At 41.0% G+C, this 72,089-nt stretch overlaps 1 protein-coding gene and 1 non-coding gene across 2 annotated transcripts; one reads left to right on the top strand and one right to left on the bottom strand.

The window, feature by feature from the left end:
- Positions 1-24,881: 24,881 nt before the first annotated feature.
- LOC124787774 (HIG1 domain family member 2A, mitochondrial) lies at positions 24,882-32,812 on the bottom strand. The gene is made up of 2 exons (XM_047254669.1): positions 32,593-32,812; positions 24,882-25,260 (listed from the first exon to the last, which is right to left on the bottom strand). The coding sequence occupies exons 1-2, from the start codon at positions 32,741-32,743 to the stop codon at positions 25,094-25,096; spliced, it is 318 nt and encodes a 105-aa protein (XP_047110625.1). The 5' UTR covers positions 32,744-32,812; the 3' UTR covers positions 24,882-25,093.
- Positions 32,813-33,019: 207 nt separating this feature from the next.
- Positions 33,020-33,091, top strand: Trnah-gug. The gene has a single exon. It is a non-coding gene; the product is annotated as a tRNA-His (tRNA).
- Positions 33,092-72,089: the final 38,998 nt, after the last annotated feature.

Raw genomic sequence — 72,089 nt, forward strand, 5'->3', positions numbered from 1 at the left:
TAACCATCATCAAACAAGGAAAATAAAAAATTCCAACATAATTTTGTGAGTTTACAAAGCATAATATAACTAATAATTTTCTTAAATGTAATGTTAATAATTTGAATCCCTTTTAAAACTGCTCTGTTTTGCATATGGCAGAGTCTTTAATGCAACGTAAATAAACACGAAAACACAAAACATTAACGTTAAATAATTATTGATAAACTTGCATTCAGAAATGCTTACTGCACATCTCATAAACTAATACAGTTATATGGTTTTTTTTTCATAAGCTAATAACGAAATTAATGGCTTTGACAGATTTTGTATTTCTTATTGAGGAACTAATGGAAAAAAACTGTAAACGTTTTTGACCTGAAAAAATACCTCATGAAAAATCAGAGCCCTCCAAATCAAAATTTTTCACAACAGTGTTTGCAGACCTGGGAACAGCATTCCATGCATTTTGGTTTCTTGCAGATGTAGCAAACATGTGAAGTCTTCCTTATCTTGCTGGCTGGGCAGATTCTGCATGTTTTCCTATTCCTAGGACATAATTCTGCTTCCACTGCTTCTTCTGTTGGAGCATCGGGGCCTAAAATCTGGTGGGTCATTAGTCGTAACTCCTGCAGAAGTCGTGGATTCTGTTAGCTTTTGCATATGTTTCAGCATGAGATTACGGGCCAGCTCTTTTTGGAAGATACCTCTGTCGACAGGAGCTTCATCTGATCCTTCTTCTGAAGAACATATGCATTTACTGTGCTGGTGTCCAATAAACAGTAGAATAAACACATCGGGCAACATCGAGTTCTTCGACTGCAGGAGTATGTGGAGCACTTTTTGTCAAGTTCATTGACACCTCCTTTCGTGGCGTTATAGTATGATATTATTTCTGGTTTCTGAAAAGTCAAATCCTCAGCGGGGCTACGATGCATGGAGGAGGCAAGAAGAACCACTTTGTTTGTCTTTGGCACATGCGAGAACACAGTGGTGTCTTGAGTAAAATCGTACAAAGACGAACCAACTGGCCTTTGCTTATTTGGTTGGAAGGCTTTCGGAATCTCTCTCTTAGTCTTTTTTAGAGTTCCAACAAAAGTCAATCCTCTTTTCCTTAACTCTTCTACATCCTGTATTAGCTGAACCAATTGTCAGCAGTAAAGTTGCAATTACTGCCATAGATTGGTTTACACAATCGCAACAGAAACTGCGTTGGTATCATCAGTTTCTTATCATTGTCCAGCAAAGTATCGCCATCAGAGCCTTTTCCAGTGTACATACACCCATTATAAAAGTAACTGGTCCTTGTATCACACAAGGACGTTATTCTTAAACCGTATTTACCAGGCTTCTTTGGCATGTAGACCATGAATGAGCATTTACCATGGAAGGAAACTAGTGGCTAATCTACAGTAGTAGATGTGCCTAAATTGAAAAAAATTTTGGAATTTTCCACAATTTTTTTAAAGAGAAAAGAGGCTGTTGTCATTTTGTCAACTTCGAGACTCTATTTTCTAGTTCGAAAGTCATCAAACCGTAAGCACTTCAACAACATTAGGAAACGGTTCCTAGACATGACACATTTGAAAATTTCCCGACCTGAACCATCAGTTGCAAATACACAGGGTGATTCAAAAAGAATACCACAACTTTAAAAATGTGTATTTAATGAAAGAAACATAATATAACCTTCTGTTATACATCATTACAAAGAGTATTTAAAAAGGTTTTTTTTCTCTCAAAAACAAGTTCAGAGATGTTCAATATGGCCCCCTCCAGACACACGAGCAATATCAACCCGATACTCCAACTCGTTCCACACTCTCTGTAGCATATCAGGCGTAACAGTTTGGATAGCTGCTGTTATTTCTCGTTTCAAATCATCAATGGTGGCTGGGAGAGGTGGCCGAAACACCATATCCTTAACATACCCCCATAAGAAAAAATCGCAGGGGGTAAGATCAGGGCTTCTTGGAGGCCAGTGATGAAGTGCTCTGTCACGGGCTGCCTGGAGGGCCGATCCATCGCCTCGGGTAGTTGACGTTCAGGTAGTTACGGACAGATAAGTGCCAATGTGGTGGCGCTCCATCCTCCTGAAATATGAATTGTTGTGCTTCTTGTTCGAGCTGAGGGAACAGCCAATTCTCTAACCTCTCCAGATACTGTAGTCCAGTTACAGTAGCACCTTCGAAGAAAAAGGGACCAAAAACTTTATTGGCTGAAATGGCGAACAAATGTACAACTAAATGAAACTTTATAGCTCCCTTAATTCGCCGACAGACAGTGCTTAGCTCTGCCTTTTGTCGTTGCAGAGTTTTAAATTCCTAAAGTTGTGGTATTCTTTTTGAATCACCCTGTATAATTTACATTTTTGTGGTTGGATTTAAAGTCCTAAAAAAGCCAAAAGTTCATCCAAATCCAGGTTCTGAAGCTCAGCTTTGCTTTTATCAGAGTACTTCTGCCTAATGCAATCTGTTTTAGTATTTGTCCGTAGTAGGATGTGATCGAGAACTTCGCCATCAAAATAGAGGTGCCATAATGAAAATGGGTCTTTTGGATCTCCTGTAGTCAATGTGGGGGATGGAAATTTCATGATGATGTTATGGCGAGGAGTTCTAACAGCCCAGATCGGAGACGCTTTGGTCCATTTGTACTGATTCTTGCCATAGAAGTAATTGCTTCGCCGTTGCTCATCACATGGATTACTTCTTTCACTACTTTCATCAGAGAAATCTTCTGTTGAACTTTGTTCTGACAAAGTTTCATACTCACTCACAATGAGTTCAGTTTCTTCAGGATTATCGTCACAGTCGCTACCGTCTGATTCCTCCAACCATCTGCTCACAGTTTCCTCGAAGTTCCGGTCTGAAGTGTTCACCCGTTGTCTGATACTTGCATCAGATCCTTTACCTGTACAATTACTAGGTTCCGCCATATTTCAAAAGCTGTGAAATGGAAAATATCGAGAATATGTAAGGGAAGTAAGTCCATAAAAAGTTACACAAACAACTTGGTGCGCTCAAAATTACTGCGAGCGATTTTCAAAAGGACGTCAGCTCTGGAATAACACTACACGCGCTGCCGGTCCACTCACAACTAAACTCAAAGCTAACGAGCCGACGGCCGCAGTAATGGATAGGGAAGTAGCCAAAGCGCAATTGTTGACGGAAGCGCACGGTCAAATAGACCGCACAACGTTAGTTAAAGGTTAAGCTACAGTTGTGGTGTCTTATTTGATACATTAAGTAATGTAGGTATTACGTTCCATATATGTTTCTTATTTTCTGAATTCACTGATTTGGAGGGAAGTGTAGCAAACAGAACTCTACTGTGTTAGATGGATATACGACGTATTTCTGTAAAATGCCAGGTCTTCTGGTGATGTTCAAATGTGTGTGAAATCTTATGGGACTTAACTGCTAAGGTCATCAGTCCCTAAGCTTACACACTACTTAACCTAAATTATCCTAAGGCCGAACGCACACACCCATGCCCGAGGGAGGACTCGAACCTCAGCCGGGATCAGCCGCACAGTCCATGACTGCAGCGCCTGAGACCGCTCGGCTAATCCCGCGCGGCCCTTCTGGTGATTACTAACGATTTTTTTATTATTAAAGGAAAACGACATTATTCAGTAGAGTCTGTGCATTACAAGAAAATCATAAATAAATTATCTTGTAATGCACCATTTCGTATCTCCCAGGGTCCTTCGAAAACTAAATAATCACAAATGTGATGTAATTTTTTTAGCTATTGTCGATTTTTACAGCACTTTGTGCACCCCCTACTATAAAAAGTATGGCACAAATCAATATAAACGATAGTATTCTCACCATTGGCAGCTCGTGAGTATACATTCTGGGTGTTAACAAGTTTTTAGATTCAGAAAAATTTGGGAGTGTGCAATTAACAGCATCTGCTGTATAACAGTTACGCTTATCAACAAATTTATACAACTACAGCCACTGTCAATAACAACATCAACAATAATAATAGATGCATTACTTACCTGACGAAAAAGAACGATTGTTTTTGTGGAATTTTGTTGTTTGTACATATTAGACGCGGAAAAAAAGTTGACACGGCGCGGTGGCAGATGCAGTCGACTGTAAAGGCAATTCCCATTTACAGTCGCTCACATCAGCCACCGCGCCGAGTGACAACTTTGTCTGTGCGACTCTTAATTAAGTACATCTTAGGGCAATAACAAAATAATGTGTATGCTTTTGCAACCCTCCATTTCGAATTTTTGTGAGAGTTTTCGTGCCTTCAAATTTTTTTCTGACAAATGTACAAGATTTCTAATAGATGTATTAGTTCACGAATTTAAAAATGGCTCAAATAGCTCTGAGCACTATGGGACTTAAAATCGGAGGTAATGTCCCCTAGAACTTAGAACTACTCAAACCTAACTAACCTAAGGACATCACACACATCCATGCCCGAGGCAGGATTCGAACCTGCGACCGTAGCGGTCGCGCAGTTCCAGCCTGTAGCGCCTAGAACCGCTCGGCCACTCCGGCCGGCTCACGAATTTACTTCCGGGCTGAGAAATCGGATTTTCTTATGCTGCACCCACACAACAACTTGTGCCAATTATACACTTCCTTGTTAAATGTTTGCTTGTAGTGACACATATTTGATTTCGATACTTTATCAATCAAAGGATCTGTTCTCAAGCAATTACTTGATGTCAAGATCCAACAGTTAGTAGCATGTACATTTTGCATTCAAAAGTCGAGATAAGCATAAATTAATCTGAGAATTTGTTGTGGATGAACTATATTAAAAGCATGTGACATATTACTTGATTGCTTTCTAGTTGGAGGAGAAAAACGGCAGAGGCTAAAAAATACAAAATTACATTTATAATTATTTCTAGGTCTAAGTTGATTACTGCACAGGATAATGTATTTTGAAATTTTCGGTTTTGTATTTCTGTGAGAGAGTAGTACAACTTGTAAATAATTGCATCTCATCTCCACCGCTAAGGAGTTTTGACTTCGATTTTTCTATTTTAAGGGTAAGGAAGTTGGTTGATTTAGGGGGGGACCAAACAGTGAGGTCATCAGTCCTATCGGATTAGGGAAGGAATCGGCTGTGCTCTTGCAAAGGAACCATCCCGGGAAAGGAAATAAGTAAGTTAACGATCTAATGTCTTGTTAATACTCAGGACATTAGAATAATGTGTATGTTCAGCATACCCTCAAATAATGCGAGGCAGGTAAAATAAATTACTGTCGAATGATGCAAGCGTGCGCGTCTCACCCCTCCCTTCCCCGTGGTGGACTGAACTGCACGTACAAGAAATTACCACTCTTTGACAGCTATGGTCCAATCCACGAACGATGGTTGTACGCGCATGTCGAGGCATGGACGGGGATTGCAGTATTGCAATACGCGCATGCGCGTGATTTCCGCTTGAAGAAAGCATGTATCCTGCAAATTATATCTCGCGCTTACTTATGCAGAATTTATCACTTACCACCAAATCAGCGATGACAACTCGCAACAGATGGAAACGAAATTGCCTTGCTGTGACCACGTTTAATGCTCTCATTAGCTTCGCCATTCATAGCAGAATGCTCAGAAGACTACTGAAGGGTCATTGACTGTCAGAGAATACGTAACATAGGTGCTTGGAACAAGCCTAAACTTGACTGCCATCGCTCGTGACTCCAAATAAAAGTCTAACACACAAGGTTGTAGATAACATAGGTGTAGTCATCAGTTTCTCACTGCTACCCAATCTGTGCAATTCTACAGAAATTATGAGGTTATGCATTCATCCCAAGTGTTTCGAAAACCATTTAGGAGAGGTGTTTTTTTTTTTTTTTTTTTTTTTTACTTTGCATAAATAAGCAAAAACTTCCCTGAAAAATTTTGTTCACATTATAGAATGAACGATATTATATATCAGCATATAATGCAGAACATTCGAGACTCGAGACACATTAGGCCTTAACGAGTGTCGTCATCTACACTAATATCTTATTGTGCCTGCATCAAAGGTAATTTTTCTCTTCCCATTAATCTTCCTTTTTTTCTTAATGATGCGGTAGTTGGATTGGTGATGGTTCATTGACTGGAGCCAATGACGACCTCTTGGAACGATTTTCTTTTGCCTTTTGACACAGACTGACACGCGAAAATTCTTAAGATAATACCATTTCGTTAAGTGGTTCTGTTTCCTCTGATAAGAATCTGTGTCTAACTCATGGAATTAAGACAGCTTTCCAGAAATTGTAATGAAACCAAGGGCAAGTGGAAATACGTTTTGATGGTCTTTTCCCTGAATCACCTGATCTGGTTTTGCCAATTTTTTCTCTGTAACTGTCTCTGCAGTGTTTTCATTTCCATTTCATCACTTTAATCTTATCACTATTGAAAAGATGTAAGAACTGTGACTCTTTAGCTCCCTCTCTCTCTTTTTTTTCAGCTGTATGAGAATAGGTGGACTAAGTAAATGTAGATGATCTAATTAACTTTGCATGCATCATTATAATACTTGTAAGTTTTCCTCATTTGCTGCAAATTCACCAAAAAAAAAGTGCAAACACTTCATAAAGCCAGACGGAAGACCCCCAGCTTTCAGTGAAAGGAAAAAAAGATAATCTCGTGATTTTCTTTCAAGAAAATGATTTAAATATTAGTATGATGCAGGTTTTTAACAGGGCCACAACTGGAACTCTTTTGTGGCTCCTTACAAGTCATCATTTGCCTTCCAAAACATTAAAAATATTCCATAGCGACAGGTCTGCACTGCACTGAGAAAGGATGGCCATTTGTAATAATGCCTTATGGAGTTCATAGTGTGAAGCATTTGTCATTGAGGCATAGGCCTATTTAAGAAATAATGAGTGTCCATTACAGTTCTGCGACTGTTTCATACTGCCATTTTGAGTTTAAACAACATGATAAAGTTCTGGACCACCTGACAGTTGTCACGTAGGGAGTAACAATTCAGGACTATTGCATCTTGTGCAAAGAAGAAAAGCCCAGGGTGACACAAAGGACCACGGAGCCAGTGGAGGCGGCGCATTATGCTCTCTTCCAGAGTATTCACTGTTCTGCTGCTAGATATGCTCTGGCCAACAATGATTGTTCCTTGCACTGCATCGTCTGTGATAACCTGAACTTCCATCCATACAAATTGTAGGTCTTACAGAAAGTAAACAAAAAAGACAAAGTTGCCCAACAAACCTTCACTTTTGCTTCCTGGAACTTTCAGCACCAGACCTGCAGATGCAAGACAAGATACTGATGTGTAAAGTAGCCGATTTTCATGCACGCAGTGGTGTAAATAAACAGAATTAAATGTACCGGGTACTAAATAACCAAGGTAGTCCTCAATGGCTGGTTGAGAAATCTCTGCACTGTTGATGTGTGGTGTGGCATGACTTTGTCTGGTATAATCGGTCAACATTTGTTTTAGCACCTTCACGGTTGTGCTGTAAAGGTTACTAGTGATCACTAATAAGGTTGAACAATGACATATTGTTCCCACACGATGGGGCAACAGCTCAAATGATCCCTCAGTCTATAAATGTCCTAGCCATTTCGCTTCCAGATCTGGAGACATTCATTGGACAGCACAGTTGCCCAATTTGTCTGCCCATGACTTCTTCTTGTAGGGAACCTGAAGAGTCAAGTGAACACTAGATGCCCTCATATTGCTGCTGAACTCCAGAAAAGGATGTGTGCTGCTGCAGAGGAGATCCCATTCAGCAGGCTGGAACAGGGGGATGGAAGCTTTCATTTGCCATCTGGACAAATGCATGGAATGGAATGGCTACCATCTATATGGTGCTGTATTCAAAACATCGTAAAGGGCATATATGTTAAGCACTGGCATATATTTTTCTTTGTTTTCGACATGTGTTTCAATAAACTTGCCACTTTGTTTCAAACCTCTGCCCTTTTTATATCCTCCTATTCATTCTGCCAGACCCCATATTTGATGATGATGATGTGGTGATTTAGACACAAAACAGTAATGTCTTTAGCACCCACACTAAATTCTTATGAGACGAGTGTGGATAAAGAACACGAAAGTTTTAAAATGTGAACAGTAAATACAAAGAAAGTATGCCCTAAACACACACAAACTTGTAGTAAAGAGGGAAAGCACAGTGGAAAGAAATAAAAGAATGCACCAGATGGCTGAAACTGGTGATCACTGAAATAAAAGAAAAGGATAAGTCAGCCACTCTGCTACACACTAAAACCTCAGCCTAAAAGCTTAGGCCAAAGTCCACACATTTCGCACCATCAACTAAAATAGAGAATGGATCCCCATGTAAATTTTCTTCTGCCTGCTTATCATTACACCAAATGCAACTGGTCAAAATGTGATGTGTAAAAATTTGCATGTCACAGGCATCACAGACTGCAGGTTCCTCAAAGTGGAGTACAAAGCCATGCAATAGGGGAAAGTGCTCAGTTCAGAGGTAGGTCAGGACCACTTTATCCCACTGCAGTGACTGGCAAAAGGAATACAGTGACTGGATTGTTATCTTCAACAAGCACAGCAAATTGCCCGTCATTGCCAGCCAGTTCTCCTCCCACAACTGCATGGATCTCCAGCTCATTAAGAAACTGACAGCCTGCAGGCGAATGGCACATTGTCTGTCATCATGTTCCCTGCAGGACTCCTCGAGGGCTTCGTCTGCTTGCTCATTACTCCCAATTCCCACATGGTGTGGTACCCAGTAGAATGACACCCGTTCTCCCAACCGCTGTAGGACATAGAATTGGTTTTGTATTAGCTGACCAAGCATCTCTGCTGAGTACATGTGCTGCAGTGACTGTAGAGCACTAACAGAATTGGAGCACATGAGGAACTGTTTGCCTTGAAGATGTCTAATCCACTACAGTGCCTTCAGGATCGCATGGATCACTGCAGAAAATAAAGTATTCATAGGGAAAGCAAGTCCTCAAGACACAGTCAGGAACACTATTGAACAGCCAAGGTGTAGAGTCTAGTCCATAGGAATCAAGGAAGAGGATGTTGTATGATGGCCAGTATCCTCTTTCTACAACACAACTGCACACATGTATTAACAGGGTTCTTTATTTACATAAACAGGAAGCTACTTAACTTTAAAGAGTCTGTATGTTGTGGTACAAGCTCTTCACTAATAGTCCCCATTAGCCTAACTGTCAGTGAACTGCAAGTCCTGCTATACAATGAATGACAGATGCCAAACTAGAATAGGGACTGAGCCCTCTGATCTGTGTCAGCGATCTAAATACTTGCGGTTGAGAGGGCATTGGCGGCGTGTTGCTTACAAGTTTGTCTTTGGCCGCTCTCCTGATAGGGATGCTCGATCCAGCGTCTACTATCTATCTTCTTGCTACGTGTTTGCCGACCAGTGTGCTGGCAACAGCTTATGCCAGCACACAAGGGAATCCCCTTGTTTAGATCCACCATTCTACATATCTTTAAAATTATAGTGTCTGTCTAAAATGTTACAAATACATATTCCACGAAGTCTAAAATAGTCCCGAGCCTCTGTAGGGACATGGTGGAGGCCTTCTCCAACCTCGGTTTAAAACTTTTAATCAGCCATGCCTAACTCTAGAAGACAAACTTTCACATGAATCTCATACAGCTTTATTGCTCATTGTCATAGTTAAAAATCCTTTCCATTGGTCACACTATTTGAGCTTCTCTAGGAGAATAATGTGAACTGCACCAGCAGATGCTTTTGATAAGTCACAGAAAATCTCAGTTGGCAATAATTTGTCATTTAAATTTCCTGTAACATGATTTGTCAATTGAAAAACAGCATATCAATGGATGTACCCCTTGAAATCCAAACTGACACGCAGTATCTTACTTTGAGAGAGGTAATTTATAATTCTTCAAGAGACAATTTTGTCCAGTACCTTCGATAGTGAAGTAAGTACTGAGACTGGTTAGTAATTATCAATACATATCTTACCATCTTTCCTGCAAAGGGTTCTGACAACAGAAATTTTACTCAAGAGAGAGAGAGAGAGAGAGAGAGAGAGAGAGAGAGAACGTTGCTTTTTAATAAGTTAGATGAATAGCAATATTAGATGAACAGGGTGTACATAAGGTCTGGGAACACTTTCATTTATTTATTGCACAAGAACTAAACATTGTACAGATATCATACATATTGCATTTTGAAGAGAAACTCTGAAAGTATTTTTTACAAACATTCAAATATGCAAATCACAAGTGATTTAGCAGATGTCAATACAGTAATCGAATTCTTGCCATACCCGTCCCAGCAAGGCATCACCAACTGTGGCAGTCGCTTCCCGTATTCCCTCCTGGAGCTCTGCTACACCATGTGGTAGAGGCAGTACATACACCAGATCTTTAATGTGTTCCTACAGAAAAAGTCACAGGGAGTGAGATCTGGTGATCGGGGAGGCCATTCCATGAAACAGCTGTCCCCTTCTGTAGCACGACCAATCCATCGATGCGGCGCTGACTATCGGCAATTTACCAAACTACGCTGTGGAAGTATACACAAGGGGGGGGGGGGGGGGAATAGGACAGGGTCTCTCTTCAAAATGAATGACATATGTATGACATCTGTACAATGTTTGGTTCTTGTGCAATAAATAATTGAAAGTGTTCCCGAACTTTATGTACGCCCTGTACTTTTCACTCCCATATTTCCCTACTGAGGAGATCCTTGAGGACATAGAACATATCCGAAAAACAAGAATACACAATAAATATTTACAAAGAAAAACATACGCTAATGCACCTTCCACAGATCCCAAGTGAAATGATCCTCATGGATGTGGAATAAGAAAAGTCTTAAAAATATTTGCATTCGTAAGTTATTTATATCTTGTTAAAAATGTGTAAATGTTCAGTGCACTGAGGTGTATATAGTAATTCTTAGGCTATTGTAGACATGCAACATCAAATATAAAAACCATTTTACAAAGTTATTTACAATGATCACATTGCTGCACTGAACTTAAACAAAAGTCTGAGTGTTCTAATGCATTATTTGGTCTTACTAGTAACATGCAGTGATCTGTTGGTTCTACTGAGAAATTCATCAGTGGAGTACAAGGAGTTTGCTAAATATAAATCCTCCAGGCTCCTTTTAAAATGAACTAGATTATTATTTAAACTTTTCATTGCTAGTGGCAAGTTGTGGAAAATGTGTCTTTCTGAATAACTGACACCTTCCTGCACCAATCTTTGTGAAGATTATTCTCATTTCCAGTACTGAACAGTTGCTGCTGCTGCTGAATAGGTGCTCTTCCAAATGGCATCCCACATGAGCAAACCAGTTGTCTCTTTACCTGTGATTATGATACTCGTACTTTAGGTATTTGGGCTATGCACAGCTCTGTTTAAAAAAAAATAGCTCATTGTAGTTATAGGGTTGAGCCGTGCATATCTGCTTTCATGCCACACAGCTAACTTGCAGTGAATAACAACCTCTAGCTGTGATCCTGCTGCCAAACAGTGTATGCATTGTCTAGAACTATGAATTAATGAAATGCACAAAAAACAAAATGAAACTTAAATGAATAATTAAATTATTCTGCTCTTGCTGGTAGCACACCGCATCTTGTACTCATCCAACACGGTGCTCAAGGTCACAGCACCAAGTTATGACACCTGAAGAAGGGCGTATAAGAGCCCAAATCCAGTTGTGTGTTAAATAAAAGCGCGTGACTGCGTGTGAGATCGCTCTCTAAGTTTTCATCTATTTTTAGGTTTCAGATATATATTTTAACTGTTTTTGTGATAATATTTACTATATAAGTGACTTATTAGTGGTTTCTTCATTCACCTCTGCATTTCTTGTGTTGTGGCCTGATATTTGTGAGTGTTTCGTATCGAGCAACTTAACCTCTTACCCGTGTTTACATTCCGCGCTGACCAGTGCAGCTGTAGCGGCGCATCGAAAGCTAAGTACTAATTAATTGTTTGTGGATAGTAGTTTATTAAGGAACTTTAGTAGTCCTCAACCGGTGTTCTTGGTGTTTTCTGGTGAAATAACTTCAGAAGAAATTTTTGCGAACTACTTTCAGTTTCGTTACTGTCATTAGACGTTTGATTTTCTTTCTGTGTTAGTATTTTGTTATATTCTCATTTGTTGTTGATTAATACTGTCAATAATAGTAGTTACTTCCCTTGTAGAGCAAGTTTGTGATAATTGTAGTCAGTTTTTAACATCATCTTATTGTAGTAGCGGATCTTAGATAAAGTTGTTTTCTTGTTTCAATAATTGTAAAATTTTACCATGAGTGAGAAGTGTGGGCTTTGCCGTAGGTTCGTGAGTAGTGGATTGCGGTGTGAGGCTTGTTCGAAGTATTTTCACTGGGGGGAATGCAGTGGGGAAGCCAGTGGGCATTCTGGTGAGATCCTCTCCTGGAACTGCAGGTTATGTAGCAAGAGTAAGTTGACAGAGGAGCAGGAGCGTAAGATCTGTGCCCTTCAGGTGCAGTTGAAAAATGCACAGGAGGAGCTAGATAGGATGAGGAGGGAGAAGGGGGTTGGGGAATGGGAGCTGGCTGTTGGCAAGAGATCTGCTAGGAGAAGGAGATTTTCAGATAGTTTTACTATTGGTGTTTGTAATAGATATGACCAACTGTCAGAGTCTAGTGGAGAGGAATCTCTAGTTGCTGTAGATGTAGGAAGTATGCAGCAGACCTCAGCAGTTACGGTGGCTAGGACAGTTGCAAAGTCTAAGAGAAAGAAGAAGGTTCTGCTGTTAGGTAGTTCTCATGGTAGAGGTGTAGGCCAGCAGTTGCAGGAAGTTATGGGGAGTGAGTACCAGGTCATCGGCATTGTGAAGCCTAATGCAGGATTGGCTCAGGTGACTTTTAACATAGGGGGGTTATGTTGGGGTTTTACTAAAGAGGATCAGGTAGTGATTGTGGGTGGGGCTGGTAATAGTATTGACAGGGATGGGGAGTATGACATAGATGGTGACCTGGAAAAGATAGCCACTCAGACTGGCAACACGAATGTGCATTTCGTGGAACTGTTTCAGCGTCACGATCGGCCTCATCTTGATACAGCCGTCAGGCGTAATAACATGAGACTTGGGGGTGCGCTGATGACAGAAGGCATGAGTCACATTTCAGTGGTGTCGGTGGAGTCTATCAGTAGGACGGGTTTCACTAGACATGGCCTGCACCTCAACAGGTATGGGAAGGGGAGGTTGGCAAAACTTATAGGTGACAGCATAGGTGAGGGTGGTGGGATTACTCATGGGAAAATTCCGGTAGTTGTGGGTGTTAGAGCTGTACCTTTTTTAGATTGAAGTCAGCTGATAGGTATTCCTGCTTAAGGGAAGTCTCTCTAACAAAGAAACCACTTTCTACAAAGCTTGGGTATCCGATTAATGAGGGAATTAGTATATTTCATCAAAATATACAAGGTATTAGAGATAAAGTTAGTGAACTGCTTATAGATGTTGACTCTGAAATTATTGGTATATCTGAACACTTCTTAAATAAGGAGATAATTCAGAGGCTTCCTTTACCAGGATACAGGTTGGCTGGCAGCTTTTCTAGGAGCTCTTTGCGGTGTGGGGGAGTAGCCATGTATGTGAAAAACGGTATCCCATTTGAGTCAATTGATGTTTCAAAGTACTGCACTGAAAAGGTGTTTGAATGTCGTGCAGGTGTGGTTAAATTTAGTGGAGCTAAACTTCTTACTGTTGTTATTTATAGATCCCCAGACTCCGATTTCACAACATTTTTGCTAAAGCTAGAGGAGGTTCTTGGTTCACTTTATAGGAAATACAAAAAGTTAGTTATATGTGGTGACTTCAATATTAATTGTATAAGTGATTGTGCAAGGAAAAGGATGCTGGTAGACCTCCTTAATTCATATAATCTTATGCAAACCGTATTCTTTCCAACGAGAGTGCAAGGGAACAGTAGAACAGCCATAGACAATATTTTTGTTCATTCATCATTATTAGAAGGGCATTCTGTTAGCAAAAAGGTGAATGGCCTTTCAGATCATGATGCACAAATTTTAAGTCTAAAAGATTTTTGCGCTGCAACACATGTTAAATATAGTTACCAACTTTTTAGGAAAGCTGATCCAGTTGCTGTACAGACTTTTGTAAACCTTATCAAGGAACAAGAGTGGCAAGATGTTTATAGTGCTGATACAGTAGACGATAAATATAATGCTTTCCTCAAGACTTTTCTCGTGCTCTTTGAAAGTTGCTTTCCGTTAGAACGTTCAAAACAGGGTGCTAGCACAAACAGGCAGCCTGGGTGGCTGACTAAAAGGATAAGAATATCTTGTAGAACAAAGTGGCAATTATATCAAAACGTTAGAAACAGTCAAAATCTAAATGCAGCAGCCCATTACAAACGGTATTGTAAGGTGCTTAAAAAAGTTATTAGGAAGGCAAAAAGTATGTGGTATGCAGATAGAATAGCTAAGTCTCAGGATAAAATTAAAACCATATGGTCAGTCGTAAAGGAAGTGGCTGGTCTGCAGAGACAGGTCGAGAATATAGAATCAGTGCGTAGTGGGGATGTCCGTGTTACTGATAAGTCGCATATATGTACAGTACTTAATAATCACTTTCTGAATATAGCAGGTGAACTAAATAGAAACCTAGTCGCAACAGGGAATCATATAGCGCTCTTAGAAAAAAGTGTTCCGAGACTGTTACCTGAAATGCTCCTCCATGATACTGACAAGAGGGAGATTGAGTTAATAATTAAATCTCTAAAGACCAAGAACTCTCATGGATATGACGGGGTATCTAGCAGAATACTGAAGTATTGTTCCACGTATGTTAGCTCAGTACTTAGCCGTATCTGTAACTTTTCCTTGAGGAGTGGTTGGTTTCCTGACCGATTAAAGTACTCGGTAGTGAAGCCACTTTATAAAAAGGGAGACAGGGATAATGTTGACAATTATAGACCTATTTCTATGCCATCGGTGTTTGCTAAAGTTATCGAGAGGATTGTATATACAAGGTTACTGCAGCATTTAAATTTACATAATTTGCTGTCAAATGTACAGTTTGGTTTTAGAAATGGCTTAACAACTGAAAATGCTATAGTCTCTTTTCTCTGTGAGGTTTTGGACGGATTAAATAAAAGGTTGCGAACGTTAGGTGTTTTCTTTGATTTAACGAAGGCTTTTGACTGTGTTGACCACAAAATATTACTGCAGAAGTTGGAACATTATGGAGTAAGGGGAGTAGCTTACAATTGGTTCGCCTCCTACTTTAAGAACAGAAAGCAGAAGGTAATCCTCCGCAATATTGAGAGTGGTAATGATGATCAGTCCCAATGGGGCACTGTTAAATGGGGCGTTCCCCAAGGGTCGGTGCTGGGGCCACTGCTGTTTCTTATTTATGTAAATGATACGCCTTCTAGCATTACAGGTGATTCAAAAATATTTCTGTTTGCTGATGACACCACCTTGGTAGTGAAGTATCTTGTGTGTAATATTGAAACATTATCAAATAATGTAGTTCATGATATAAGTTCGTGGCTTGTGGAAAATAATTTGATGCTAAATCACAGTAAGACTCAGTTTTTACAGTTTCTAACCCACAATTCAACAAGAACTGACATTTTAATCAGACAGAATGGGCATGTCATAAGCGAGACGGAACAGTTCAAGTTCCTAGGCGTACAGATAGATAGTAAGCTGTTGTGGAAAGCCCATGTTCAGGATCTTGTTCAGAAACTAAATGCCGCTTTATTTACCATTAGAACAGTATCTGAAATAAGTGACATTTCAACACGAAAAGTAGTGTACTTCGCATATTTTCATACGCTTATGTCATATGGTATTATTTTTTGGGGTAATTCTTCTGATTCAAAAAGGGTATTTTTGGCTAAAAAACGGGCTGTTCGAGCTATGTATGGTGCAAGTTCGAAAACCTCTTGTCGACCCCTATTCAATAGTCTGGGAATTTTGACATTGCCGTCACAGTATGTATTTTCTTTAATGTCGTTTGTTGTTAGCAATATTAGCTTATTCCCAAGAGTTAGCAGCTTTCACTCAGTTAATACTAGGCAGAAATCAAATCTGCATGTGGAATGCACTTCCTTGACTCTTGTGCAGAAAGGAGTGCAGTATTCTGCTGCATCCATTTTCAATAAGCTACCACAAGAACTCAAAAATCTTAGCAGTAGCCCAAACACTTTAAAGTCTAAACTGAAGAGTTTCCTCATGGCTCACTCCTTCTATTCTGTCGAGGAGCTCCTGGAAGAGCTAAAAAATTAAGCAAATTCCAGTGTTACATTCTTGATTTTCTTTATTTAAACTAACGACTTGTCACCTGAATATGTTTCTTATATTTCATTTTATCTGTTTCTACAATCGTGTTATAATTTCATGTATTGACTCGTTCCAAGACCATGGAGACTTCTCCTAAATGTGGTCCCACGGAACAATAAATAAATAAATAAAAGAACTTTACAACTGTAGCAATATTTTCAACCTCTGGTTTAATAACAAGGGTTCTATTCTAACATCTGTAATTTATGTAAACAACAGAGAATTATACTGAATAGTGCTTATTCAAGAAATGATATCTCAAATAAATGGAAAGTGGTCCTACACTATTCAGTTAAAATATAGGCAGAAAATACCCTTATAAAATGCTGTATAGTTACATTGAGAGTGTTACAAGAATGGTAACAAAATCTCCAAATTAAATAGTCACCAAAGACTCGCAAAAATACTTCCATTTCATGATGACAATACATTACATATTCACCACCTCAAAATGGTTCAGAGTTCAACATGATGATTCACAAATTAATGCACACAATTCTCCGTCCCATAAATCAAGTGGCTCCTACTCTGTAGCACATTCAGACCTCTCGAAATATTAAGTCCCTTTGGAAGTTATAAGTATGGCAGTGGAAACTCACTGTCCAAAATTAAACACCTCCGTGATAAAATATCCGTCACTACAGGCAGGTCTGCCTCCTTAATGCACTCATCATAAAGTGCCCCGAATTGCTCCCTTGAGCTCTTTAGTCGAGAAGTCCCAGTCTCCACTTGAGTCCCATAGTGTTCCACAGCTAGCTGCTTCCCCGCCAAAAATACATTGTCCTTACGCTCTACAGACATGATTTGATTGAAGCTGTCTACTTCCCAAACCAAGCTAATATATTAGAACAGAAATGTCAAATATTCGGTTACAATATGATCATTTACAATAAATATAAGTAATAGATGGTTCATAAATAAAAAATCCAACTTGTGCAAGTGTGCACACAATATATGACAACTGACAGTCCTGAAGTATTTATGTCTTCTGGGCAGAAATGTGTCTTCATGGTGTCTGCTAACACATGCAATGGACCACTTATAAACTGGCAAAGTTTTTTTAAATAGCCCTTGCACTCAGCATTTAAATAAAGTTATTGGCAAAACAGTAAACTGTTCATTAAATAACTACATAAGTATGACTTTACATTCATTAACTGTGTAAATGTGGTGAACATGATGTTCTGACAAACATTTGCACAATGAAAAAGATACAACAGACTTTGTAAATCAATAAATAAAATAGATATAGATACAGATACATAGCTTTCAGGATGGCAGCTACAGTGCAATGCTATCATCTGAGATATTGTTTTTTGAAATTACACGAAGTGATTAAAAGTTATTAAATTCAGAGACTCATTGTGTAAATGTTTATTCACAGTGAAATATTAACTTCTGCAGTTTTGAAGATACTGAAATATTGTTGTGTCATTGGATGTGCCTCATTTTTATGTGATTGTAAATGTATTCTGATTTGTGTTGATGTTTGATGTGAGTTATTGACTAATCTCAAAGAGCTGTAACATAGCTGTCTTTCTTGACTCAAAGTCTTTCATGTCCTGGAGCATTGTCTCCAGCACAAAAACCATGCAAGTGACAACCATCAAAATTCCCTGTTGGGAAATATTCCATATTTCTGGTGACACTACTAGTCTTTCTACTTGGACTCGTTCATCACCAAGCCGGAAGACTGAACTGCAGCGGCATATCCTGACACTTTGGTCCACTAGCACTCAGCCGTCCAACAAATTCATCTCTTACCAATCCTGTGCAGCTGATTAGCGTGCCCAAGTATGCATAATGTTAGAAAATAGAGATTTGTCTAGATGCTTCAGCAATTCTGTGGTATGCTCCTTTCTGCTGAATTTATTATCAAACAGTAATCCTAAGAATTTAACACTATCAACGTCTTCTCTCTATGTGGCATCATATTTTAGGAATATGCTGGTGGGAAAGCTCTTACCAAGTTCTAAGCTGCATGTAGTGTGTCTTTTCAAACTTTAGCGACAAAGAGTTGGCTAGGAACCATTTACCACTGTCCACGAAAATTTCATTAACTGATCTTTTTTGAGACTATAACTGATTTGCTCTTTACTGCAATGTTTGTATCATCTGCCAACGAATTAGACCTTACATCCCAAAAGGTTACAGATGTAAGTTCATTGATATACACAAGAAAATGTAAGTGTCCTATGATGGAAGTTTTTGAGACACGATGAGTAATTAGTTCCCCCTTAGATGATATCTGATAGCACAATAAATGCCTCTTTCCTAATAACACCCTTTGCTTCATGTCAGATGTGAACCATTATGTTAGATTTCCTATTACACTGTAATACTCCATAATTACTTAAAAGGTATATTGTGATTTACACAGTCAAATGCCTTCTACAGGTAACGAAATATAACACTATACTGAGAATGAAGTACTTTCACACAGTATTTGTAGATAGCCATTGCAATAACAGAACCCTTCAGAAATATAAACTGTTACTTTGAAAATGTAAAATTTGTTGTCAGATGGTTAAGAAGTCGATTGTACATTACCTTTTCTAAAATTTTCGAGGATGCTGGCAAAAGTGAAACTGAACAGAAATTTGACAATATTCCTTTACATCCTTTCTTAAACAAAAGCTTAGCTTCAGCATGTTTCAACCTTTCAGGAAATGTTCCACTGACAAATGACTTGTTACACAGAAGTACTAATCCATTTTAATCTCTCTTAAGAATTCCACACAAGGAAGACTGTGCTATACATCTCCATTTTCCTGACTAAGTGTTGGCATTACAATTGTACTTTGATCTTCATAACAAGCAGTTAGGATAGTAATACTGACACACATATGTAATGGATGATTACAGGTTGTATGAGGTAAAAAGGAAGATACGAGTTTAAACTCCCATCAATGAAGAGGTCATTAGAGATTAAGCCAAGCTCTGATTGAGGAAGGAAATTGGCCATGGCTTTGAAAGGAACCATCCTGACATTTTCCTTATGCAGTTTACTAAATCAAAATGGCCTGATGGGTACTGAACCACCAAATATTTGAGTCCAGTGGCTTACACTGTTCAACTTGTTACAGGAGTGCTAAGTGAAGTTACCAGGTTTTTACATAATTTATCTGTAAACGTATTATGGGGGGTATCTAGTGATGGAAATTGTATTTACAACTTTTAAGCAACAATAAAAATGAATTTTGTCAACAATGATCTTGAAAACCTTCCGAATTTGATGCATTTATACTCCACCAATTTAGCGTTGCAATATGTGCAAGGAACAACATTCTTTCCCCTGCTTCCTGGATCAACTCGCTCAAAACTATGAAATTGTACAACATTTTGCAAGTGAGGTCCATATCTTGTATCTAGATTGTTAACTACCAGTCATGAACCACAACCGAAAGCACAGTAAAATAATTATACAAGTCAATTAGCAGATATACTGTAGTGTGAACATTTATAATCACTCAGAATAACAACAATCCAAACCATACTTTTAACACAGGAAAATAGGCTAGCTTTATCACGAAAGAAACAAACAAACCAATGGCACAAAGACTAGAAAATAATAGTTTCTCAAACTGGAGAAAGTTTTATAAATACTGATTTAAAAAACAAGCCCATCCTTTATTTTATACATCTGCCTGAGAACTCTCACACAACTCCATCCCTTTCAGTTGTGATATTGCCTGCAACAGGTTACTATCTTTTACAATACCACCAAAGGTTAAGTGAGAGCCCGTTTATTACGATTTTAGCTGGAATTGCTGTTGCTCCACTGATGAAAATTATATACATTAGACCTTCAGTATTTTCAAATACATTCTGTGTACTCATGAATACAAGCTGCCTCCCTTGCCTCAGACCCACACTTCTGCAGTCAATTTTCCATATACAATTAATTGTGTCTCAAGACTAGCTTATTTGGATTTAGAGAAGAAAGCAGTTGTTATCTGTGTCACTTCTTTGGAAAATCATTGGTGCTGTCTAGCTCATCGCTGTTAGTAAGGATTACTAACTTTCAGGCGGGGGGCAGGGGGGGGGGGGGGCTGTATTTAGCAGTTTATCAGCCGGTACAATCTCCCTTACAAAATAAGATAGAAAAATCAGGGCTTCATGAACTGCACATGGATCAGCTGAATAAGCAATACACTGAAACCATGCTTTTACGCTTTTCAAGGTACTTAAAAAAAGGGTGTAAAATGTGGGTAAATGCAAATTGTGGTAAACAATTACGTATAGTATACCCATTGCATTTTCGCACTTTATGTATGATATATGTGCTTAACAGTCATCCGAAGACCTATCACGGACTTGTTTATTATCTAATAACAACCGCTGATGTAACTAGAACTATCTGCAAAGCAGGAATGTTTAACTCAATGTCATAAGTTATAATCGAAATTTTTTAAATCCTGCAACCGTAAGTCATTATTTAAACAATGATATACTGCATTAGTCACGTATTTTTCATAGCACAACACGTTTCGAGATTTCTTTTCTCGTTGTCAAGTGAGAATATGTACATAGGTATTTTGTGTTGTGTTTGAATATGTGTCATTCTGTGCCTCTTGCAATGTAGTTGTCTTTTTGATGATATTAGGTACTGTGCCTCCTCGCTTATGTGGAAAACCACGCATACGCAAAGTGTCACTCACATTGTTTGTTTGTGTAACATCACAAAAATACATACGTAAATACTACACTTGACAACGAGAATAAATTCTCGAAATACGTTTTGCTCAGTACGAAAACAATACATAACCGACGCTGTGGTTAAACTAAAAACATCTGAGAAATGCGAAGTGAATGATGTTGTCACCTAGGCCCTCGTGCCACAAGTGGCCAAACGGCGAAACATGCTACATATGGTTCGACTTCGACAAAGTTGTGACGATGATGGCAACAATCACGTAACTGCGTTTGCGAAGCAGGGACAGCTTGGAAATGGTTGTGATTGGTCATAATGTCTTTATTCGAACGAACCTACTTACTCCCTCAGCCACCATGCCAAGTAGACCTTGGCAAAGGTGGGAGACACAGCACGAATTGTTCCAACTTTTACGGGTTCAAATCCTATTGGTGGAGTGCCTTCGGTGGCCAGAAACTAAACCACTTAATATTTGTACACACTGCTGGACACCCAACATCATGCCAGCGTCATTTTTTTTCTCCATGAACATTTTTTTCGTAGTGCGTAAATAGACGGAAAATTATAAATATGTTGATGCAAAATGGGGTGCAAATAAACATTGTGAACATAGGAAATTAGGCAGAAACAATAAAAAATGTAAAGGGCGGGAAAATGTTAATTCCTGGAATGTAAAAGCAGGGTTATACTTTGTTTCCCCAGAAGAAGCAAATAAATAAGTTTGAAGGAAAGCGAATCACTACATATGAATCCACTGCTGATGAAGCCCCAGCATAATCCTGTACCGAACAAACCATTTTATTTCACAGTTACTGACAGTTTGACAGTGGGAAGTTTAAACAGCACTATCAGAAATGTTGCTTCTATTTTTTGAATGGACACAAAATAAAGGCAGTCAGAAGCAGTGTGTGCATTTATTGAAATTGCACTGGGAAAGAAACTATAGAAGTCAAGTGTATAACAACAGGGCCTTACATCAATGTGTGCCACAAACTTGGTTGATTTTGTGCAGCCTTCTGAACAGTAGCTTTCAGACATCAAAGAATTCTTAAGAAATGAGTAAAAACAAAGCAAAGATTTAAAATTGTGTAAAACAGGTTGCAGTATTTCTCAATACTTTCTGATGTGTGCAGTCAGAAATTATAAAAGCTAAATTATATGAGTAAGACTTAAAAGTTTTACGAGAAAAAAAATGAGTAAAGACTTCTGAAAGTCTAAAATTAGTATTTTGATGCAGTTCCTATCTTTCCAAACCAGACTTCACTGAGAGGCTTTTCATGAACTAGATATCACTCAGTTTAATAAGGAACTAAAAGTCCTGGGTGGAACACAAGAAACTGAGGAGTAAAGGTAACCACGTGCTGCGTTGCTGACAAGACCAAAAACACTTCGGAACTTTCTGACAGTTCAGAACTAACAAAACATACATATGAACATGCAGCTACAGTTTCCTGGAACTGCAGGCCGCAATCAGGTACTCGTATACTCGTACAAGGATAATGTAGTTGGTCAGAATAACTTAACTCTCTCTCCCCCATCAGTGTTAACTGCAAGGATGGACATTGTCTGCAAGATGAGCATCATTTTCAGTCTTCTTCTAATAATATCTGGGTATACAGCCGGCTGCGTACCCGGAAATTATTAGAAGAAGAAATACGCTGGCAAAATTTCAGAAGTCACATTTTCAGTCTTGTTTATATGCCTGTCAGACACTCCATGTCTCAACTATAAGGTGAGTGGTTGCTTACTCTTCCCATTACTTGTATACCACTCTCTTTATACCCCCCCATACTTTATACACAACAAAGTCTGTTTGAATAGTTTGATCCTTGAGGGATATTTTTTAAACAAAAATTAAATACACTTTCGCAGTGTCTGTGTTTCTTTAACACTAATGCGTTCCTCATTAGTACCTGAAAGATTGTTTAGTAACTTAGACAATATTGAAAGAAAATAATCTAGTAGAAAAAAAGTGTTCCAGAATCCGCACTTGCAGAATATATGTAGAATTACTTGCAAGGAATAAACATGGTCTCTAAGCTAAACCTTTTCCTTAAAAGATCAGGGATGGATACCTTATGAAATGGTAATCCAATGTGTATTCAATTCCGTTGTTTAAATGTAACATTACACAGTATTGGGTAACATATTACTAAGTACTTCATATTGTGTGGCATGAAGTAATACAGAATGACCTGGACACACATCATTATTCTTATGATTAGATTGTTATGTTACACTTAAAAACTTATCCCGTAATAACATTCAGAGTTAGTCTGTCTTAACTATTCTGATATAATCACTTCCACGGAGATGGTTTGGACTATACCATTTACTCCCAGCAAGAGGCCTGACGTATGTATTCTGAGGACCATCATTTTCCCAGAGAGCCTGCCCAACATGCTTACAAACTGAACCAAACATTGGAAATAGCTATTTTGGTGCAAGAGATGAAAAGTAAACAGTCTTCATACACACAGGGACCAAGTCTTTCAAGCTGAAACGTATTGTCAGCAGCATCTGTTCACGCAGGAAAATTAATATCATCAAAAATACCTTGTAATACTGCCACACATACACTAGCAGTGTGTCATCCTGCATGAAATAATCGTGGATCTTTTCATTAGTTGTCGATTCTCTGAGTTGATGAACACCATTCACACAATACCTATCAGAAATTATCGTTTGGTGCACAGGGACTGGTCCAATAATCAGTGTTGCAGTAATTGTACCATACTCCTGTCTCCACAGCATGCAAAAGCTCTTGATGCAAATATTGACAATTTTTGGGATTCTTAAGATTGGATGTTCTGCAAATTCATTTACCCCAATACATGTAACCATCTTCAAACAGAATGAAAGATCACTTTACATTTAGTCTCTCCATCATGACAGACTGCAACAGCCAGTTCTGGTATCAATCTGCAGCTACCATTACTTTTTAAGGTTTCTTTTTGAGTTTGTTCATGACTGTGGAAAATAGCACATTGGTTTTCTTGGACTTCTCTGTTCTTGGGAAAAAAAGAAAAGAAATGCCACTTGCCTCACTGTTTGAGCAAAGAAGGTTTCTGTGTAAAGTCAGATACAACATTACATTAAGCACCGTGTATTATGTTAATAATGCCATAGGCTGGCATCATCTGAGTAATGAGAACATTGTGGTCAGCACAATTTCTACCCAAATTCAGAGAGTGGAGAGGCATTTTTATGATAAGATCTCTGACAATAAATAAAAATGTCTAAAACATTACAACTTTGATTGTCAAACAGAGGGAAGCATATTTCTAAGACGAGCATAGAGTATGAGAAAATTTAAGTTACACACTGTGCCAAAACAAACTGGAGAGCATATAGCCAAGCAAATGGTTGCATCTCACAAGAACAGTCATCACTTAAACTATATGAAGTCAAAACAGTCCGAGATCAATTAAGATGTCTGATTGTTAAATGGGACTAACAAGGTGTAGTGTTCAGGAGCTCACTGTGTCAACCTGTGGCTTCATCTTTCATGCTTCTCAGCAGACTAACATAATAAAAGGAAAAGCAATGAACTTAATGATGGCTTGTCCACACATTCTACTTGCTAAACTATCACCAACAATCATTTTAATCTAACTATAAACATTTTTCACTGAATCTCTTTGCGAAGATGCTCCCTGGGTTTTCAACTGCAACAGTATGATGTATTTTTCTGCTACTTCAATCTTGCCTGATGAAAGAAAACTGAAACTATTTTCATAGGAATTCATTGATCAAACATTACCCGGAGATAGCTGCCCCTGCATCCTAGCATAAACTGGTCAAACAATAATGAGTTTTTTAACAGACCTGTTGTGAGATATCTTCTTTCATTTCAGGATTGCTTGTTCTGGAAAGAAGAAATTCACAGCTGGCGTGATAGTATTAAGAACTACAAGTTCCAAATACAAAGAAACATAATGATCATGAAAATCAACAACTAAATTAACCCTAAAATTTTGACTTTTTATTGGTGCTAGATGTACATTAGTCACTGGAGTAGTAAACTACTGTTGAGAATCATCTTTCAACAATTTAGCAAAAAAGAAACTCAAGGCATTTTACAAGAAAGGAAAGTATTATATATGTATTAACAAGGTGTCACTTTCCAGATGTTACAGGATTACAGAGACCAAGGTGAACAATTTAATCCTGCCTTAATTACTCTTCCTGGTCGCAGAAATACCTAGGCCAACAATCAAAGCAGCAATAGTGATTCCCTGAGCAGCTATTCGAAGGCGCATCATGTATTGGGACATCCTTCGCTGTCCTGTCCGGAAACTCCATAGACCATAGGACAAAGCACAAAATGTAGCTAGGCAACCTACAATCAGAAAGAAACTACATCAAAAAGCTCATTTACCCTATATAGGAAATATCACAATAAATTTAAATTCACTCCAAACTTAAAAAGCCAATGTGCATCTTCATTTTTTCATCTAATATCTGTTAGATTCTAGACATGCAGCCCCAGAAATTCCATTCCTTCAACTGATATTTCAGCAGTACATCTTATGGCCATCATTTGAATGAGCTGACAGACAATCTACAGTGTGTGTGTGTTCTTGGCTCTCAAAGAGCTTTTAATTTTCTAATCAGTGTATTTTTACTACTTATAAATAAAACAGTTGTTGTGCTGCTGGATTTTTTCTATTGCTCTTCAAAATGTGGGAGAGGGCAAGTCATTTTTGGTACATTCTGTATGTACAAAAAATTGATTGTTTCGGATATTTTGATGACTGTCCCTTTTAAAGCAAGGATTTAAAATTATAATATGTCTTTTCACTATTTTGAATGCAGCAGTTTGATCAAATTTAACACAGGTACATTTAATGTGAACACTTAATTACAATTACTTTTTTTTGCATTTTGTGGGACATTTTACAGTTCTGTTTCCATTGTGTAATCTTTTTCTGTTGGGCAAAGAGATCCCTTGACTTCACCACATTCCAAGAAACCTTCTGGTATACTATCATAACTGACCCATGACAGCTACGACAAGTTGTCATTAATGTGATCTTCACGCTGGATTTACCCCAAAGCACACACACATTATTTGGAACTGAATTTCAGTGAAGTGTGAAGACTAAATTTGCCAAATAGTTTGCTCCCATTTCCAACCAAACTGAGTGACAACACAGCAAGGCAGTATAAGACCACATAGTGTGACTGCATCATTCCAAGTGACTCTTGAATACAGTGGTTCAAACTGCATGTTCTGTGCATTTGACAAAATTTTCAAGTTGTATAGAAGCACAATAATATCGTGAATAATTTATGCATGGCTGGATCACTAGCACATTAAGGTACGTCTATGGCAACCATGAGATGGATCCCTAATTGTAAGGGACCTTTAGCATCATTTCAAAGCTGTGGAAGAGATTTCTGGAGGAAGGAAACATCCCGGGGCACGTAAAATAGAAGGTAGCATATCTGCAGTACGGTACTAGACATGAAATTTAAATCTATCCAGATAGAAATCTTCCAGCAAAACGGTTTTGGCATTATTACCTACACACAGTATAATAATGGCAAAAGTTGGCTCCTCTTACTGATCATATGATTTCAGGGAAAACATTGGTTTACTAATATGCACATTCCACTGCCATATCATTACAGTTGGAAATAGTCAGAGGTGTGCACACATGAGGTATGCTTGCTTGTTTGAAAGTGTGAGTGTGTGTTTTCTTTTCTGAAGAAAGGTCTGGCTGAAGGCTAGGTGTGTCAACCGTCTTCTCATTGTTCCTGTCTGAAACACAACATGTAATTGTCAAGGTGAGCAGCAATATATGGTTCTCATAACATTGCTGATGTAATTACCTACAACAAATAGCTCAGACCCACCCATGTTAATATATTAGCTTTATTGACAACAGTCAGGCCTGATCATTCTGGAGATCTTTACATATAAAACTATATGAGTAGAATGCTGCTATTACAACACTTAGCATGACTCACGCCCCATCCTTAACAGCTCTACTTCTGCCAGTATAATGAGTAGCTGGTCATATATCTTACACAAGAGACAAACCTGTAGATGAACTAAGACTCAACTTGAAATACATAGAAATTACTTGTTGTACATAAAACACCAGGAGATTCTTTAAGGAACAGTGCAGGTTGAATTCTTGATATTTTTTTTTTTTTTTTTTTTTTTTTGTTTTAAGGGTTGTGAAATGTTGAACTTTGCTTTATGTTCCTTATAAGTGGAAAAGCAAGGGCTGTTGGCACCATTCAACTGCTGTATCACTGAAAAGTTGAGTGATGTAATAATCAAGCATAATGGCATTGAACAGCAGCTGTAAATGCTAACCTTCAAGTTAGAGTCTTGTGGTGGCTCTATTCCATAACATAGAGGACTAATAGCTTCGTTCTTAAATTATCACTGATTCCTTGAATGTGGAATGGTTCCCAATGACATACTGAGCAGAGATCATCATCATCTATAAAAACAGGAGAAGATCAGATCCACAAGATTGTGGTACAAAACTATTCAACTGAATCTGTAATAGAATTCTAGAATCTTTTCTAGATTCAGACTTAATGAGCTAGCTGGAACAAAACAGCCTCCTCATTCTGAACCAGCATGGATTTAACAATCAAAAGGATGCAAAACCCATCTTGTGCTCTTCACACAATACACTACAAGCCATGAACATAGAATTCAATCTACTGTTCGCTTGAAACTCTGTTTTCTTTAATAGGTGTCTTGTTCCATTTTAGAAGATACCACACTTAATCAGTGAAGATGGTAGGCAGTACAGTAATTAGTGAGAGAGTGAAAATTGTATTGGCATTAGAAATATTTGTAAAATGCTTGTATAGTTCAAAAAATCAAACAAACACAAATAGTTATTAATGAAAATAATAACTTCTAGAAGTAACAGAAGATGAGGTGACAAAGCCATTTGAGGCACGGCGAGAAAGAGGGTAATAGATTGTAATATTTAGGAAGAAATTAACAATAATTGAAATTCTTGAATGGAACAATACTTAAAACAGGGTACAACAACCATTGACCTATAGCAGACTGGTGTGAAGTGCACGAAAAAGTACACAGATTCACAGATACAACCACACAGACACCCAAACACACAGCAAGATTAATTACTGATTATTAATAGCAGTTACTCACACACAGACATCCAAACACACATTCCTGCAGCGAGATTGACTACTAATAGCACTTTCTTTGGTTGATGGAGATGAGATGGTATAATATTGATTATTGAGAGCATTTGCCCACCCTGATCGAGGTGGGGAAGGGTAGGGAAGGAAGTATGAGGCAAGGGGGAGTTAGGGGATAGCACAAGGCCGGATTTTCGATAGATGACTCAAAAGCTGCACAAGATGAAAGGTATTCAGAGGGTAGAGCATTTAAGAAATATAGAGAGAAAGAGGGAGTGGGGTGGAGTGGAAAAGGAGGGAGAAGAGGAATTCAAGTGAGTGGAAAAGTAACACCAAAGGAGCTTCCAAAATTATTTACAGACCAAAAGAAGGGTAAGACAATTCCCCTAAAATCAAACAACGATGTTATTGTAGTGCTTCTCATTAAAGGGGATGGGCTAGACCAAAAACTACAGACCTATCAATCTCTTGTCCATACTAGATACGTGCCACAAACAGCAAAGAATTAACAATAGATAGTAAATGGGCAGAAGGTCAACTGGATTTAAAATAGATCATCACAAACCATCATTTACAAATCATAAAGAAAATTACAGAATTAAACAATGAGTATGAATTACAGCTTTCAGTGGAATTGCCCAATTCTGAATTTTTGAGCCATCAGTCTTCACAAATTTGTCTCTCATGCCAACCTATTTATCTCAGAGAAGCACTTGCAACCTATGTTCTCAATTATTTGCTGGATGTATAAGAACCTCTGTCTTGCTCTACAATTTCCACCCTGTACAGCTCCCTTTAGTACCATGGAAGTTATTCCCTGATGTCTTATCACTCTGTCCCTTCTTCTTGTCAGTGTCCTTGATATGTTCATTTCCTCACTGATTTTGCAGAGAACCTCCTGAGTGTTTATCTCATCAGCTCACCTAATTTTCAACCCTCTTCTATGGGGCCACACCTTAAGTGCTTCAATTCTCTTCTGCTCAAGATGTCCCACAATCCGCTCCTGATGACCATACATTTCATCAAAACATTGGGCAATTCTGGACTGACTGGTGTGTTGGTCAAAGAGACCCCAAGTCACCAAAACTGTTCGCACCAGCCCTAGAGGAGGTCTCTGAATTTCTCAACTGGGAAAAAGAAAGAATCTCTGTTAACGTATCACATCTGAACCATCTTTGGTTTGCTGATGACACTGTATGTTTTGCCTCTAGTGCAGACAAGTTGCAACAGCTAATAGCGGTGACAGATGGTACTGCAGCACATGCTGAAGTCTAGGATAAGTTGGAAGATGACAGATTGTGAGTTGGCACTTTCCATTCATTAACTAGTCCTGAAGAATTAATAACAAGGACATCCACACTCAAAACCCTTATTCTCGTGCAGGTGTTAAGTTACTTTTTTGTTTTGTTAGCATGGTCTTTCACTGGTCATTTCTTAATCATCATCAACAAGCTGTCAGCATGGTACCACACAAATATTACTGAACGACTGCCCTGCCTGAAACCCAATACGAGTAGCAAGCTGCCTATCTAATAGCTTACAAGGGCAACAAGATTTTGATTTCCAATATTTTGTGTGGTTATTGACCAAATTTAAAAATATTAAATGCTATCATAATTTACTTATTATGAGTTATAATCTTTTGTGTTAAAAGTTTCACATGATAAGACCATTATTATTGTTAAAACTGTGTTTATCTTGCACTTAGCCATTTCCTACCAAACTTCACCCATAATTTAAAACATTTATGGAACTACTTCTCACTGACATCTCCACAAAATGATGAAAGGAAAAAAGTTTCTCGCTTACTACGCATTTTTGATGTTTGTACAGCAAACCTTAAGCATCAGACATGAGGTTTTAGTTTATTACTTCTTTACTACCAACTTTATTCACAACAAACTTTGCAGACAGTGTCGATGTATACCACTGAATGTACCTGCAAAATTATATCATTGAAGTCATTGGCATTCAGATGTGTGAAAAACTTGCTTTTGCTTAAAATGAAGTGCAAATTACCCAGACTAAATTCATCCAATGTTTCACAATAAGAATACTTAGCAATTTGCAACAAAACTTTAAGCATAATTTCAAAACTTTTCTAAACTTCTTCTGGCTTACATGCTTAATGTCAAATATTTAACACATTAAAGTAATCGCACATCTGAAGCTGTTTTATACATGGGAGTTCGATTATGTAAGGAACTGGGGGTTTACAAGTTTTTTACTAATCCCACTAAATAAATGCATTAGTAACACAGCGATAAGACAGTTGTACAGTTAACAACAAAGCCATAGACTCAAGAGATGAGTTACTCTATTCTGGAGAGTTGAAGACAATGACCATATGAATCAGGGAATAGACTGAAGTAAAAGACCTAATTATAATTAATGAAAATTAAATTGAGATGGCAAGATTCGTAATCAGGAGAATGGATGGTAGATGGATCAAAAATAGTTGATGGATTCTAAAAAATAAGAAAAGACTGTGTTAATTACTTTATGTACACTCTGTGGATGACATTACAACAGATACAGAATCAACATTGGAGCATTTGTGTGGACAACATAATACATGAAGTAAATTATGTGAACTTCCATGTTTTTAGACTTTCATAAAGCTTTCAATTCAGAGCTACAACACATGCTTAATATATTCTTATAGGATATCCACTCAGACTTGCAACCATGTCGAAAACATCTCAATAACACAAACAATACATTTTACTGTACGGAGAATCATTCAAAAATGTGTAAGTACTTTCAGGAGTCCCTAGTGTGCTGAATTGATTTCTGTTGATATTATATTTTGATGGTTATGTGGAGTGAATTAGCAGCAGTCTCCAGGTTTTTTGCAAATTAGACTTATTTATGAAAATGTGTTTTTTAATAAATTAATGAAATCAGTGTCAATATCCAGTCACATGTTAATAAAATATTCACCTGCTGCATGGACTAACAACTAATTCTTAAATGTACAGAAATGTAATGCTGTGTTATTAACAAAATAGCAAACATGGCAGTTGTTAATTACACTACTGGAGTCACAAACACCTGACTTTTCAGTGTTTATTAATGTGACACGGGAAATCGCACAGGTTCAGTTATATGTAAGTCAAACATTATGCTTCAATTTATTAGGAAGATAATGAGATATCAGTGTACAAGATTAGACAAAAACACGTAGATTAGCAGACAGAAGGCTTTAAAGGATACCACTTTGCCCATTTCGCCATGCCAGATGCCTGCTATTCTGAATCTCTAATTTTTGTACAGCACTTTATATGGAGATGACCAACCAAATGGTTATCCAAATGAAAGGCCACTGTGAAACTATTCAGAACAGAACTGGAGAATTAAAAAACCACCCACTCCCACTCTACAGTACAACTGAAACATAAAAAAAACATTGTGTATGTTGTCTATACATAAAATCTTGTGAAAAATGTATGCTGACAACTAGTTCTTCAGGATGCTTAAACAATGAAATTACCTTGTTAGATGGAATAATATTCCCAAGCAACCTGTGTGTAGGCCTATGTATTTAGAGTAGACAGTTGAAAACTATCTTTCTGTAAGCAAGTAATAAGGCAAAGCCCATAATTTATGTTTCACCATATGAAGGAAATTGCAGGTTGAAAGAATAACTGGTCAGGGAGAGCAGAGCACCTATGCCAATGTTGACATGTCACCTGATATGATTTAGGTAGAAGCTTGTGTCACAGGTACCAGTATGGACAGACTAGTTTTGAAGTGCACTATTCTCACAAACAATTATGGGCCACATTCATCTACAATTCATTATGACTACTGTGAGGTAAAGAATGGTCATGTGATGTTACAATTCAACAAAACTTTGGCACATTTAGGTTTACATTTGGTAAAATAAGAATTTCCTGCAGTTAGAAATCACGTGTGTACTGTAAAGTACTTAAGACATCTCTGCAACAGGTTTATTAGTTTGAATTGTATGTTTTTTTCCTACTTTAGGTGTAAACTACAAATTATATATTCGTTAATGAGGCAACGCCCCTTTTTTGTTGTAAAACACGAACATACCAATATTCTTTGTCAACAGTTTATAAGCGGTCAAAATAACGTGTCTATATCAAACTCTGCCTTCTGTACTGTACTTGCTGATGGATACCAAGATACAATCATGATGTGACATCCGCCATCCACTTGATAACAACAAAGTATTTTAAAAGAACACGACACCGTCATGCATCATACGAAATATTATAAAGTCTCCAAAATCTAATGTGCATCATCATAAACATCTTGGATATATCAACACTTTCTGCTAGCATGTATGGTGTTTGAAGGACAAAATTTACAGATTTATGACCTACACATAGCCTCGCTCTATATGGCTAAGTTATATAACATACAATCAAACGGAAAAAGCTTATTAAGCAAAGCGATCACTGTTCCGTTAGGTAGCTATAATGTAGCACAGCAGCATATGACACATGCAAGAACTTATCACTTCAAATCAAATCGCTAACATCAAAAACAAAAATCGTACCAATTGGAACTAAGGGATTTTCTGACACTTTGCGTGCGAATTTTTCCCTTGTCGTTTCCTGTGTGTTTGTTGCACGGACATCCTTTTGCAACTGTAACCAATCAAAAGTCGGTTCGGGCTCTTCTCTTGATTCTGACTTTGAATTTTGCATTTTCAACTCTTCTTGTTAAACACTTCCGAACTTCATTTGTTACCTAACAACTGTGTTTACAGTTCGCGACGCAGCAGCACGAGGTCGCTGCTACTAATGTTCCCAGGAAGGCGTCGCTTACGTTTCTACAAGTAATATTTGACAAAAAAATATGTCAAAGCTTTATAATTATAGTTAAAAATCACTTAGAAACGTAAGTAACTAAACGATATAGACTGCAAAGATTATCATAGACATAATACAAATACGAGTGCTATACAGCATGTGCCCCGATTAGCCGTGATCGTCTAGTGGTTAGGACATTGCGTTGTGGCCGCAATAACCCAGGTTCGAATCCTGGTCACGGCAGTGGTGAAACACTGTCACGGCGGGGCTTATTTTTATCGAATTCCGTTTGAAAAATGCAATACACTGTCACTGCGTGGACTATTTTTATCAGATTTCATTTGCAAATTACTAAAATGAATTATTAACTTACTGAATAAGTTTCCGCAGTACTCTTCACTTACATTAAAACATTTAAATTCCGTACACCAAATACATTTTATAATTTTTCAAGCAAGTGAGTGTTGAAATACGATTTGTATCAAGCACTACACCATGATTGACACCTGCTTAAACATTTATTTACTACCCAATACAATTAAGAAGTGTAACTGCTTTCTGGCATTCATTGCCAGTTTCTTCAGATATCGCTCCCGCATCAGTACCGGTAACCTATATGGAAACTAAACTATTTTGTTCCCCGCGAGGTATATAGATGTCAATGTATTTGTTACGTTAAACTAGTGAGTTAATGTATTTTTGCAGTACATATCTGTCTAAGAAAGTATTGTCACAAACTACCCTCTGGCTATTGAGACCTACTTACAATAGTGATTGAATATGTAACTCGCCGCATCTGTCTATTAACACAGCTAAGCATTTTTTTTATTTCTTTTACGGTGTCAGTCAAACTACGTCACAGGGTACTGCAATTCTCGACGGAAACTTGCAGAATAAAATGCGTTACGGTATACTATGGCAAGTGAAAACGTCTTCAACCTGAAGCATGAACATGCGTCTTCATAAACATAATAATAACAACAAATATTCAGAGCCACTCACCTACTCCCAAGTTACGCAGCGGCGAATAGTCCTTAAAAACTGATTTCCCATTTCTTCCAAAGTAGGTAAACAATTTTTTAATTGTACAAAGATTGAATCGGCAACACTGGATTGAAAAGCTAACGTATCAACGCAAAACATTTTTTACCTTGTAACAACTCTTTTATTCAAGCAACAATCAATCCCGAAGAATACTTGTTTACTAACGGAGCGGGGAATACCATTCGTCAGGGGCGAGTGCTCCATGTATGTGCGCAGACCCTAGATTTTGCTGTTCTGCGCGCTACGTGCTTTCGAGAAGTTCGCTCATTTTGCGCGCGCACATTCGAGTTCATGTGACTTTTGTATTGCTGCTCTTAGTAATAATTCCGACTTGGTGTATGAAAACTGAAATCCGAAAACCTAAAATAGCAGTATTACCTATCATAACTTTTCCAGTGATCCAGAAATATTTGATCTGTGTGTTCAGTTATACATCTACATCTATACTCTGGAAACCACAGTGAAGTGCGTGGCAGAGAGTATGCCCAACATTTCCTGTTCCATTCAATTTTGGAGCGCAGGAAGAAGGACTGTTTGAATGTCTCTGGGCGTGCAGTAATTATTCTAATCGTGTCCTCACGATCCCTACATGAGCGATACCTAGAGGGTTCCAGTATATTCCTAGAGTCATCATTTAAAGCCGGTTCTTGAAACTTTGTTAATAGACCTTCTCGGGATAGTTTACTTATATCCTCAAAAGTCTTCCAGTTCAGTTTCTTCAGCAGATCTGTGACACTCTCCCACGGGTCAAACAAACCTTGACCATTCGTGCTGCCCTTCTCTATATACGTTCAATATTCCCCATAAGCCCTGTTTGGTACGGATCCCAAACAGTTGAGCAATATTCTAGAATGGATCGCACGAGTGATTTGTAGGCAATCTCCTTTGTAAGCTGACAGCACTTCTCCATTATTCTACCGCTAAACCGAAGTCTACCATCTGCTTTACCCACTACTGAGCCTATGTAATTCTTTTCGTATCCCTGTAAAGTATTACACCCAGTCCTCTTTTTTTTTTTTTTTTTGAGTTGGCCAGTTCCATGAGTGACCCGTTGATACTATAGTCACAGGATACTAGGTTTATTCGTTTTGTGAAGTGCACAGTTTTACATTTATGTACATTTAGAGCAGGTTACCAGTCTGTGCACCACTTTGAAATCTTATCAAGAGCTCACTGAACATTTATGCAGCTCCTTTCAGCCAGTACTTCATTACAGACAACAGCATCATCCGCAGAAAGTCTGAGGTTGCTATTAATATTGTCTGCAAGGTCATTAATACACAATATGAACAGCAAGGGTCCGAGCGAACTTCTCTGGGGCTCACCTGAATTTAATTTGACATCTGACTATGACTTTTCATCCAAGATAACATTCAGCGTCCTCCCTACCAAAATGTCCTCATTCCAGTCACAAGTTTCACTTGACACCCTATATGGTCGAATTTTTGGCAATAAGCATAGCTGTAGAATTGTGTCATATGCTTTTCGGAAGTAAAGAAATGCTGCGTCTACCTGCCTACCTTGATCCAAAACTTTCAGTACGTCAGTGTGAGAAAAGTGTAAGCTGGGTTCACATGTTCGATGTTTTCGGAATCCATGTTGGTTGGCATGGCGGAGGTCATTCTGTTCAAGATAACTCGTTATGTTTGAGCTCTGAATATGTTCTAAGATTCTACAACAAATCGATATCAAGGATATTGGAAGGTAGTTTTGTGGATCACTTCAGCTGCCCTTCATGTGCGTTTTCTAACTACTTGGCACGGCTTTTTGTTCGACACATGTACGATACATTATAGTAAGAAGAGGGGCTAACTTAGCCGCAAATTCAAACAATGGAAAATCCAGGATGGAATGTAACAATATCATAAGAAGGAAAGTTGCTAGTAGAGATGGGCAAACTGAAACACGCAACTGTTTCGAAACAAATGAAACAGTACAATGTCATGTTTCGATACGCTGTTTCGAAACAGTGAAACAGTTTGTGTTTTGTAATCTAATAAACCTAGACATTTTATCATCTTGAATGTCTACTGTATAGGTATGTCCATATAAACACAAATGAGCTGCGAGAGCGCTAATCATATCGCAGAAAGTATGAAACTATCACTTAGGCGTCTTGGCAGTTTCGTATTTCATGCAGCAAATGCGCTGCTTTCGTGTCGTGTGACTTTCATACTTTTCAATTGGTTGAGGACAGCCATAGCTGAAGACAGAAGAACCACCACGAACGGAGCTGGAGGTGGGAGCGAACTGCAGAAACAACGGATATGGAACTGGGATTCCCACATTCCACTAGTATGGGAATATGCCCATCCTGCTAATTCCCATGCACACAAAGGGAATCATTGTGGATAATAGGCACAGTGACTATAGACTCACAAATAATTCGAATAAATAACAAAATATAACAGAAAAAATTTTGTCTTTCAAGGTGTTTCGAACCGTTCCTGTAAATTCATCATGCTTCCCAGCCCTTCCCGTTCACCATTACACTATCAGTGATATGTCAAACAGATTGCTTGCAATTATACCTTCATTAAATTTATGTATATGTATAATAACTGTCGCTCTACGCCTTTTTTTATTCAAAATGTTCTAGGTTTACTTGCGTTTCTTAACATGATTACTGTACTTGAACAGAGAAAAGTATGTTATAAAAAAAGTGTAATTTAACTGAATGATTTTCACATATTTATTATTTTGAATGTGAATAGTATGCGTTGTTTTATTGTTTGGTTAATGTTTGCAAAGCAAATGTTGCGCCATTTCGGAATAGGACAGTCACCTAGAAACGAAGCTTTATTTTCGGATATCTTAAGCTTCATGCTATTGCTTGTCAAAACGATTTCGACACTGTTGAAAGTGTTTCACGAAGTGGTATGTTGTGTTTCAGTACCTGTGCCGAGCCCGAATCTCGTCCGACACAGAGCGGAATGAAACATCACTGTTTCGATACAATCAGTCCGTTCCAAGCACAGGTGGACTGAAACAGCCTTATTTTGAAACAACGATACAGTTTCTGTGTCTGGCTCGAGATCGAATCTGGTCCGGATATCCGAGACAGGGGCGGAATGAAACACCACTGTTTCGAAACAGTGAACCACAGCCGTTCCGAAACACTGAAACAGTTCCACGTATCGATACACTGTATCGAAACATAGAAACAGTGGCCAAGTCTAGTTGCTAGTCACCGTATAGCGGTTTACTGAGTCACAGATAGGCACAAAAAAAAGAATCACAATTATAGCTTTCGGCCATTAAGGCCTTCGTCAACTGTAGACACGCACGCAAACGCAACTCACACACACGACTGCAGTCTCAGGCAACTGAAACCACACTGCTACAGAATCTGATAGGGACCCCATCGGGTCCTGGCGCTTTGTCGACTAACGATTTCAGCTGTTTATCAATGCTACTGACACTTATTTCACTCATCTTTCCAGTGGTACGAGAATTAAATTGGGGCAATTTTCCCTGGTTTTCCTTCGTAAAAGAACATGTGAAAACCGAGTTAAGCATTTCGGCTGTTATTTTGCTACCCTCAATTTCAGTTCCTGTCTCATTCGCTAGGGACTGAACGCTAATTTTGGTGCCACTAACAGTCTTTACATACGACCAGAGTTTCTTTGGGTTTTGTGAAAGATCATTTGATACTTTTCTGCTACGATAATCGTTGAAGGTTTCATGCACTGGTCTCTTGAGAAACAACGTCGTTTCATTCAGCATCTCCACTTTGTTTTACACTTACTAACTTACTATGCAGTAGTCTCCGTTTTTTTAGGAGCTTTTTTACAATGACTGTATACCACGGAGACTCACTACCATTACGAACTGTTCTATTGCGTACATATCTGTCCAGCTCACAGTCATCTATTCTTTTAAAACTTGAGCCATAGCTGTCCGGAAAGTTTCAAGTTCCTCGCTGAGATTCCTGATTTTTTTCCGAGTTTACTGAACACCTGAACACACACACACACACAAACACACACACACACACACACACACACACACACACACACATAAATATATATATATATATATATAGGGTGGTCCATTGATCGTGACCGGGCCAAACATCTCACGAAATAAGCGTCAAACGAAAAATCTACAAAGAACGAAACTTGTCGAGCTTGAAGGGGGAAAACAGATGGCGCTATGGTTGGCCCGCTAGATGGCGCTGCCATAGGTCAAACGGATATTAACTGCGTTTTTTAAAATAATAATCCCCATTTTTTATTATATATTCGTGTAGTACGTAAAGAAATATGAGTATTTTAGTTGGAAAACTTTTTTCGCTTTGTGATATATGGCTCTATAATAGTCACAAACATATGGCTCACAATTTTAGACGAACAGTTGGAAACAGGTAGGTTATTTCGGTTGCTCCAATGTGATACATATACCTTCGTGAACTTATCATTTCTGAGAATGCATGCTGTTACAGCGTGATTACCTGTAAATACCACATTAATGCAATAAATGCCCAAAATGATGTCCGTGGACCTCAATGCGTTTGGCAAAACGCGTAACGGCATTCATCTGAACAGCGAGTAGTTCGCCTTCCGTAATGTTCGCACATGCATTGACAATGCGCTGACGCATGTTGTCAGGCTTTGTCGGTAGACCACGATAGCAAATATCCTTCAACATTCCCCACAGAAAGAAATCCGGGGACGTCAGATCCGGTTAACGTGCTTCGACGACCAATACATCTGTCATGAAATACGCTATTCAATACCGCTTCAACAGCACGCGAGCTATGTGAAGGACATCCATCAAGTTGGAAGTACATCGCCATTCTGTTATGCAGAGAAACATCTTGTAGTAACATCGGTAGAACATTACGTAGGAAATCAGCATACATTGCACCAGTTAGATTGCCATCGATAAAATTATCCTTCCTCCCATAATGCTGCACCATACATTAGCCCGCCAAGGTCGCTGATGTTCCACTTGTCGCAGCCACCGTGGATTTTCCGTTGCCCAATAGTGCGTATTATGCCGGTTTACGTTACCGCTGTTGGTGAATAACGCTTCGTCGCTAAATAGACCGCGTGCAAAAAATCTGTTATCGTCCCGTAATTTCTCGTGTCCAGTTGCAGAACTGTACACGACGTTCAAAGTCGTCGCCATGCAATTCCTGGTGCATAGAAATATGGTACGGGTGCAATCGGTGTTGATGTAGCATTCTCAACACCGCCGTTTTTGAGATTCCCGATTCTCGCGCAATTTCTCTGCTACTGATGTGCGGATTAGCTGCGACAGCAGCTAAAGCGCCTACTTGGGCATCATCATTTGTTGCAGGTCGTGGTTGACGTTTCACATGTGGCTGAACACTTCCTGTTTCCTTAAACAACGTAACTATCTGGCGAACGCTCCGGACACTTCGGTGATGTCGTCCGAGATACCGAGCAGGATACATAGCACACGCCCGTTGGGCATTTTGATCACAATAGCCATACACCAACACGATATCGACCTTTTCCGCAATTGGTAAACGGTCCATTTCAACACGGGTAATGTATCACGAAGCAAATACCGTCCGCACTGGCGGAATGTTACGTGATACCATGTACTTTGACGTTTGTGACTACTACAGCGCCATCTATCACAAAGCGAAAAAAGTGGTCCAACTAAAACATTCATGTTTCTTTACGTACTAAACGAATATGTAAGAAAAATGGGGGTCCTATTTTTAAAAAACGCAGTTGATATCCGCTTGACCTATGGCAGCGCCATGTAGGTGGCCAACCACAGAGCCATCTCGTTTCCCCCTTCAAGCTAGATGAGTTTCGTTCTTTGTAGTTTTTCCGTTTGATGCTTATTTCGTGAGATATCAGGCCCGGTCACTATCAATGGACCATCCTGTTTATAAATAGTGTCCTTTGTACTTCGTAAATCATTGTTGGCACAACCGCGTCATGACCACTGATACCACTTTCGATGTGGACATCCTTAAAGAGGTCAGGTCTATTTGTTCCCATTGGATCCAATATACTCCCATCGCAAGTGGGGTTTCGAACTGTTGTTGTTATGGTCTTCAATCCCGAGACTGGTTTGATGCAGCTCTCCATGCTACTCTATCCTGTGCAAGTTGCTTCATCTCCCAGTACGTACTGCACCCTACATCCTTCTGAATCTGCTTAGTGTATTCATCTCTTTGTCTACCTCTACGATTTTTACCCTCCACGCTGCCCTCCAGTACTAAATTGGTGATCCCTTGATGCCTCAGAACGTGTCCTGCCAACCGATCCCTTCTTCTTGCCAAGGTGTGCCACAAACTCCTCTTCTCCCCAATTCTATTCAATACCTCCTCATTCCCCCCCATGAACCATGGACCTTGCCGTTGGTGGGGAGGCTTGCGTGCCTCAGCGATACAGATAGCCGTACCGTAGGTGCAACCACAACGGAGGGGTATCTGTTGAGAGGCCAGACAAACGTGTGGTTCCTGAAGAGGGGCAGCAGCCTTTTCAGTAGTTGCAAGGGCAACAGTCTGGATGATTGACTGATCTGGCCTTGTAACAATAACCAAAACGGCCTTGCTGTGCTGGTACTGCGAACAGCTGAAAGCAAGGGGAAACTACAGCTGTAATTTTTCCCGAGGGCATGCAGCTTTACTGTATGATTACATGATGATGGCGTCCTCTTGGGTAAAATATTCCGGAGGTAAAATAGTCCCCCATTCGGATCTCCGGGCGGGGACTACTCAGGAGGATGTTGTTATCAGGAGAAAGAAAACTGGCATTCTACGGATCGGAGCGTGGAATGTCAGATCCCTTAATCGGGCAGGTAGGTTAGAAAATTTAAAAAGGGAAATGGATAGGTTGAAGTTAGATATAGTGGGAATTAGTGAAGTTCGGTGGCAGGAGGAACAAGACTTCTGGTCAGGTGACTACAGGGTTATAAACACAAAATCAAATAGGGGTAATGCAGGAGTAGGTTTAATAATGAATAGGAAAATAGGAATGCGGGTAAGCTACTACAAACAGCATAGTGAACGCATTATTGTGGCCAAGATAGATACGAAGCCCACACCTACTACAGTAGTACAAGTTTATATGCCAACTAGCTCTGCAGATGACGAAGAAATTGAAGAAATGTATGATGAAATAAAAGAAATTATTCAGATTGTGAAGGGAGACGAAAATTTAATAGTCATGGGTGACTGGAATTCGAGTGTAGGAAAAGGGAGAGAAGGAAACATAGTAGGTGAATATGGATTGGGGGACAGAAATGAAAGAGGAAGCCGCCTGGTAGAATTTTGCACAGAGCACAACATAATCATAACTAACACTTGGTTTAAGAATCATGAAAGAAGGTTGTATACATGGAAGAACCCTGGAGATACTAAAAGGTATCAGATAGATTATATAATGGTAAGACAGAGATTTAGGAACCAGGTTTTAAATTGTAAGACATTTCCAGGGGCAGATATGGACTCTGACCACAATCTATTGGTTATGACCTGTAGATTAAAACTGAAGAAACTGCAAAAAGGTGGGAATTTAAGGAGATGGGACCTGGATAAACTAAAAGAACCAGAGGTTGTACAGAGATTCAGGGAGAGCATAAGGGAGCAATTGACAGGAATGGGGGAAATAAATACAGTAGAAGAAGAATGGGTAGCTTTGAGGGATGAAGTAGTGAAGGCAGCAGAGGATCAAGTAGGTATAAAGACGAGGGCTAGTAGAAATCCTTGGGTAACAGAAGAAATATTGAATTTAATTGATGAAAGGAGAAAATATAAAAATGCAGTAAGTGAAACAGGCAAAAAGGAATACAAACGTCTCAAAAATGAGATCGACAGGAAGTGCAAAATGGCTAAGCAGGAATGGCTAGAGGACAAATGTAAGGATGTAGAGGCCTATCTCACTAGGGGTAAGATAGATACCGCCTACAGGAAAATTAAAGAGACCTTTGGAGATAAGAGAACGACTTGTATGAATATCAAGAGCTCAGATGGAAACCCAGTTCTAAGCAAAGAAGGGAAAGCAGAAAGGTGGAAGGAGTATATAGAGGGTCTATACAAGGGCGATGTACTTGAGGACAATATTATGGAAATGGAAAAGGATGTAGATGAAGATGAAATTGGAGATACGATACTGCGTGAAGAGTTTGACAGAGCACTGAAAGACCTGAGTCGAAACAAGGCCTCCGGAGTAGACAATATTCCATTGGAACTACTGACGGCCGTGGGAGAGCCAGTCCTGACAAAACTCTACCATCTGGTGAGCAAGATGTATGAAACAGGCGAAATACCCTCGGACTTCAAGAAGAATATAATAATTCCAATCCCAAAGAAAGCAGGTGTTGACAGATGTGAAAATTACCGAACTATCAGCTTAATAAGTCACAGCTGCAAAATACTAACACGAATTCTTTACAGACGAATGGAAAAACTAGTAGAAGCCAACCTCGGGGAAGATCAGTTTGGATTCCGTAGAAACACTGGAACACGTGAGGCAATACTGACCTTACGACTTATCTTAGAAGAAAGATTAAGGAAAGGCAAACCTACGTTTCTAGCATTTGTAGATTTAGAGAAAGCTTTTGACAATGTTGACTGGAATACTCTCTTTCAAATTCTAAAGGTGGCAGGGGTAAAATACAGGGAGCGAAAGGCTATTTACAATTTGTACAGAAACCAGATGGCAGTTATAAGAGTCGAGGGACATGAAAGGGAAGCAGTGGTTGGGAAGGGAGTAAGACAGGGTTGTAGCCTGTCCCCGATGTTGTTCAATCTGTATATTGAGCAAGCAGTAAAGGAAACAAAAGAAAAATTCGGAGTAGGTATTAAAATTCATGGAGAAGAAATAAAAACTTTGAGGTTCGCCGATGACATTGTAATTCTGTCAGAGACAGCAAAGGACTTGGAAGAGCAGTTGAATGGAATGGACAGTGTCTTGAAAGGAGGATATAAGATGAACATCAACAAAAGCAAAACAAGGATAATGGAATGTAGTCTAATTAAGTCGGGTGATGCTGAGGGAATTAGATTAGGAAATGAGGCACTTAAAGTAGTAAAGGAGTTTTGCTATTTGGGGAGCAAAATAACTGATGATGGTCGAAGTAGAGAGGATATAAAATGTAGGCTGGCAATGGCAAGGAAAGCGTTTCTGAAGAAGAGAAATTTGTTAACATCCAGTATTGATTTAAGTGTCAGGAAGTCATTTCTGAAAGTATTCGTATGGAGTGTAGCCATGTATGGAAGTGAAACATGGACGATAAATAGTTTGGACAAGAAGAGAATAGAAGCTTTCGAAATGTGGTGCTACAGAAGAATGCTGAAGATTAGATGGGTAGATCACATAACTAATGAGACGATATTGAATAGAACTGGGGAGAAGAGAAGTTTGTGGCACAACTTGACCAGAAGAAGGGATCGGTTGGTAGGACATGTTCTGAGGCATCAAGGGATCACCAATTTAGTATTGGAGGGCAGCGTGGAGGGTAAAAATCGTAGGGGGAGACCAAGAGATGAATACACTAAGCAGATTCAGAAGGATGTAGGTTGCAGTAGGTATTGGGAGATGAAAAAGCTTGCACAGGATAGAGTAGCATGGAGAGCTGCATCAAACCAGTCTCAGGACTGAAGACCACAACAACAACAAACCTCCTCATTAGTTATGTGATCTACTCATCTAATCTTCAGCATTCTTCTGTAGCACCACATTTCAAAAGCTTCTATTCTCTTCTTGTCCAAACTATTTATCGTCCATGATTCACTTCCATACATGGCTAAACTCCATACAAATACTTTCAGAAACGACTTCCTGACACTTAAATCTATACTCGATGTTAACAAATTTCTCTTCTTCAGAAACGCTTTCCTTGCCATTGCCGGTCTACATTTGATATCTTCTCTACTTCGACCATCATCAGTTATTTTGCTCCCCAAATAGCAAAACTCCTTTACTACTTTAGGTGTCTCATTTCGTAATCTAATTCCCACAGCATCACCCGAGTAAACTCGACTACATTCCATTATCCTCGTTTTGCTTTTGTTGGTGATCATCTTATATCCTCCTTTCAAGACATTGTCCATTCCGTTCAACTGTCCTTCCGAGTCGTTTGCTGTCTCTGACAGAATTACAATGTTATCAGCGGACCTTAAAGTTTTTATTTTTTCTCCATGGGTTTTAATACCTACGCCGAATTTTTCTTTTGTTTATTTACTGCTTGCTCAATATACAGATTGAATAACATCGGGGAGAGGCTACAACCCTGTCTCACTCCCTTCCCAACCACTGCTTCCCTTTCATATCCCTTGACTCTTATAACTGCCATCTGGTTTCTGTACAAATTGTAAATAGCCTTTCGCTCCCTGTATTTTACCCCTGCCACCTTCAGAATCTGAAAGAGAGTATTCCAGTCAACATTGTCAAAAGCTTTCTCTAAGTCTACAAATGCTAGAAACGTAGGTTTGCCTTTCCTTAATCTTTCTTCTAAGATAAGTCGTAAGGTCAGTATTGTTTCACGTGTTCCAGTATTTCTACGGAATCCAAACTGATCTTCCCCGAGGTCGCCTTCCACCAGTTTTTCCATTCGTCTGTTAGGAAATGCGCGTTAGTATTTTGCAGCCGTGACTTATTAAACTGATAGTTCGGTAATTTTCACATCTGTCAACACCTGCTTTCTTTGGGATTGGAATTATTATATTCTTCTTGAAGTCTGAGAGTATTTCGCCTGTCTCATACATTTTGCTCACCAGATGGTAGACATTTGTCAGGACTGGCTCTCCCAAGGCTGTCAGTAGTTCTAATGGAATGTTGTCTACTCCCGGGGCCATGTTCCGACTTAGGTCTTTGAGTGCTCTGTCAAACTCTTCAGGCAGTATCATATCTCCCATTTCATCTTCATCTACATCCTCTTCCATTTTCATAATATTGCCCTCAAGTACATCGCCCTTGTATAGACCCTCTATATACTCGTTCCACCTTTCTGCTTTCCCTTCTCTGCTTAGAACTGGGTTTCCATCTGAGCTCTTGACATTCATACAAGTGGTTCTCTTTTCTCCAATGGCCTCTTTAATTTTCCTGTAGGCAGTACCTATCTTACCCCTAGTGAGATAAGCTCCTACATCCTTGCATTTGTCCTCTAGCAATCTATGCTTAGCCATTTTGCACTTACTGTCGATCTCATTTTTGAGACATTTGTATTTTTTTTGCCTGCTTCATTTACTGCATTTTTATATTTTCTCGTTTTATCAATTAAATTCAATATTTCTTCTGTTACCCAAGGATTTCCACCAGCCCTCGTCTTTTTACCTACTTGATCCTCTGCTACCATCACTACTTCATCCCTCAAAGCTACCCATTCTTCTTCTACTGTATTTCTTTCCCCCATTCTTGTCAATTGTTCCCTTATGCTCTCCTTGAAACTCTGTACAACCTCTCGTTTAGTCAGTTTATCCAGGTCCCATCTCCTTAAATTGCCACCTTCTTGCAGTTTCTTCAGTTTTAATCTATAGTTCATAACCAATTGATTGTGGTCAGAGTCCACATCCGCCCCTGGAAATGTCTTACAATTTAAAACCTGGTTCCTAAATCTCTGTCTCACCATTATATAATCTATCTGAAACGCGTCAGTATCTCCAGGCTTCTTCCATGTATACAACCTTCTTTTATGATTCTTGAACCAAGTGTTAGCTATGATTAAGTTATGCTCTGTGCAAAATTCTTACCAGGCGGCTTCCTCTTTCATTTCTTCCCCCCAATCCATATTCACCTACTACGTTTCCTTCTCTTCCTTTTCATACTATCGAATCCAGTCACCCATGACTATTAAATTTTCGTCTCCCTTCCTTGTCTGAATAATTTTTTTATCTCATCATACATTTCTTCAATTTCTTCGTCATCTGCAGAGCTAGTTGGCATATAAACTTGTACTACTGTAGTAGGCGTGGGCTTCGTGTCTATCTTGGCCGTAATAAGGTGTTCACTATACTGTTTGTGGTAGTTTACCCGCACTCCTATTTTTTATTCATTATTAAACCTACACCTGCATTACCCCTATTTGATTTTGTATTTATAACCCTGTATTCACCTGACCAAAAGTCTTGTTCCTCCTGCCACAGAACTTCGCTAATTCCCACTATACCTAACTTTAACCTATCCATTTCCCTTTTTAAATTTTCTAACGTACCCTGCATGCCCTCGGGAAAAATTACGGCTGTAGTTTCCCCTTGCTTTCAGCCGTTCGCAGTACCAGCACAGCAAGGCCGTTTTGGTTAGTGTTACAAAGCCAGTTCAGTCAATCATCCAGACTGTTGCCCCTGCAACTACTGAAAAGGCTGCTGCCCCTCTTCAGGAACCACACGTCTGTCTGGCCTCACAACTGATACCCCTCCGTTGTGGTTGCACCTACGGTACAGCTATCTGTATCGCTGAGGCACGCAAGCCTCCCCACCAACAGCATGTGGGGGAAAGGGTGGGGGGTTGGAACTATCTGTTCTAATTAGTTTTTAGAGAAGGCATTTAGTAATGCTTCACAGGATGCTTTATCACGCGCACCACTAGCAAAAATGTAATTTTCCCGATTGATCTTTGGATGATTGTAGTCTCCACCGATGATTACAGTATGACTGGGGAACTTACATGTAAGTGAACTGAGACCTTGTCTAAAGCTTTCGGTTATATCATGAGATGAGCCTGATGGGCGATAGAAAGATCCAGTCCCCATTTTATGCCCACTGCTGAAACCGAGTCTTGCCCAAACAATCTTACATGCAGCTTCAATTCTGTCTCGACTGGTCTGAGTTTCTAGTCTACTGCGACAAATCCACCATCTTAATTTCCCCATTAGCCTATCTTTCGATGTACACCTCAATTATCCCCCAAAATTTCAGGTTTCAATCAGGTTTCTGTACCTAGTATTATACGAGCTCCACTGCTATTCAGGGGCACTTCGAACTCGGACACTTTGGTTGCGAATGGTTCGTCAGTTAACCAGTAGGATTTTAATACTGTCACCCGCAGGAACAATTTCTTTCGATTTTACACTGATACTTCTCGGTTTGCCGGCCGGAGTGGCCGTGCGGTTCGAATCCTGCCTCTGGCATGGATGTGTGTGATGTCCTTAGGTTAGTTAGGTTTAATTCTTTCTCAGTTATAGGTGACTGATGACCTCAGATGTTAAGTCGCATAGTGCTCAGAGCCATTTTGAACATCTCGGTTTCCTACAGCTATCATTATCTGAAATGGATGGACAGTTGCCTAATCTAAAAACCGTTGTTTGTACCCACACACAGCTAGCTACCGGGGTAGCAGCCTGAGATGTCTGTGTAGTGCACAACTGACCCATTTAGGGGCCCCTACGGTTCTCAGCCCTATGGCGCAATTCCAGGACGTCGCGGACTAGCTTATCACAGAATCTTCGAAGTTTCTAGTTCAGTCCTTCGACTTTACAGAAGTGATGGCATTAACGTTAAAAATGCTGCCATCTGAAGGACACATTTTTATGAGGTCGATTATTTACTATAAATTCAGGCAGAATTATGAAACTGACCGAAAAGAAAATCTTAACGTCAACTGCAGTGCCTATAACGCATCTTATTAAAGCCACTTCTGCTACTCTTTCTCTTGCCAACAGTTATCACAAAGAAATTATTGAAGGAATGCTCGTGAAACACGTAAACGTACAGTCAAGACACTAGCCCTACCGTCTCCGAAGAAGAAAAAAATTGGAGCAAATCGCTGAAACAGAAAAAAATCGTATCGAGGGTGGAATTGAGAAATTTGAGAAAGAACTAACACTACCGAAGGGAAAAAAATCAGCGCTTAATAAAAGAAAAAAATACGCTGAGAAAACAAATACTGACTCGTGCTTTACACAGACATAGGAACCAGTGCCAAAGCTTTCATTTTTTGACACAGTGCTAAACTAATGACTGAAGTACACTTCATATTACAAAAAAGTCTTTAAGGTCGCACAAATTAAATGTCACGTCAAATGCAAGAAGAAGGCCCTTGGAGTAGGAAAGATACAAGCAAAACCTTACTTTTACGCTCTTTGTCCAGGGAAACTCAAATTTATGTAAGAAACATGATGAGAATACCATTATCTGGATTTTCAACGTTAAAAACATGAGTATCTTATTCTTTTTGGTCATCCTAGAGTTTTCATTAATGTATGTCTTTTAATCTCAATTATGCGCGTTCGTCAAGTAACTGCAATTACGGCGTGTTCTTGTTACTTCACATTTGCATGAAAAAGATGTTCAGCGCTGTTACCGATAGCTCACAAGACGTGATTATTACGTCGAAAACTACTACGATTGTTGTGCATGCAGTACTATTGAAATTGAGGGACAACAGTTATCTAATAGAAAAGCTGAGTAATCGAATGTATAGTTAATATCAGGGAAAGGAAAATATACAGTGTAGCTAGCTGATTTTCTTCCTTTTAAAAGTCGGTATTACGCTGGTCGGAATGGAACTTTTTATGGCTGCTAACAAGTCGCCATTCGTCTTCCAAACTATTAGAAGTACTCCGTACTCCCAAGTGTAGCCCCCCTCCCATCCCCATCCCCTACAATCTATATTATGGGCACCATTGGTTACAAGGAAAGCAGGTTATGAATTTCAAGTCGGCAGGATGTATTTACGTAAGTTCTTATCTATGTATGTTTCTATCATACCCAAAACTCAATACAATGCCCTTCAGTTTGCGTAAATTAATTTTCGGTAGAGCAAAATAGTGCCATACGCGAACGTTAGAATACGTCATGGTCACATCTCGACAATGATGCCACAACGTCCCGTCGCTGCCGACTCGAACCTTATTAATCCTGAAACCGTGTCCTGAAGGCTGGTTTTTATTTTGCACATTTCGGGAGATGAGAAAGGAACCCAAAAAAACCACATAAAACCCTCTTTGTCTCAAAAAACGTTTACACAGAAGTATCTGATCAACCAATTAATTTATTACTTTCAACTTCATTATTACTATTGCTGCATTAACTTAAGTAATACAATCTACAAGTTGTGCGTCGTTTGTGAGACAAATGCGATGAGAAAATCACTTGTCTTAAAAAGTCTTATTCTTTTTCGTGCCCTGGAAATTTACGACTTCAATCAGATACAACATTCTGTTTATGTTTCCGTTATTCTTTGTAATTTATAGTAATTGCCCATAAGCTTGCCGCCTCCAGCCAGCTATTTATCATTTACAATTTTCAGTTTTTAAGTAGATGTAGAGCGCTGATGTACCCTTCACTTTTAAGCCACAGCGTAGAAACCGTCCGAAGGACCTCGTCACTCAAGTCAAACGTTTTCAGTCCCATTACTAAGAATTTCTAGGCTACAATCAATTACTGCGCGACCCATTTAATCTTTTCGTCTCACATTTTTACCTCATGATACAAGTGACCATTTTTAGACGTGATTCAGAAATCCAGTTAGAATCAATGAACGCTAAGGAAACATAATGAGCAGATAGGCAACATGATATTTATAAAATTTCGAAAGATTGCTGAACTTGAAATGCGGTGCTTTGGCTGCAGAAGGAGCACAGAATCAGGTTCCCAGTGTTGGCAAAAGTACTAGTAATTGGATTCAATTACAACTACACGAAAAAAGATGCATTCAATTACAGTTATTAATTACATTTTCAAAAAGTAATTGGTATAATTACAATCAATTTTAAGTATGGTGGATTAACGACAAAACAAAATAAAAACTAATAATAGAAAGGCTGCATGGGTCAAAGATAAAACACAATAAAAGAATACATTGATTAACTTATAGAACAAAAGAATCCAACGTCCCCTACCCCAATCCATCATGTCAACTTCACTACCGCCTTAGTCAACCCCTTCTCTTACATCTAACATTGTTCAGCAGGCTTCATTAAGTTACCGATTCTATTGTGCCCAAAGGAAAAGCGAAGCAGCTCACCCTATACCTTCAAGATCCGTGGTCTGAGAAATAATGGGCATTATAACAACCATCACTGTTAGAGGAAGGCAGGGAGGATCATCATTCATGAAACAGACTCCAAACTCCACATGTAATAGAACGATATATATTTCTTTGTTTTTAAAAAAATGATACAAGAATGAATATAAATTTCACGAACATATTCAGTATCCATTTACAGTTTTAGATTACCACTGACTGCAAAACAGCTGCGTTTCGAAGTTTTTTTATCGCTGAGCCTGGCCGTCTTGGTTGAAAGAATCTCTTTGTTCCACAGGAGCACTAGTGGGTATCCCTGCATTTAGTTTTAAAAATAAACGTTTTGATGTACTATACTGCATGAGAAGTTTCACTTCAGTTGAACTAATGGGAGAGGTATGAAGCTGCCTTATTCAACTCTCCTTGTGTGTTGCTGAAGAAACAGTGTTGAAAAACAAAGCTTGTTCGTCATTTCCTTCAAAGGTTTCTTCATTTTTTAGAGAAAATGTTTCACCGTACTCCATCTTACGGGCTGTATGCAGTTCTTCCTTTAAGAAACAAATAGCTTCTTCCCTCTCATGTCCTCCCAATCAGGAAAATTTTAGTACAGGTATCAAACCTGCTACTATGATTAGGTTCTTATCTAGCATGAGAAGTCCAAATATTTTCGTAGACCTTTCATTAAGGCTCTTGCCAGAGGTCTGGAATACAACAAGGAACTGTCATTACCTTTTTTCGAGAGTTCCTGCAGAAAACGTTTGATAGTAAGAAGTACGTACCCTAAGTACATATTCTTTTTAGCTTGCAAAATCATCAGTTCCACTGCAATAGACTTCATGACCTAAAAAGAAAATTATTAAATAAAAATTCATTAATATGGTAACTTACTAATGTTTAAATTGTTTATGTTTTATCATAAAGTGAGGTTAACTGGCTGTAGAAATTAACTGAATCACTCTATTAAAAATGAAGGAACAGAGGAATCTTAGTTACTAGAAAATTTAGTTATCTTGAGTTCACAGACCTTCATCAACTCTCTGGATAAAATAGGTAGCTGCTGTGTTATTAACCACTGAAGAGTTAATACGATTCGAAGTAAATTTTTTGAACTTTTTTTCGTTCTGTGTTAAATCGCCGTCTATCAGTTACGTTCACGATGATGGCCTTTAAAAATACGCTTTACCAGTTTCATTCCATACCTCATTTTCAAACAATCTTTTGCTTTAAGTTATACTGTTGCAAAATATATTTCGCTAATGCGTTTGGGATTAAGTAAAACATATGTTTTGGGGTAAACTAGTCAGTGGTTCAGTTAAGGCCACTAAAAACATGCATCGTACGTATTCCTACACTAACTGGCACACACCAATAGAAGCATTATTAAGCTTCAGAAGTAGGCATGCTGTGAATTACAGAATTCATAATGCCAAGGATAAGACAGTCAATCATTGAGTCGCTGAAAGACGCAGTTATTCAACAAATCCATGAAAAATTTCATTTTGGAAATTAGAAAGAAGCTTGAGCATTCCTAGGTCAACGCTTAAACGTTATACAGAAATGTCTTTTATTCTAGAAACCGGCTGTCAAATGAACGTTTAAATTTTTTCAGAAAGGTGGGAAAACAGTATCTGACTATATCACTTATGCACACGATATTTGTTATTACCAAGAACTACATGAAATTTTGCATGTGGATTTGCTAAGGAGGATGAAAAATCTGTACCAAAGAACTGGGGAAGAGAGAACGTAACTGGAACAGAGTGGCTCGGGGCATTCATTAAACTAGACAGACTTTCATAACGTTTAGCAGAACAGACAAGTGTATGAGTGGCTCCTAATTATACAGGCGTAAATGTTGAAGTGTTAGGCAACAATAAGGTTTTCCTTCAAAGAAAATACAATTTTAACTGCGAGACATGTTGCGTCTGGATAAGACAGCAGCGACCACTGTGCAGAAGCCACTGAAAGTGTTGCGCCAGTCTGGCGGCAGACCGGTTGGACAAGCTTCGTCTGCTGGAAGAAGTTCAGCTGTGACAATGGTTAGAATAACTACTCCTGTAACCACATTGCTTGCATTTCCTAAGGTGCACATTAATGATCATATTCGCACAGTGTCCCACATTGCTCTGTGGGTGGAGTCACAGTTTCACTTTGGGGGTATAGCGAATTGTTTTTAGCAGTTCTACATCAGTCAGACACAAAAAAACACCATAAACTCATGATTCTGAACAATCACGGAAGCTACACAAGCGTACTAGCAGTATCATATGCAAAAGACAATGGTATTATTTTACTTATTCTGCTACCTCACACAAGTCAAGTTACATCATCTTGATCTGGGAGTTTTGTTTCTTTCAAGAAATTCCATAATGTAGCACTTTTTTCTTATAGCAAGCACAGAGGTGTCAGTCATGACCTGTGATGTTGGTGGCCTACTGGGCAGAGCATTACTCCTTGCCGTCACCAGCGGAAATGTATGCATCAGTTCAAGGCATGTGGTAGTGAACAACTGAACACAGATATTATTGGAAATGAAGATTATCTGCCAGCTCATTTGACTAGTTGATACTTATCAACTTGTTTACCCAAAGAATGTATTTACCATCTACTTCAACTGTTGGTGATTCTAACATGACAATAACTGCAGATGTGAACATTTCTTAGCCTTTGAAGATGTCAAGGCCAATGGCAAAAGAAGTAAGGCAGTATCTCCAGAAGACGTTCTCCCTTATCCTAAAGCCTCTCTTTCAGGAATAAAACAAATTATGAAAACTAAACCAATGATTCGGACACTCGTAATGAAGGAGTTAGATTAACAGAACAAAAAGAAACTGAAGAAATGTAATTGGCTTATAGGAAAATAGTCTAACAACGGAGGGTATAAAAATTTAAAGAGAAAAGTATTTGACTTTGAAGAATCAGAAGAGGTTGAAGGATCTGATCTGTTGCCTAAGGCAACTCATTCCCAGCAGTGAGTCTTTCTTCAAATGAAGAAAGCGTGGTGTATTCTCCTGGAAATTTCGTGACTGTAGCTGTTAATGGCAAAGAATCTACCAACTTTCTGATGTGATGATGCTAAGGTTTTTTCAGCTAGTAAAACATGCAGTTCAGGTGCTATTTTACGCACAAAGAGCGCCATGCCTAAGCGTCATCAGGCGCAATTTCTCTGGTGTTTTGGCAGATATTTGCAATATCGTTTTTGCAATGTGTAGCTGGATTCAGCCCAAACAAATGCTGCTCACTACATCTTTCTTTCGGCGCCTGGTGTCGTAGGAAAGTTTCTCTTTGTTTCTTGTTACAAACAAAATTATTTTTCAGGAGGAATTTTACTTGCTCATTCGACAGAGCGGCACCGAATTAGCCTAGTGCAATATTTATTTGATCGATTATGAATTAACAGGGACAATAAAAGACGAAGTACAATAATTATTCTAGCAGCGACAGCACCCCCTTGGCCCGTGCTGACTGCTAGCGCCACGCAATAGCGCTGTTGTTCAGTCGCTTCTGGACTACGAGTTATTCTTCATGTTTTACTGTCCCTGCTAATTCACATTGATAAAATAAATATCGCACTAGGCTAATCTGGGACCGAACTATCGTATGAACACGTAAAATTCCTGTTTAAAAAAACATTTTGTCGGTAACGGGAAACAAACTCACACCTTTCATCGACGCTGGGTGTCGTATAAAAGACGTGTGAGTTGTATTTGCTTGGGCAGCCAGCACGGATTTCGGCTCGACGTTCCACAGTCTCTGTGACACCCACCCCCATCCCTCTGCGTCATCCGCCGCTCAGGGTGGTACTGCCCCCCGCCATCTCCCCCTGCAACCTGTCCCCCAGCCCCCTCTCCACCCAGTCGTGACCACGAAACCTTCAAAGCGCCCGAATGTTGACCCTTCCCCCGAAATCTCCTCAAAAACCCCCGATCCCCGTGACCCACCCACCCCCATGGACATGACCCCGACCCCCGCCCCCACCACACCTTCCACCCACACCTTTATCCTCTCCAATCCTGACCCTCAATTCCTTGATGCCCGCTCCCTCACCCCCGCCATCCGGAGATACTACCCCCATGCCCCCATCTCCTTTCTGATTCCTCGCAAGGACTCGGTCCTCATTAAATCCCCCAATGCTTCCTTCCACACCGATCTCCTCTCCCGCATCCCCCGTATCCAATTTGGCCAATGTGCATCCCTCACCCCCTACCACACCCCGTCCTCTCCCCGTCAGCCTCAACCTTCCTGACGTCCGCCAACCTTCACCGCTGTGATCATGAAGCTTAGCCCCGTGATCACAGAGGCTGAGGTGTTGGCGGAACTCAACTCCCAGCCCGACATTGAAATCCGCTCAGCCCGTCGCATCTTCAGTGATGCCGGGCCGACTTTTCTCATGCGGATATTCACCAAATCCTCCTCCTCCATTGACTGCCTCCTCACCGAGGGAGCCCTCATCTACAATCGCCGTCATAAGGTGGACCCCTCCCGTTCCCCAGTCCAATCCTACCGCTGCCAACGCTGTCTCACATACAACGACCACATTACCTCTGCCTGCAAGAACCCCCCTACTTGTCCCCACTGCAAAGCTTCACACTTCCTCAAGAATTGCCCCAACCTCACCTCTCCCCCCTCCTGCAACTCCTGTAACAAACCACACCTACCTACTCCTCGAAGTGTAAAGTGAAACCTCCTCGGGTCACCCCTGAGCTCACCGTCCCTGTTCGTCCTGTTGGTGACCCCATCCATCCCAACAACTCGCTCCGCCCTCCACCTACTGCAGAGGACATCATCCGTTTCATCACCATTGTGCTCCAAAACATCCACCCCTTCCAGCACTCCCACACCCTTTCCCAAATCGCCCTCGCTGCCCGTTCCATCTTCCATCTTACCACCTATGCCACATACTCCCACAACCAGGCCCACTTCACCCTCACCCCCTTCACCACCCTCGTCTAACTGTCCCCTCCCATGGTACAACAATGCTATTGTATCTTGTACCACAACATTCGCTCCCTGCCCACCCACAAACTCCTCTTCCTCCACACCCTCCATCAGCAACGCGTGGATGCCTTCGACCTAAATGAAACCTTCCTTCAACCCCGTATCTCCATCTCCATGGCTCCTTACACTCTTCACCGCACCGATAACCCGTACCCTCTGGCGCATGGCAGAGTTGCTGTAGGCCACCTCAGGCACCTCCCTGTCCGGCCCCAACCTCTCCTTAACAATCCTGCCGAGCATCTCACCTCATCCTCTTCTTCCCCACCCTTACCATCACCTGTGCCACCATTTATGTCTGCCCTCGCACCCCCATACTGTACGATTTCCTGGCCCACATTGACCGCACCTTCTCCACCTATGTGATTGCCACCGACCTCAATATCCACAGCCGTGATCCTGCCGACCTCCAGCGGTGGCATCAGTTTCTCACCACCCTCCAGGGAGACCTGGTTCCTCTGCCTCAGCACACCCGACCCGAATCCAACACCACTCCCGATGTGGTCCTTGCCTCTCCCAACCTCCTTGGGCGCATCACCGCAGATGTCCTTGACTTCATTGGCAGTGACCATGCTCCTGTTCTCTTCACTATCTCTAATGGTCGCCATCTCCGCAACGCTCCTCGCCCCGACGTCCCTCTTAAACTTGTCCATGATTACTCCCGTGCCAACTGGGAGGCCTACCGGGACTCCATTCACACCCAGGTTGACGGCCACGACCTTGCCCTCCAATCTCCTGATGACATCTCTCGCACTACTGCCTTCCTGCACCAGACCTTGTCTGACGCCGTCGCCACCCATATCCCCACCAAAGCCATCCACCCTCACCGCCCCACCCTGCCTCCACAGGCCTTCCTTCTCTTTCGAGAGTCCCACCGCCTCTACCCCTCTTTTCTCCGCACTCGTGACCGGGATACACTTACCCGCCACCGGCAATTACAATGACATATCCCCAACCTGCTTACTGCGAAGAAACGCCGTGCCTGGTGCCAGACATGTACACAACTCAACACCACGCTCCCCATAAACTCTTCCAAGTATAGGTCTGCTTTCCACCGCCTTACTTGGAACCGCCCCCCCCCCCCCCCCCCCCCCAGTACCCTCTTCTCCTTAATGACCGTCCCTTTCCTGACAACCTCAGTAAGGCCAACCACTTTGCCTCTCACCTCTCCAATATTTTTTCCATCCCAGATGATCCCCACTTTGATTATTCCCTCTTCCCTGACGTCATGGACCATACGAATACCTCTGTTCCTCCCCTTGCTCCTAGCTTCCTGTACTTGGGCCACACACCACCATCTGAACTTAACACTCCCATCACTACACAGGACATCAGCCTCACACTCCGCACTAAACGCAACACTGCTCCCGGTCACGACTGCATTACCTACCGCCACCTCGAACACTGCCCCACCCTCCTTCCTTTCAGTCCTTGCCACCCTCTACAATGTCATCCTTGCCACTGGCTTCTATCCCGACCTGTGGAAAACCTCCCATATCCTGATGTTCTCCAAACCCAACAAGCCTCCATCTGATGCCTCTTCCTATCATCCTATCTGTCTCACATCAGTGTTCAGCAAGCTCTTGGAATCCATCCTTTCCCGGCACATCCATCACCACCTCTGCCAAAACCACCTCCTCCCCAACACCCAATGTGGCTTTCGACCTTCCTTCTCTGCTGATGACCAACTCCTCCACCTCACTCATCTCCTCTCCCTCCAGCTTAACTCCTGTCACTCCGCCATTTCTGTCTCCCTTGACCTTGAAAAGGCCTACGACCGTGTCTGGCATCCCAGTCTCCTGTTTAAACTCCAAACCTACGCCCTTCCTATCAACTAGATCCGTCTCCTTCCTCTCCCACCGCCCCTCCTATGTTACCATCCATAATGACAATTCCCACACCTTCTACCCCTCTGCAGGTGTGCCCCAGGGCTCTGTCCTCTCCCCTCTCCTCTACCTCCTGTACATGGTTGATATGCCTCAACCCCCCCCCCCCCTCCAGTACACCTCTTGCAATATGCTGATGACACTGCATTCCTTGCCCTCGCTCCTACCCTCCAACGGTCCCAACGCCTTCTCCAGAATCACCTTGACCTTTTTGCTGCACGGTGTAACCAGTGGCTCCTGAAAATCAATCCTTCCAAGACCCAGGCAATCATCGTAGGTCATACCACTCGCTCTTTCTGGCTCCTGGATTTCTCCCTTACTGTCTGCGCCCGTCCTCTCCGCCTCACCCCTACCCTCACCTACCTTGGCCTCACCATTGACCGTCACCTCACCTGGATCCCTCATCTCCGCTCCATCCAATCCAAAGCCCACAACCGCCTCTGACTCCTCAAACTCCTCTCTGGCCGGACATGGGGGTTGCACCCCTCTACCATCCTCCACACCTACAAATCCTTAATCTGTCCCATCCTCTGTTATGCCAGTCCTGCCTGGATATCTGACCCCCCCCCCCCAAATTCTATAAGTCCCTCCAGATCCTTGAGCGTCATGCACTCCGCCTCGCCTTCCGTATACGCCTTCCGTCCCCCAGGCGGATCCTCTATGATCCCATTCCTTTCCCCCATCTGCTCCTATTCCTCGAACATATCCACATCCTCTACACCTCCTGCCCCCTTGATCCCCCTCACCCCCTGGTTGCTCCTCTCCTCTCCCATCCCCACCCCCTGCCACACCCTCACTGTTGTGTCCCCCCTCCCCTCCATCTCTACACCCTTCATCTCCTTTCCCTATGTGGCTTCCATCAACTCCCCCTCACGGATGATGCCCTCTCTCCCTCCATTTATCCCTCCTATCTACTCCAATCCTCACTCCCCCTCCTTTCCTCTGTCCTTTTCCCAGGCTCCCTCTCCCCCCCCTTCCATCCTCTTTTTTCCCCCACCTCCCCTCTCTCTGCCCCCTTCTCTCCCACGAGTCCTTTTGCATTTCCCTCCTCTGCCTCCTCTCATTCCCTCTCGTGTCTGCCCTGCCCCTCTCCCCCTTTATTAGTCCTCTCCCTCCTTGGTTCCCCCCCTTTTTCGTTTTTTTCCTTCCTCCCTCCTTGTTCTTCCCCCTCCTCCAGGTCCCCCCCCCCCCCATCTGTCTTTGGCTCAGGAGTGTCATCTTTGTGCCGCCCTTTTTGTGCAGTGTTTTACAGTGAGTGTTTTACAGTGAATGTTCCGTTTTGTGTTTTGTGGGAAGTGTTGCGAACGGCCATCATACTGTCGCTGGGTGTGCTTTTTATCTCTTGCGAACAGAAACCAGACTGTCGCCGTGTTTTTTAATTGTGTGTGTACTATGTTACTTGTCTGATTCCTGTGTCTTTTATTAACATTGCCAGCCCCTTTTGCTTTCTGTTTTAACTTTCCGCATTTTTCCGCCATTTTACGCTTAACGTTACCGTTTTATCGCCTGTTTTTCTTGTTTCTTTTCTTCTTCCGTTTTTAAAATAAAAGTCTGTAGGCTGTAGAGCAGCGTACTAAGCTGCTGCCAGCCATCCCCCTTCGGGGGGAATTGAAACTCAATAAAGGAAAAAAAAAGAAAAAATATATTTGCTTGGGCTCGAACATATCCGCATATTATTCACCTCCCGCCGCCTTGATCCCCTCACTGCCTAGTTGCTCTTCTCCTCTCCCATCCCCGCCCCCTGCCACGTTTTCACTGTTGTGTCTCCCCAACCCTCCATCTCTTACACTTTTCATCTCCTTTCCCAAGGTGGCTTCCATCAACTCCCCCTCCCGGATGATGCCCTCTCTACCTCCATTTATCCCTCCATCAACTCTTATCCTCACTCCCCCTCCTTTCCTCTGTACCTTTTCCTGGGCTCCCTCTCCCCCCCTTCCTTCCTCATTTTTCCCCACCTACCCTCTCTCTGCCCCCCTTCTCTCCCCCGAGTCCTTTTGCATTTGCTTCCTCTGCCTTTTCCCATTCCCTCTCGCGTCTGCCCTGCCCCTGCCCCCCCTTATGAGTCCTCTCCCTCCTTTGGTTCCCTCCCTTTCGTTTTTCATCTCCTCCCTCCTTGTTTTCCCTATCAGTCCAGGTCACCCCCCCTAATCGGCCCTTGGCTATGGTGTGTCATCTTTGTGCTGACATTTTCGTGCAGTGCTTACAGTGAGTGTTCATTGTTGTGTGTCTTTTCGGAAGTGTTTCGAACGGACATCATACTGTCGCTGGGTGTGATTGTTATATCTCTTGCGAACAGAAACCAGACTGTCGCCATGTTTTTTAATTGTCTGTCTACTATGTTACTTGTCTGATTCCTGTGTATTTTATTAGCATTACCAACCCTTTGCTTGCCGGCCGCGGTGGTCTAGCGGTTCTAGGCGCTCAGTCCGGAGCCGCGTAACTGCTACGGTCGCAGGTTCGAATCCTGCCTCGGGCATGGATGTGTGTGATGTCCTTAGGTTAGTTAGGTTTAAGTAGTTCTAAGTTCTAGGGGACTGATGACCACAGATGTTAAGTCCCATAGTGCTCAGAGCCATTTGAACCATTTTTAGCCCTTTGCTTTATGTTATAACTTTCCACAATTTTCCGCCGTTTTACAATTTAAGTGACCCTTTTATCGCCTGCTTTTATTGTTTCTTCTCTTCTTCTTATGTTTTAAAAAGTCTGTAGGCTGCAGAGCAGTGTACTAAGCTGCTGCCAGCCCGCCCCCTTCGGGACGGGGGGGGGGGGGGGGGGGGGGGGGGGGATCGAAATTCAATAAAGGAAAAAAAAAAATATTTGCTTGGGCTGACTCCAGCTACGTATTACAAAAAAGAAATTTCAAATATCTGCGGAAGCAACAGGGAAAATGCGTCTGACGACTCTTAGAAGTGACACCCGGTGTGTGACTGGAACAATGAAATTTATGCAAACACATAAAAGAAGTTTTGTATAAGAGACTGATGTACTGAAATTACCTAAACCATTTCAATTAAGATCAGATTGGTGTGAAAATATGTTCTCTTTTAATTGTGATTTGAGTAACTTCTTGTTGCGCTATCCTTTTTTTAGTCCTTTGGATGCTGTTGTGATTCTACAATTCTCGTATAAATTATTGTTTGTATTTCACTACTGTATTCCACAGGGTGCAGCGACTGGCTACTATGATGTGATTTTGTTTCTGAATCTGTAACGGTTAGTGACAAAGACTCGCTAACCTTCTGCAGCGTGTGAAGTGGACTACTTGCAACTGTGTGTTGTCTTTTGGTACCTGCTTTTGTTAATATTTAGATTAGGTTCTTAATGTATTTTTCAAACATTCCGTACATAGCAACCAAATCACTGATGTGATAAGCATTTACTTGTCACTAAAAATGAAAACGCAGAAAGTTAAAACTAAAAAAATTTCCTGTTAACCTAACGTTACTCTGTATTATAACACATTTAAAACTTACCGCAATATATTCATTCAGAAATGTAACATCTACCGGTCGAAAGCGTGCTAGCCCAATGCTGTCCACGACGTCATCTAGCGCATCTGGGCCACACTTTTCTATTGCAGACGCCAGACATACACTGTCGTATGTGCTGTTCCATCTTGTAGCAGTAGGAGTCACAAGCAACTTATGGATCATCGTGTGGATAGAATCGGTAATTACAGTACTTCTTTGTTTATTCCATAAAGCTTGGCAACGTGCAAATGTTGATAATGAAGATCGCCTTTTGCTCCTTGGCTGTCTTACAATGAAAACAAATGTAAGCATGTAAAACGCAACGAGACTGTTGGCAAAAGCGATTAATTTATAAAGAACAGAATTCCTGTTTATCTCTGCTGCTATCAGATTAAGTGTATGCGCAGCACACAGGAGATGTGGCGGCAACTTATACTCTAATTCATTCACACACTCGTCAAGAATGGGTGCTACTTGAAAAAACTTCGTCCCTTCTGGTTCATTGTCGCCTCAACTTCACCTTCACCAGGTTTCATGCCAAATGTCCTCAAAAGAAACAATTAGAAAGTTGATATTTGTGAAGGTTCTCCAATGGAAAACTCTAACAAAAGATACATTACATTAACTTAAGTGAAAGCTTTGACGAAACTGCTGCCATTGTCTGTTATACAAGACCTCACTTTGTTACGAAGATTAAAACCGCGATGTATGCTCTCAACAGCAGCAGCCAGACCATCGTACCGAGCGAGGTGGTGCAGTGGCTAGCACAATGGACTCGCATTCGGGAGGACGACGGTTCAATCCCGCGTCCGGTCTTCCTGATTTAGGTTTTCCGTGCTTTCCCTAAATGGGGATGGTTCCTTTGAAAGGGTATGGCCGACTTCCTTCCCCTTCCTTCCCTAATCCGATGAGACCGATGACCTCGCTGTCTGGTCTGTACGGTGTTCCACAAGCCTCGTTATAGCGAGCATAGCAGATTTTCTATCTAATGTCCCGACATCGAGCCAGTGCACGGAAACCCCAAGAAAAGCCCTACTGAAATGTGTCCAACAATCTGCTGTGGTTGTAACTGCATCAACTCTTGATAGCTCTTCTATTAGTTTCATTTTTTGGTAATTGTGCCTTTTCTTCAGTCGTGCTGCAACAGTCTTTCTACGCATCACTGTCCTGTTTGGCGCCAAACCCTTTATTACATTTATGAACGACTCTTCTTCTACCACTGCAAAGGGTCGACAGTGCTTTGGCTGATAGTGCTATTTGTGAAGGAAAGTATAGATGGTGTTTTCTTTGCGCCTATACTTCCAGTTTGAAGATGTTGCTTTCTTTTCTTCCTTCGCTGCAAGGATTGTTGCATTTCAGTTAACTTTGTTGCGTGAATCCTCTGAAATGGAAACAAAGATTGTGCGATTATTCGTAAAATGGTTATATTTTGCCTTTTTGTTGTATTTGCACCATTTACAGTTATACTGTTTCGTTAGGTTAGTGAAGTATTACTGGAAAACTGTGGTATCGCTTGGCAATCGAATGTACATATATTTCAGTTTGTAACTTTAATACTACACATTGAAGTTTCAAACTGTAATTGCTTATCTATATATGCTTTCTGAAGTTCCGACGCCGTACTCCAGGCAGACATCAAAAATTTATTTCCCGGACAGAGCTTACATTTTACGAGCATATTTTCCTTGCTTTGTGCACCATTTAACTCAAAATAATTCCTTAAGTAAGGAAACGGAAATACTCTCACTTTTTTATATTTCGCAGGGCATGCTGTATATCAGAGCAAGAAAAAAACAAGAAGCAAATCGCGACTTCGCTCATGACATACAGCTTTAACGATGAACGAATGAAAATTCCACCAAAGAATATAGAGGTGACACATCTTTCGCCAATTGCGAGACACGTGCGAAAGAGAGCTACTTACAACTGTTACAGAGTAACGATTCCAGTGTTGTAACGTTTGCTATTCTATTGGAATAAGTAAGTAACAAGTACACACTACATTTTCTAAAATGTATCGATTACAAGGAAAACTTACACGAAAAGTAATCGCTACATTTAATTCACTTACTTTTTCTCCGTTACTTACCGTCACTGTAGTTCTCGACATACACATTCACAAGTCAAACAAAAAAACTCACAAATTTCGTTCTCTTCTTGTGGTGATAATTCAGATTCATCACGGAGCAAACGTTTTCATGCAGTAAATTGCTTTCCTTATCCTCAATCCACTGGAACACGGAACGGTACTCCACATGGTAGCAATTTACCAAGAGCAGCATAATAACTATTAATCATTTAATAATGATTGATCCCTGGCTTTTATCTCATTTTCTGGTTATATCGCATGTCAACATCGATGTTTTGTATCTTGTCGGAATTTTGGATGATGTTTAAGCAGAAGAGTTGGATTTTATTATACGACTACAATATAATATGTCTACAAAAAGATAACACATTAATGTATTTATTTACAGATGTTCACTTGCTGGTGGGGACATATATAACTTTGAAGTGCTGTGAGTGCTTCTATGGTGCTGAGTTTATATATAGTTCGCAGTGGATATTGTTGTAGATGCGCAGTGTCCAGTTTTCTTGTAAAGCACTGGGAGAGTTCATTCGTTTGTTCGGAAGGGGAGGCCGTTTAGTGTTTCCCACCTTTCTGCCAGTCAGCAGTCAGAATGGAGCTGCGCACACTGCAGTCTTTCTCAAATAATTTTACAGAAACTATTCGCTAAAAAAAGTCATTTTTAGTTTACTTACAGCTTTATATGACAGGTTCATGATGATGTGCTCTTCATTTTGCAAATGGTCATGTGATCAAAAAGGATGTGCACACCCCCCAAAAACATACGTTTTTATATTAGGGGCATTTTGTTGCTACTTACTGCCAGGTACTCCATATCAGCGACCTCACTGGTCAGCAGACATCGTGAGAGAGCAGAATGGGGCACTCCGAGGAACTCATGGACTTCGAAAGTGGTCAGGTGACTGGGTGTCACTTGTCCCATGCGTTTGTAAGCGAGATTTTCACACTCTTAAACATCCCTAGGTTCACTGTTTCCGATGTGATAGTGAAGTGGAAACGTGAAGGGTCACGTACAGCACAAAAGCATCTGTTGGCTGACAGAGACCGCCGACAGTTGAAGAGGGTCGTAATGTGTAATAGGCAGACATCTATCCAGACCATAACACAGGAATTCCAAACTGCATCGGGATAAACTGCAAGTACTATGATAGTTAGGTGGGAAGTGAGAAAACTTGGATTTCATGGTCGAGTGGATGCTCATAAACCACACATCACGCCGTTTAATTCCAAACCACGCCTCGCTTGGTGTAAGGAGCGTAAACATCCAACGATTGAACAGTGGAAAAACGTTGTGTGGAGTGACGAATCACTGTACACAATGTGGCGATCCGATGGGGGTGTGAGTATGACGAATGTCGGTGAAAGTCATCTGCCAGAGTAAAGCACCTTCTTGCTTCCCACTGTTGAAGAGCCATTCTGAGATGGCGATTGCATCTTTCACCACGATCAAGCACCTGTTCATAATGCACGGTCTATGGCGGAGACGGCCGATGGCGGAGTGGTTACACGACAATAACATCCATGCCTGCACAGAGCCCTGACCTTAATCTTATAGAACACCTATGTGACGTTTTGGAACGTCGACTTCGTGCGAAGCCTCACAGACCGACATCGATACCTCTCCTCAGTGTAGCACACCGTGAAGGATGGGCCTACCATTCCCCATGAAACCTTGCACCACCTGACTGAACGTATGCCTGCGAGATTGGAAGCTGTCATCAAGGCTAAGGGTGGGCTAACACCATATTGAATTGCAGCATTACCAATGGTGAGCGCACAAACTTGTAAGTCATTTTCAGCCAGGTGTCCGGATACCTTTGATCACATAGTGTAGTTACTGTGATATTTACGTGAAAGCAAGACGCAGCGAAATTCATAAAAGTGTGTCATGAAAAATAGAGGTCGCTATGATTTTGCGTTTGGTGCATATTACATAACATGTTGCCGCGTATGAAATTTAGCTAACATACGGCCATTAAAATTGCTACACCACGAAGATGACGTGCTACAGACGCGAAATTTAACCGACAGGAAGAAGATACTGTGATATGCAAATGATTAGCTTTTCAGAGCATTCACACAAGTTTGGCGCCTGTGGCGACACCTACAACGTGCTGACATGAGGAAAGTTTCCAACCGATTTCTCATACACAAACAGCAGTTGACCGGCGTTGCCTGGTGAAACGTTGTTGTAGTGCCTCGTGTAAGGAGGAGAAATGCGTACCATCACGTTTCCGACTTTGATAAAGGTCGGATTTTAGCCTATCGCGATTGCGGCTTATCGTATCGCGACACTGCTGCTCGCGTTGCTCGAGATCCAATGACTGTTAGCGGAATATGGAATCGGTGGGTTCAGGGGGGTAATACGGAACGCCGTGCTGGATCCCAACGGCTTCGTATCACTAGCAGTCGAGATGACAGGCAGCTTATCCGCATGGCTGTAACGGATCGTGCAGCCACGTCTCGATCCCTGAGTCAACAGATGGGGACGTTTGCAAGACACAACCATCTGCACAAACAGTTCGACGACGTTTGCAGCAGCATGGACTGTCAGCTCGGAGACCATGGCCGCGGTTACCCTTGACGCTTCATCACAGACAGGAGCGCCTGCGATGGTGTACTCAACGACGAACCTGGGTGCACGAATGGCAAAACGTCATTTTTTCGGATGAATCCAGGTTCTGTTTACAGCATCATGATGGTCGCATCCGTGTTTGGCGACATCGCGGTGAACGCACATTGGAAGCGTGTATTCGTCATCGGCATACTGGCGTATCACCCGGCGTGATGGTATGTGGTGCCATTAGTTACACGTCTCGGTCACCTCTTGTTCGCACTGACGGCACTTTGAGCAGTGGACGTCACATTTCAAATGTGTTACGACCCGTGGCTCTACCCTTCATTCGATCCCTGCGAAATCGTACATCTCAGCAGGATAATGCACGACCGCATGTTGCAGGTTCTGTACGGGCATTTCAGGATACAGAAAATGTTCGACTGCTGCCCTGGCCAGAACATTCTCCATATCTCTCACCAATTGAAAACGTCTGGTCAATGATGGCCGAGCAACTGGCTCATCACAATACACCTGTCACTACTCTTGATGAACTGTGGTATCGCGTTGAAGCTGCATGGGCGGCTGTACCTGTACACGCCATCCAAGCTCTGTTTGACTCAATTCCCAGGCGTATCAAGGCCGTTATTAAGGCCAGAGGTGGTTGTTCTGGGTACTGATTTCTCAGGATCTATGCACCCAAATTGCGTGAAAATGTAATCACATGTCAGTTGTAGTATAATATATTTGTCCAATGAATAATACCCGTTTATCATCTGCATTTCTTCTTGGTGTAGCAATTTTAATGGCCAGTAGTGTATTAAAACGCTGTTTCAGAATTCTCTCACAACTGGTTCTGCACAACACGTTAGTGAGGTGAGACTGAGTAAACTCCGATATTTTTTGGCAAAAGAAGCAAATTTTTACGTGGCAGCCAGACAAATGAGTAGGTTTTAAAGCCAGGCGAAAATAAATGGCTGCATTTTTGGCGGAATTCTTTTCCGATACTAACAAAAAGTAGAGGGGACAGTAGACCGCCGGCCGGAGTGGCCGAGCGGTTAAAGGCGCTACAGTCTGGAACCACACGACCGCTACGGTCGCAGGTTCGAATCCTGCCTCGGGCATGGATGTGTGTGATGTCCTTAGGTTAGTTAGGTTTAAGTAGTTCTAAGTTCTAGGGGACTTATGACCACAGCAGTTGAGTCCCATAGTGCTCAGAGCCATTTGAACCATTTGACAGTAGACCTTTTTGAATAGTCACCATACAAGTGTGGGTGTGGAAGGGCCCCACTTAATATTTACAAAAAATGTGCATAAGCTTCAGTTTTGAACGGCATTTCCCTTACAGTGCTCGAGGTACAACACTGTCGCTGCTGAGGACAGTATAGCTAATGCAGGCTCTATGACTGTGACTGCCGTCGCTACCAACGGCAGCGGGTGCGGCGCTGTGGCAGCGGAGGCAGCAGGGGTCGATCTCCGTGGCAGTCGTCGGAAGTCACATGCGCCCAGATGTTAGGCGCGAGCAAGGGCTGCTCGGCGGGTGGGGGTGGGGTTTGGGGTGAAGGGGGAGGGCTGGAGGCTGCGGGTGCAGGGAGAAAGTCTAAAAATGAAAAAGAGGCTTGTTATACACATAATGGAAAACTTAGTCCTTCGTGCGGAATTTCGTTGCGCCGTTAGCGCCGGGAGCAGAGTAGCGAGTTTGCTAGTGAAGCGTTGTGAGCAGGCATAGTGTGATACATTCTCAGAAACAACAACAAAACATTATCCCTCGAGTGCAAAGCATGAAGTTCGGACATCTGAGTCCTGAAAGTGTGAACGAAATGTTCGGCTTCACCATTTGATTGATGAGAGAAATGTTTGTTCAGATATGTTGAATTCCATTCTGTTGGCAAAACTCCTGAAATTCCAACGAAGAAAATTGTGGACCATTGTCCGAAACAGTTGTTTGTAGCATACCTTCTAAGAAAAAAACAGAAGCGAATTTTTTTATAGTGCTAGTGGTAGTAGTTGAATGAACTGGAGTGACAAAAGCATATTTGCTGTATGAATCAATGACAATAAGCTATCTTGTGTTCCAGAAAGGACCAGCCAAGGATCTTCAGGCCCTGACCAACTGAAAAACGCATGGCGTGGCACTGCCTGCTTATCCTCGTATGTGCAGCAACGGGCTATCATATTTTCAATCTGTTTATGAGAATGGTTTGATAAGTTTGGTAAAAAAGCAGAAAAAATGTTTGTTTTGTAAGCAGCTCGCGTTACTGCTCGACACAGTCTCCTTTGGGGGGGATACACTTGGTTCAGGAATCCTCCAGCTTTTTCATCCCATCTGAAAAATAGGTTCTGTCAGACTCTGCAAAACACTCGTTGACTGCAGCTATCACTTTCTCCCTAGAAAGCCAAAGTCTGAAGTTAATGAACAGAAAGAAGTCACTTGGGGCTGCGTCTGGTGAATAGGATTGATGAAAAACCACTTCAAAGTCCAATTCATGCACTTTCGCAATTGTAATCGTTGATGTGCGTGATGGTGCATTAGCCTGGAAAAACAGCACTTTTTTGTATGCCCATCTCGGTCTTTCCCAGCCAGCGCAAGCTTCAAACCATCCAGCAATGAAGCATAATAAGGGCCAGTTATAGTCTTGCATTTTTCCAAATAATCTGTGAGGATTATTCCTTGAGAATCCTAAAAAATAGTGACTATCTCCTTACCAGCTAACAAAATGGTCTTTGCTTCCTTTGGTTGTTGTGACTGCTGTTTTGACTCTGGTGCGTAATGATGGCTACAGATTTCATCAACGATCCCAAATCGCAGCAAAAAGTCTTGCGGATTGCGATTAAACATCGGTAGACATTGTGTTGAACGTTGTGGTTGATGCGCTTACGGTCAGCTGTTATAGTCCGATCCACGAACGATGGCGGTTCGCACAGATGAAGACAGAGACGGGGATTGCGTTGTTGCCAGTCCCAAGCGACAATTGAGGTATATGTATACACGTGCATTGAGCTTCATGAATGCGTGTTTCTTGCAAATTATATCTCTCGCTTGCTTGTTTAGACTTTGTCGCTTACCACCACCATCAGCCATAACAACTCGCAACAAATGGAATAACAAGTCACTAAATAATTCGCTACGATCACATTTAATGCTCGCATTGGCTACGATATTCATGGCAAATTGCTCAGAACACTACTGAACACTCATTGCTGTCGGAGAATGCTTGACTTGGGTTCGCAGAAAAACTCTAAATTCGACAGCCATCATTCGTGACTCCAACTACAGCAATCATAGCATCAACCTCGCACACAGCTTCTTCGTAGTCAATTCTCCATGCAGTATACTGTTGTTACAGAACGACCCTTGAAGAGCCATTTAAGCCACAGATACGTATATAAAATACTGCAAACATTCGAATATTAAATTTGATACTAATTACTATGTGAATTTCACAGTAGTTAATAAGGGTGTTCTAGATTAGTAGCCAAGAACCGCTCGGCCACCCCCGCCGGCCTATAGCCGTCCAAAGATGTAAACAACCATGCATGAGCAGTGCCTCTTAGACGGAGGGGGTCCGACAGCCGATCAGTTCCAGTCATTCCGCCAGGAAGGAGGTACACAGCTCGTGTTGTCTTTAACGCAAACACGCCTAGACGGTCAATACCGCGGTTCGATCGCGTACGCATTGTTACTTTGTGCCAGGAAGGGCTCTTAACCTTTATCTGACGACGTGCCGATCTTGTCACACTACCGCTGACGTGCGGTCCCTCAGACCGCTGTATTGTTGGCGTCGTACAGGCAACAATTCGATGTGTCAAATACATGTGTAACAATTGAAAGGCACGTAAATTTACCTAATAAACGTACTGTTTAAAAAGGTTTTTTGACATATTCCAGCCGGCCGGAGTGACCGTGCGGTTCTAGGCGCTTCAGTCCGGAACCGCGCGACCGCTCCGGTCGCAGGTTCGAATCCTGCCTCGGGCATGGATGTGTGTGCTGTCCTTAGGTTAGTTAGGTTTAATTAGTTCTAAGTTCTAGGGGACTGATGACCTCAGAAGTTAAGTCGCGTAGTGCTCAGAACCATTTGAACCATTTTTTGACATATTCCATGATTATGTGTTACAAACATGAGCGGAGAAGGAACAACGAAATAAGAATTAAAAAAACTACAACATTTTTTTATTTAACCAAACACTGTTTAAAACAATAAATTATAAGGCGCTCTGAGTAACTTAACATACTAATGACGTATTTCAGTCTTATAATAAAAAAATTGCAATAGCACAACATTAGCTGCAATTTTTACATACAAATGTTGCACATTGTAGACAAATAGCCTTTTTGCACGTGTTACACGAATAACCCGTTTTTCTCTTTAATTTTGAAGGGCAGGTGTAGCAGGTTCGCCTATTTTTACCTCCTTCTTCAGGGTCCGGTGCTTGTTCTTCCGGTGCATCGGGTCCAAGAACTCTGATGATGGTCGCTCTTAATTCCCGTGGTAACTTCTTATCCAAAGCGCGTCGTTTCATTTGAGGCAACGCTAAAGCTCGTGCTAACATTTTCAGAAAAAATCCTCTTTCTATTGGCTTGTTAAATTGTGTATTGTAGATCATATACGCATTTACCCCACTCAGATCGAAAATTCTGTAAAAAATTGCCATCGGCCATTGCCCTTAGACTCGTCGAGTAAATTGCGCGTTTCTTATCGAGCTCATCCACACCTCCCTTCGTGGAATTGTAATAGGCAATAATTTCAGGTTTGTTTGTATGCCTATCTATTTCATTAGAATGGTGCATTGATGAAACTAATACCACAGTTTTTTTTTAAGGCACATATGAACATAACGTTTTTGTACCCATGAAACCAAATAAGCCGGCCGGTGTGGCCGTGCGGTTCTAGGCGCTTCAGTCTGGAACCGCGTGACCGCTACGGTCGCAGGTTCGAATCCTGCCTCGGGCATGGATGTGTGTGATGTCCTTAGGTTAGTTAGGTTTAAGTAGTTCTAAGTTCCAGGGGACTGATGACCACATATGTTAAGTCCCATAGTGCTCAGAGCCATTTGAGCCAAACCAAATAACGCAGACCCTTCTTCACGGTTTTTGTTTGGAAGAAAATTCATTAGGTAATTCTTTTTTTTTCATGGTTCCAACATACGTAAGGCCCTTATTTATCAAATAATCGACCAATTAAATAGATGAAAACCAAATGTCAGCAGTAACATTGCGATGTGAGCCATAAATTGGTTTACATAAGCGGATAACAGATTGAGTTGGTACCAAAAATTTTTGTTCTTCAGAAGATAAATTTTGACCATCGGAACCTTTTCCACAATAGAAGTAGCTGGTTTTGCTGTAGCACATACTCATAATTTTGATGCCGCATTTGGCAGGTTTTTGTGGCATGTACTGAACAAAATAAGAACGGCCTCGGAAAGGCACCAACATTTCATCCACACTGACACTTTCTCCTAAATTGTACAAGCTTTGGGAATTGGAAACAAATTTTTCAAATATGAACGATACAGCTGCAAGCTTATCACTCAACAATCTTTCACTCCTGTCTGTTGCATCGTCGAATCGTAAACAATGCAGTAGTACAAGAAATCTATTTTTGCTCATAATACACCTGAAAATTTCATGGCCAGAACCATGAGATGCGAAATTGTAGTCAGGATTTTCATGAACTGATTTGAAAACTGCCGAATAGAATAATATACCAAAAAACGCTCTCAGTTCTATAGAGTCTAATTCAGCGAGTTTAGGCCGATTTTCGCGTAACAATTTATTTTTTTAAGTTTTTCATTCGTCCATTTCAAAATTTCATTCGTCATTTCAGTAGCTATCAACTTGCACCAGGATCAAGCTTTTCAGTTTTAGGCAACTTGGAAGGTGGTAATTTTACAATAATATTATGCGCAGGAGCTCTAACTGCTCTGTTCGGTGGATTTTGTGACCACTTGTACCGGTTCTTGCCATAAAAACTATTTGAAATTCTTTGTACTGGGTCTAGGTCTTCCTCTTCCTTTTCTGAAACAACCATTTCTGTATCATCGTCAGAGACTATTTCTTCGTTCTCAGAGTTGTCTGGAGTCTGTCCCACAACACTGAAGTCCGAATATTCGGTTTCCTCTAACCAACGTTGCACAGTTGTTTCAAAATGTTCATTAGTAACACATTTGAGTTGCTGTTGGCCCTTTTTCGACCTTTTACTGCCAGACGGACCGGCTACTTCCATTTATTTATGTGTACAATACCTACAAAGAAGAATGACAAAGTAACCCCTTCGTTGTAAATAATTACACTAACGCTGACGTGCGGTCTGACAGACCGCCGTCAACATTTAATTAGTTCTAACTCACCTGTCTAGCGGAAAAGCTGTTTGACTCGCAGTTACGTGACTCGTCTTGCACTTCTCAGAAGCTACTGAAACGGTGGCGCGATAGTGAGAGCGGGAAAGTATTTAAATCACGTGATGGAAAACGCGCGAGGTCTCACAGACAGCACGTCAGCAGCTAAAGGTTAACAAGGGAATTGTCCAGGCATCTCTGAGTGAACCAGATCGATGGAGGAGATACAGAGAGACAGGAACCGTCGACGACACGTCTCGTTCAGGCCGCCACAGAGCTACTACTGCAGTAGATGACCGCTGCCTACGGATTATGGCTCGGAGGAACTCTGACAGCAATGCCACCATGTTGAATAATGCTTTTCGTGCAGGCGCAGGACGTCGTGTTACGACTCAAACTGGGCCCAGTAGGCTGCATGACGCTCGACTTCACTCCCGACGTCCATGGAGAAGTCCATCTTTGCAACCACGACACCATGCAGCGTAGTACAGATGTGTCCAACAACATGCCAAATGGACTGTTCAGGATTGGCATCAAATTCTCTTCACCGATTAGTGTCGCAAATGCCTTCAACCAGACAATCATCGGAGACGTGTTTGGAGGCAACCCAGTCAGGCTGAACGTCTTAGACACACTGCCCAGCGAGTGCAGCAAAGTGGTTTCCTGCTATTTTGGGGTGGCATTGTGTGGGACCGACGTACGCCGCTGGTGGTCATGGAAGGCGCCGTAGCGGCTGTACGATACGTGAATGCCATCCTCTGACCGATAGTGCAACCATATTGGCAGCACATTGGCGAGGCATTTTTCTTCATGGACGACAACTCGCGCCTCTATCGTGCACATCTTGTAGATGAGTTCGTTCAAGATGACGACATCGCTCGACTAGAGTGGCCAACATGTTCTCCAGACATGAACCCTATCGAACATGCCTGGGATAGACTGGAAAGGGCTGTTTATGGACGACGTGT

Source organism: Schistocerca piceifrons, chromosome 1, assembly GCF_021461385.2.
Source record: "Schistocerca piceifrons isolate TAMUIC-IGC-003096 chromosome 1, iqSchPice1.1, whole genome shotgun sequence".
Classification (NCBI taxonomy): domain Eukaryota; kingdom Metazoa; phylum Arthropoda; class Insecta; order Orthoptera; family Acrididae; genus Schistocerca; species Schistocerca piceifrons.

Bases quoted from the DNA above. Each gene is read 5' to 3' on its own strand.
- LOC124787774 (XM_047254669.1), bottom strand. From the start codon at position 32,743: ATGCAAAATTCAAAGTCAGAATCAAGAGAAGAGCCCGAACCGACTTTT. The intron at 25,261-32,592 runs GTACGATTTTTG...TTCTGATTGTAG, and splicing joins AAATCCCTTAGTTCCAATTG to GTTGCCTAGCTACATTTTGT.